The sequence below is a fragment of the Bombina bombina genome, chromosome 11 (genome assembly GCF_027579735.1).
Source record: "Bombina bombina isolate aBomBom1 chromosome 11, aBomBom1.pri, whole genome shotgun sequence".
Taxonomy (NCBI): domain Eukaryota; kingdom Metazoa; phylum Chordata; class Amphibia; order Anura; family Bombinatoridae; genus Bombina; species Bombina bombina.
In genome coordinates, this window is record NC_069509.1 from 83,166,418 (window position 1) to 83,238,506 (window position 72,089).

A 72,089-nucleotide genomic window follows, 5' to 3' on the forward strand; every position below is an offset into this window, starting at 1 on the left:
TTAAGTAAATGTTACAAGTTATAGAAATATTGTTTGCTTCACATGAGACATGACTTTATTTGTATAACCCCTTCAATATCTTTTACCTTTAACCTTTAAACATATGAAATAGATACTGGAGTGTTACTCCACTCTAAGATTTCACAAGGATAAATTATAGTTAAACACAGAATTGGTTAGCAGAGTCACATTATACAATGTAGCCAGTTATTCCCAAACTTCTCGTTAACAATAATAACAATAATTATGTCTCAGCTTTTCACTTTAGTTAATACACTTTCACTTTCTTGCCCTCTCGCAACAAGAATCTTAAAGGGCACAAAAGGTTACACTATACAATGTAGCCAGTTATTCCTAAACTTCTCGTTGACAATGATAACAGTAATTATATCTCTAAAACAACAAAAACACAAGCGCATCCGAGATTCACTGTATCTTTCTTTATTATTTTTAAAATAAAGCCATAAAAATATACACTTACAAGATAAGTGCAAGTTATATGCACATAAAGTTTAAAGTTGCTCAGCGGTCCCAACTCAAGCCTCGGTATCCGGTCTTTGTGATGGGAGCTGTATGTCCGCTCTCCTGTTTTTATTCCTCCAGCTTAATGATTCAGCAAATCCGGTATTGTTTCATCGGTGAGGCACGATTGTCCTGTCAATGAGCAAGGTTTGTTCAACTCTTTCTCCCGAACGCGTTTCATTCACTCTCGGGTGAACTTTCTCAACGGGCTTTGCATGTTGAACAGCTGTTGTTGTGAGCTTTAAATTTACCGGGTTTTGCTCTCATTGGTTGGTGTCATATTACTCACAGATACAATGTATCCGAATTAGCTGCGGTGGGTCTGACATTACATCAGTATAAGTGCTCTGCAGATGTAAAACAGTAACCTATCCTAAAACATATATATTACTAAGATGAATCATTTATAATTTATAAAAAACTGTTCGTAAGACTCGCTCTGTGTTATATAACATTAAATCAATTCCACATTAACACTCTTAATGCCTACAATCAACTTACTCCAAGAAATGCTTAAAATCACTTTACAGAATAATAGAATTATAAATCAATTCATAACTATCAAAAAATAAAAATTTAACATTTACAAAGATGCAATTTGATAAATATTAATTAAACTACATTATGATATTTTAAAAAAACTCTCTAAAAAACAAACCATTCTAAACATTAAAATACGATTAAATTAACTCATATAAAATATGATAAATTCATTCCTATTTCCTTTTATTTAAAATTTTTAAGAATATTAAAAGATATATTAAAGAACTAGTGATTGCTATAGATTAACACTATACTGCTCTTTACCTACTTTGTGGGACAGACATGTATTATACTATACCATAAAAGCTTGAAGATCAATTTCTATATTTAATCCTCTAGGGCTTAAACTTCCTAATTGGTGAATCCACTTGGTTTCAGCTTTTCTAAGTTTTAATAGGCGATTGCCCTGATACTCACTAGTAACATGTTCTAACACTTTGAATGTAATTCCTACACTACTACACTGATGTTTTAATTTACAATGATGGGAAACACTATGGCCTTCCAAACCATTTTTTATATTGTTCAAATGTTCATAGACTCTCCTTTTTATTTTACGTTTAGTACGCCCTATATAAATTAATCCACAAATGCATGTAATTTGGTATACTACATATGTTGAATGACATGTAGTTCTATCTTTGATTTTAAATTCATTAGTTCTATCCCAATTCCAAGTACTCTCTGATGTTTCATCTATAATAGGGCATAAACAACAGTCTATTTTCCTACACTTATATGTTCCTGGTTTAAGTGCTAACCAATTAGACAAGGTTCCCTCATTTTTAGGTCTGGTAGCTTTCAGTTTGGATGGAGCAATTAGACTCTTAATGTCCCTATTCTTCCTGTACACTACATCGGGTCTCTCTTCTAATTCTCCTGCTAATATTGGATCCGCTAATTAAAATTTTCCAATGTTTATTTAAAATAGATCTAACACCCTGTACTCCTTCACTATATGTTGTTATAAAAGTAGTATTGTTTTTCCTCTTTCTTACACTTGATACTTTATTTCCTTTGTCTTCTAGCAGTTTACTTCTATCATATTCTAACCCTCTTTGTTTAGCTTCCTCTATTCTTGATTTTTCATAACCTTTTTGTAGAAATGTATTGCTCATTATCTCAGCCTCCTGCATATAATTATTGATGTCTGTACAGTTCCTCCGTATGCGCCTAAATTGCCCACTTGGGATATTTTCCTTCCAGCGGGGTAAATGACCACTAGTAGCATGTAGGAAACCATTTTTATCGGTGGCTTTCCTAAAATTCCTCACTGATATTTTGTTAGAACCATCAATATACAAAACCAGATCTAAAAATTCTATTTCAATAGATGAAATTTTACTAGTAAACTCAAGATTATATTGGTTGTTGTTAATATATTTAATGAACTCTTCTGCTTCTTCCCTTGACCCCTTCCAGATCATAATAATATCATCTATAAATCTGTAGTATTTGTATATATTAGAATTGAACCTATGTTCCCCCCAAATCATAGAATTTTCAAAATGCCCCATGTATATATTAGCGTAAGATGGGGCCATATTGGTCCCCATCGCTGTCCCTTGGATTTGATTGTAATATTTTCCTTCGAATAAAAAGTAATTGTGGGTTAAAATATAAGAGATACTATCACCTATGAATTTCACATGTATATCAGGGATATTCCACGTTATACTAGTTTCTTTGAAAGCTTCTATGCCCAATTTGTGGGGGATTTTTGTGTATAACGAGGATACATCACACGATATCCACAAGAAGTCTTCTTGCCAACCTATACCTTCAAAAATATTTATAGTATGAGTTGTATCTTTAAGGTACGATCTCACCTTTTTGGCCATTGGTTGAAGATACCAATCTACATAAATGGATAAATTACTACTCAGTGAGTCAATACCCGACACAATAGGTCTTCCCGGGGGGTTGGTACTATTTTTGTGGACTTTTGGGATATGATAAAATGTAGGTATATTAGGACTTGCTTTATATATAAACTTGAATTCCTCATCATCAATGATATTATTATCCTTTGCTTTCGTCAATAACGAATATAATTCACTTTTATATTGCTCAGTGGGATTTCTATCTAAAATAGCATATACTTGTCTATCCCCTAATAGTACTTGTGCTTCTTTCAGGTAGTCACTTTTATTTTGTATGACAGTTCCTCCTCCTTTATCTGATTGGCGAATTACTATTGTACTGTCATTTGTTAAGTTCTTAAGTGCTTGTCTTTCACTCATATTGAGATTGTCATTATACTTATTGACAAATTTCCCTTTGTTTTTCTCAAAATATAGTTTTAAATCTTCAGTAACTAGTTTGTTATAGGTATATATATATTCTCCCTGTGTTTGATGTGGGTAAAAGGTAGAACGAGATTTCAAACCACTATGTCTCACGTCTTGCTTTTCTTCATATACACTACAATTAAGTATTTCATCTAGATTTATATCTACATGACTGCTTAATGAATCCAAGGATGCTTGTCCACAACTATCCTGTTCTAAATTTTTAAGGCAATTTATAGTTTTTATATCCTCTAAGTTGAAATTAGTTACACTACTTTGCTGTACAGTATTATTATATTCTTTAATGTAATATCTTTTAAGGGTTAGTTTTCTAATGAATTTTTGCAGGTCAATATATGTGTCAAATTTATTAGGGGCTTTCTTGGGGGCAAATTTTAAGCCCTTACTCAATAGACTAATTTCTTCATCTTTCAGGACTCTATCTGAGAGGTTAAAAATCTCTTTCTTTGCATTCTCTAATTCCATCTTCTTTGTTTGTTTCTGCTGAAATCTGACACCTCCTCTACGTCCCCTCTTTGTTCCCACCCTCTTTTGGCTACTCTCTGATTCTGATTTTGTTGCCCCCATTGTCTCTGTTCCAGTGGTCTCCAGTATGTGTTCTGTTGATATGGTGGTGGCCTCTGTTGATTGTTTCTTTCGTATAAAAAATGATTCTCATTATGTTGTGTATTATACGAAATTCTAGGATTCCCATTATATTGAGGGTTATGCATTGGTCTAAAATTCTCACTAGGTCGGTGATTTGTACTCTCTTTTGGTTTAGCACCCTCCCTATTCCATGTTGGCGTTATTGGTTTGCTATGATCTATACTCTCACTAAGAGGAGCAAATCTATTACTTACGAGTAATGGTATATTTTGCTTTATAGGTTTAAAAGCCACATTTCCCTCACTTGTAGATTGCTGCGAATCTCTGGTGGTAGATACATGGATTTTAGTATAATTACCATTCTGATAAGCATTTTGGTTTAGATGGGTCTTCCTATTCTTTTTATTGTAAGTGTGTACTTTATCTGTTGCATAATCCTCTTTATCTCTTTTTAATTTTTCAGCTTTATGTTCCATTAATTCTTTCTCTAATTCTATATTTCTTTTTACTATATTATTGAATTGTCTGTCCCACTTTTCCTCATTTCTAAACACTTGTATTTTTTGTAATGTATTTGAAATATCAGTTTTGGACTTTTCTAATTTATATTCTCTATATTTTATCAAAATTTTAATAAGTGTGACTGAGCATGTATGCAGAGCACTCTCCCACTCGGTAGAGAATTCCACATCTTCTAATTCAAAGGCCGGATATTTATGCATCCGTAATCCTCTAGGGTTAATATCATGTTTGATATAATTATCCAGTAGGATTAAATCTTGCCAATCTTTTGTATCGGCTGTTATTAATTTCTCAAACATTTTCAATAGATGTGAAGGATCTTCATTAGTTATATTATTTACTTCTAACAAGTTTATATCTCTATTACGGTTAATATTATATTCTTTGATTTCATTATCCACATTTATACTGGTTTGGGCGGTGACCTCTATATCTGCCATAAGTGCTGCTACTACAAACAACCTATATAGTACGACCTCTACCTAATTACCAAAAAATGTTGCAGCGCAAAAATTAAACTGATATAGGGTACACTCTACCTATTAGATAACACAATTTAAATTTCTAGAATCTTACAATCCCCCGAATACTAACAAATCTTTTATACACAATTCTAAACTTACAAATGGTAAAGTGCTAGTGCTATTACTATTCTTCCTTAAATAATTTAACTAAAAATGTATTTCCTTATCTACCTGTGTGATATAATAAACTCAAAAATTAGTTATGCATGTAAAAACTCTATAACACATATAAAAATCAATTACATATAAAACACTGTCTCATATAGTATAAATACCGCAGTTCAAACTCTTGAATTGAAACAAGTCCCGAAAAAAGGGTTAAAAATAAAAATGGAATGAATATGGCTTGAATGTAATTATATCTCAACTTTTGACTTTAGTTAATACACTTTTACCTTTCTTGCCCTCTCGCAACAAGAATCTTAAAGGGCACAAAAGGTTATCTACATATAAATGCAGATCAAGGTTAGCTTTTCACTTTTCTTTCCCCTTTTTCTTTCCTCCTTCCTCTTTTTAGTGAAAATCGAGAACACTCAAAGTCCCAAAACTTCTTTCTCTTTTTCCTTTTTCCCAGCAGCTTGAGAGCCCCCTTAGTGAGTTATTGGTCTTTAAGGCAAAAATCGGCTTTAATGTTAATATGGCAAGAAAGGAGAAAAGATTTTTGTTTCTTCCCCTTCCCGAAAGTACCTTAGTAAGATAACTCCGGGTTCCCAGGTCAGCAATTCTTCAGGGCAGAAGAGGAAGGGCCCTCACACGACTTCGCCCGGATAGGTAAAAGAAAAACAAAACCCCTCTGGGACTCCCTCGGACCTCCCCTCGCAGCACCGGTGGGGGGAGGAACCGAGACGCCGCCTGTTACTTTCCCGGCGTTGTTATGCCTGTTCTAGGGTACTGTGGGGCCTCTCCGTAGCCGTGCAGCTCAGCCGCTCAGTCTTACTCCGCTCTCAGCGTCGGCGCAGCTGACCCACGTCACTCTAGTGGCAAACAGAACTCGAGGAGCCGCACAACAGCCACTGCAAAAATACAGCGTTAAGAGCCGAAACAGCCCGGTGGGCTCCCTCCTCAAGCCAGCCGTGGGGATCAGCAGTCAGAATGCCCGGCAGGAACTCACTTATACAGTAAGGTAAGCTTACGCTTCTGTAGAACCGCCTGTTATTAAAAGAGTCCGATGAGCGGGTCTCTGCCCCTCAAGCAGCTCTTCCTTCTTCCTTCCTTGAGCTCTGCAACGGGAGTTGGGAGCCTTCAGATGTCAGCCACCTCCTACAGGCTACTCATGTCTCACGGCAGACACCCCCTTCTCACACAGCACCGGTGGGAGAAGGGGGGGGAATCAGAGAGAGGAGGGAGTCTTTATAGTTACACCGTCCAGGGAGATGACACTCTTAGTTTAGGTTTATCAGGGTGATCCTTTGGTGCGTTGTTAGGGCACCAGCACGGTTCCAGTGACACTTTAATGGTCTAGCATTAGCCACCCCAGGTCTCAGGGTTTCAGAACGGCTATTCCCGTCAGCAGCAGTAGTAGGAGCTTAGAGCTAGAGCACGACCTGCAGACCTGTGCTCAGACTCCTCCTCCGGAACCAGACACCAGAGCATGACATTTTAAGCAACTTTCTAATTTACTCCTATGATCAATTTTTTTCGTTCTCTTGCAATCTTTATTTGGAAAAGAAGGCATCTAAGCTTTTTTTGGGTTCAGAACTCTGGACAGCACTTTTTTATTGGTGGATGAATTTATCCACCAATCAGCAAGAACAACCCAGGTTGTTCACCAAAAATGGGCCCGCATCGACATTCTTGCATTTCAAATAAAGATACCAAGAGAATGAAGAAAATCTGATAATAGGAGTAAATTAGAAAGTTGCTTAAAATGTCATGCTCTATCTGAATCACAAAAGAAAAAATTTGGGTTCAGTGTCCCTTTAACCAGAGCTCTGAGAACGCAGTAATCATTCTAGTTTCAATCGCGATTGTGCTCAAACAATCACATTTACTTTCAACTTGTAATACAAGCGAAAAACCAGACGAGCGCAAATACCCACAATAAACCCATTATTGCTCGAGCATAACTGTTAGCGCTCCACTCGTAATCTGGCTCTAAATGTTTTGAAAGCATCTTTAGAAATCCCTGTGTATCATTTTACTATATGTAAAGGCTCATAGAAGTTACATACAACGGTATGAGGAAATGTACCCCAGCACATCTAGGTTACCCCCATACATTTCTGGGGTAGATTACAGGAAAATCAAGTAGTATAATTAATGAATGTGCATGTCCGATGACACAGTGGACGCAAAGTGAAATGGTTCACAAAAAGTTATATGATCACGTGCCAAATTTTTCTGAAAAACAAGGAAAACATTGTGACACACAAAAATGAAAACAAAAATAACAGTATGACAGTACAGTTTGAGGTTAACCCCTTAAATGCTGAGACATTTCCACCCCTCTGCTGAGCTGTTTTGGAGTTTTTATATGTTGGTCACATATAATTTATACTGTAGGCCATTTGTAAGTGAGAAACCCACAAATATTATATATTGTTTTGTTTCAGCAGACCCAACAGATTAAAACTATAATGTCTATTATGTTGTTTTATAAATATATCATGACATGTGAGAACTGTGCAACAAAATGTGTGAACAAAATTAATATTTCTATTAAAATTTTAATAAATTAGGTTTCAAACAATAGTGTGGGATATCTAGGACTTAAGGGAGCTGAGATCGAGGGGTTTAAACACTAATACCTATCCAGTTCCTTTAAGTACTTTGCAGCTACTGTGTACTTCCTGTTTTCTTGAGCTTGGTAATGTCACCACGCCCATAAGTGGTATGTGCCGGACTCCCTCTGTGATGCTGAGCCACTTGGCCACCTCGTAGACAAAGTAGCTTACCATATAAAGCCAGATTAACTGTCTGTGTCACTCTCTGTAACAATCCTCCATTGTTGCCAATTAGGGGCAGTGGGAGGAAAGGAGGGATGCATGATGGCAGCCCAGTGGAGAAGAGAGGGAGGGAGGAGCAGGGTTCCCTACACTATGGAAAAAAAAGATTATGAATGGAGAGGGAAGGATAGGGCCCTACACTATGGAACAAAATCAGCTGGAGGGGGAACCTACACTACAGAAAAAGGTGATCTGGGAGGGTGAGTCACTATACAATAACTCACACTATACACTATAGAACAATAATTAAAATCAATATTAATATTTTTAAAAAAATCATAATTTGTTACTGGCAGACTGGCTGCCAGAAATAAATATGGCAGGGAGCTTTGGAAGGGGGGGAGGGTTGTTTTATTTTCTACTAGTTCATTCATTTATTTATTTATTTATTTATTTATTCATTTAAGATGATTGCTGTCTCTGACTTTTAAAAGTAACTGACAGGACTGTGGACCAACCTGCCTCATCTCATGTCACAGTGTCTATTACTGTGCCCAGTATCAAATCAAGGAGGCTGCCTCCGGCATGTAAACTCCTTGTGAGCAATGTAATGAATATATCATAATGGTTTGTTCCAGTTGTTGCAGTTCATATATTCTAACACTAGGGACAAGCATGAGGTATAACAGTGAAATAGATGTGTTATCTTCAGTTTATAAAAAGTTCTTGAAGTTGAACAATGGTGCCTTCATGAGTTCTGTGCATTCTATAACAGGAGATCTTTACATGGTGTCAGGAGTAAACAGATTTCAGTTTGATTGTCATGGCTGCAAGCAGACAGCAAGTGCCTCCTATGGACTTTGATAAAGGCAATGTATGTGAGCACTGGACAAGGTGGAGAGAGCTCATGGAATTATTATTTGCTGGCCCTGATGCTGACAAGTGGACACAGGAGCAGATGTTTGCACAGTTTCTCATTTGCATTGGAGAGAAAGGCAGAGATAATTGCAGATCATGGAGGGCAAGTGAAGCTATATCTGCTGAAGGTAAAAAGGATCCCAATGTGTTATGTGAGAAATTTGAGGCATACTGTAATCCTAAGAAAAACATAACTGTACAGAGAAAAGTGTTTTATGAAAGACATCAGGGTAAAACAGAATCTATAGATGAGTGGGTCACACAGCTACATCTCATAGCTAAAGACTGTGCCTTTCAGGACTGTGATGATAAAAGATAGAATTGTGATGGGATCAAATTCTAGAGAAGTACAGGAAAAATTACTGCTAGAAGAGGATCTAACCATAAACTCTGCAGTAAAAATAGCTAGAGCATATGAAACATCTAGAACTTACATGCAGTTAATTCATAGTGACACAGAAGTCTTACACATGGTTCAAAGGAAAAGTGAAAGTAATCTGTTTCATAGCAGAAAAGCAAATAACCTGTGTGCAGAGCAAACTCTTTACAGAAGATGTACTTAATGTGGTACAAAACACACTAAGAATACACAGTGTCCGGCACAGGGAAAAATAAGCTACAAATGTCAGAAAAACAACCATTTTGCCAGGGTGTGCAGAAACAACACTATAAAGTATAGGAAGTCAGTGAATCAAGGGGTCGATCTGATAAAAATCGTCGCCCACAAAAGCCGGCGACGCCAATATTTGCGCTGGTTTGGTATCCTATATACGGCGTAACCTAGAAGTTACGCCCGTATATTTCTGCCGTCGCCCGTAGTTTTTTGGGCTATAGGCAGGTATACCAAACCAGCGCAGTTTGGTATCCAATATGCAGCGTAAGGACTTACGTGGCGAAAATGGAGAAATCTTACTCCATTTTCACCTTGCCACAAAAAGCAGCCGTAAGAAGCCTTACGCTGACTATTGGAGCCCCGTGACTCCCTAAACTAACTAGAAAATAAACCTAACACCTAACGCATGCGCAATGTCTATCTACCTGTCACCCGCAATCTGCTAAATAAAACCTAACACCTAACGCATGCGCAATGTCTATCTACCTGTCAACCGCGATCCCCCCCCGAAATCCCTAATAAAGTTATTAACCCCTAAACCGCCGCTCCCGGACCCCCCCGCCATCTACATAAACTAACCCCCTACTGTGAGCCCCTAAAACCGCCGCCATCTACCTTATCTATCGCCTAATGTGAACCCCTTACACTGCTGTCATCTACCTTATCTATCCCCTAATGTGAACCCCTTACACCGCTGTCATCTACCTTATCTATCCCCTAATCTGACCCCTTACACCGCCGCCACCTATATAAAAAATATTAACCCCTAATCTAATCCCCCTATACCGCCGCCAGCTATATTAATATTATTAACCCCTAATGTAAGCCCCTTAGACTGCCGCCATCTCTATTAAAATGATTAACCCCTAATTTAATCTACCTACCCCGCCGCCAGCTATGTTATCTATATTAACCCTAAGTATATTATAGCTAATATAGGTATTACATTATATATATTAACTATATTAACCCTAATTATATTAGGGTTAATATAGTTAATATAGTTACTATAGTATTTATATTAACTATATTAACTCTATCTAACCCTAACACCCCTAACTAAATTTATATTAAATTAATCTAATTCATTTATAAACTAAAATATTCCTATTTAAATCTAAATACTTACCTATAAAATAAACCCTAAGATAGCTACAATATAATTAATAATTACATTGTAGCTATGTTAGGGTTAATATTTATTTAAAATAAAGGGGAGAGAAAGGTGCGCTAGGCCAAATCGATAACCAAACACCCCCTTACAAAGACAAATATCCCTACAGTTGTCTAAAATAAGAGAGAAAATATACAGGTAATAAGGGAGGCGCTAAGAAAAGCCAAAGGTATCAAGCACTTAAAATTTAATAAAAACACATAAGCATACAATAACATATGTATAGGGGACGTCTCCCCAAAAACGAAATACTAATAAATAATTAAAAACTAAAATACTAAAAGATGCAATTGATAAAACTTCCACAGATTTAAAACCATACAATTTGTATAGGGCAGTCCCAATCAGTTCGTTTTAGTAGGGTCAGATAGAAATGTCTTTACTCCATATAAAATGTAACTGAGTCTGTGGTCAGCGTCTCACTAGTCAAATACCACCCAGCTGCCAAATTGATAGAGCAATAGCTGCCGAACAGTGTAAGTGGATAATAATATACATGCAATTCCAAAGTTCTCTTACTGTGTAAGATATCACTTTAGCAGAACATTCAGCCGTGTACTTTACCAGATCCTTATCCGTGAAGTAGATGTCTTTTCCCCTCGCCCGGTATTCACCTCGAGCGGGGCCGACTGAAACTTTCCGGCGTCTGACGTCACTGAAAGATGTTCCGGTTAGGAGAAGAAGCCGATTCCTGCGCTTACTTCTATGACCTGTAGTCACGGTTCTCTCAGATGAGCCCTGCACTTAGTGCTTATAGCACGCAAGGGATTGGATACTGGGCAAAGTGAAGGATATCCCAGAAATGCTGCCAAACACAAGTCCTACAGATGATTTACTCCTATTTAGGAGAAGATAGTTCCAAAATGTATAACCCGGGTTATTAAGTAGGAATCAAAAGATATGTAGATTGTTGTCACAGAAATAAAAACAACAACACTGCCAACACATACGACGCGTTTCGCCCTCCTATGGGCTTTATCAAGATAGTGGTGGCAAGTGTGAATGACCTTATTTATAGGGGTATCATTCAGTCTGATTGGTGGTGGTTTCAATTAGCAGATTTGCTTTAAGGTGGTATTTGACTTTCAGTAGCAACTTCTTTTTAAGGTGGTATTTTTCTCTTCTGACCTTTTAAATGAAATCACACAATCTTGCTACTAAAGGGACCTCGCAGTTGTACCAGAAAAAGGACCGCAATAGAATAATAAATAGAATATTCATAAATATTTAACGGAGAATCTAATTGAGATATATAACAAATTTTTATTACATATATCACTACAAATTGGCTCAAAGGCTTCCTAATAAAAAACTGTGTAAATATATCAAATGTAAATACATGAGTATACCATAAAATGTGCTAACTGAATAAAATTACATAATTCTCATAATAAAGTGCAAAGTTAATATATAATCTTACAAGTGAAGAAAATAATCTAACAACTATACATGTGTAATAAAATTTAAAATAATTAATCATTCAAATAAAAAGGGAGAGAGATCTAATTCAGAATTTAATCCCTTAGGATATAGGGTGTCATACTTATAGCAGAATATATCTATAAGTATGACACCCTATATCCTAAGGGATTAAATTCTGAATTAGATCTCTCTCCCTTTTTATTTGAATGATTAATTATTTTATTACACATGTATAGTTGTTAGATTATTTTCTTCACTTGTAAGATTATATATTAACTTTGCACTTTATTATGAGAATTATGTAATTTTATTCAGTTAGCACATTTTATGGTATACTCATGTATTTACATTTGATATATTTACACAGTTTTTTATTAGGAAGCCTTTGAGCCAATTTGTAGTGATATATGTAATAAAAATTTGTTATATATCTCAATTAGATTCTCCGTTAAAGTGCAGGGCTCATCTGAGAGGACCGTGACTACAGGTCATAGAAGTAAGCGCAGGAATCGGCTTCTTCTCCTAACCGGAACATCTTTCAGTGACGTCAGACGCCGGAAAGTTCAAAGCTCTTTACCTTACCAGCCCTTAAAATGGCCTTTTGTGGGGCATGCCCCAAAGAATTCAGCTCTTTTGCATTTAAAAACATATACAATACCCCCCCATTACAACCCACCACCCACATTCCCCTATTCTAAACCCACCCAAACCCCCCTTAAAAAAGCCTAACACTACCCCCCTGAAGATCTCCCTACCTTGTCTTCACCACACCGGGCCGAACTCCTCATCCGATCCGGGCGATGTCTTGCTCCAAGCGGCAAAGAAGAATTCTTCCTCCGGCGATGTCTTGCTCTAAGCGGCAAAGAAGAATTCTTCCTCCGGCGACGTCTTCCTCCAAGCGGCAGCAAAGTCTTCTTCCTTCCGGCAGCATCTTCCATGAAGCGGCATCTTCAATCTTCTTTCTTCGCTCCGCCACCGCGGAGCATCCATTCCGGCCGACGACTGAACGACGAATGAGGTACCTTTAAATGACGTCATCCAAGATGGCGTCCGCCGAATTCCGATTGGCTGATAGGATTCTATCAGCCAATCGGAATTAAGTTAGAAAAATCTGATTGGCTGATTGAATCAGCCAATCAGATTCAAGTTCAATCCGATTGGCTGATTGGTTCAGCCAATCGGATTGAACTTGAATCTGATTGGCTGATTCAATCAGCCAATCAGATTTTTCTACCTTAATTCCGATTGGCTGATAGAATCCTATCAGCCAATCGGAATTCGGCGGACGCCATCTTGGATGACGTCATTTAAAGGAACCTTATTCGTCGGGAAGTCGTCGTGCCGGAAGGATGCTCCGCGGCGGAGGAGCGAAGTAAGAAGATTGAAGATGCCGATTTGCTTGAAGACATCGCAAATGGAAGAAGACTCTCTGCCGCTTGCTTCAAGACATCGCCCGGATGGAGGAAGACTTCACTGCCGCTTGCTGGAACACATCGCCTGGATCGGTTCGGCCCGGCTGGGTGAATACAAGGTAGGGTGATCTTCAGGGGGGTAGTGTTAGGTTTATTTAAGGGGGGTTTGGGTTACATTAGGGGTATGTGGGTGGTGGGTTGTAATGTTGGGGGGTGGTATTGTGTTTTTTTTTGCAGGCAAAAGAGCAGTTTTCTTTGGGGCATGCCCCCACAAAAGGCCCTTTTAAGGGCTGGTAAGGTAAAAGAGCTTTGAACTATTTTTAATTTAGAATAGGGTAGGGAATTTTTTTATTTTGGGGGGCTTTATTATTTTATTAGGGGGCTTAGAATAGGTGTAATTAGCTTAAAAATCTTGTAATCTTTTTTTTATTTTTTGTAATTTAGTGGTTTTTTTTTGTAATTTAGTTTAGTTTATTTAATTGTATTTTTAGATAGATATTTGTAGTTTATTTAATTTATTGATAGTGTAGGTGTATTTGTAACTTAGGTTAGGATTTATTTTACAGGTAATTGGGTAATTATTTTAACTAGGTAGCTATTAAATAGGTAATAACTATTTAATAGCTATTATACCTAGTTAAAATAATTAACAATTTACCTGTAAAATAAATATAAACCCTAACCTAGCTATAATATAATTATTAATTATATTGTAGCTATCTTAGGGTTTATTTTATAGGTAAGTATTTAGATTTAAATAGGAATATTTTAATTAATAATATTAATATTAGATTTATTTTAATAAGAGTTTAGTTAGGATGTTAGAGTTAGATAGAGTTATTATACTTAATATATATATAATATAGTAACTATATTAACTATATGAACCCTAATATAATTAGGGTTAATATAGTTAATATAGCTGGCGGCGGTGTAGGGGGATTAGATTAGGGGTTAATACATTTATTATAGGTGGCCGCGGTGTAGGGGGATGTAGATTGTAGGCAAAAGAGCAGTTTACTTTGTGACAAAGCCCCGCCAAAAGCCCTTTTAACCCCTTAATGACCGGACCATTTTTCAATTTTCTTACCCTTAATGACAATGGCTATTTTTACATTTCTGCAGTGTTTGTGTTTAGCTGTAATTTCCCTCTTACTCATTTACTGTACCCACACATATTATATACCGTTTTTCTCGCCATTAAATGGACTTTCTAAGGATACCATTATTTTCATCATATCTTATAATTTCCTATAAAAAAAATATAAAATATGAGGAAAAAATTGAAAAAAACACACTTTTTCTAACTTTGACCCCCAAAATCTGTTACATATCTACAATCACCAAAAAACACCTATGCTAAATAGTTTCTAAATTTTGTCCTGAGTTTAGAAATACCCAATGTTTACATGTTCTTTACTTTTTTTGCAAGTTATAGGGCCATAAATACAAGTAGCACTTTGCTATTTCCAAACAACTTTTTTTCAAAATTAGCGCTAGTTACATTGGAACCCTGATATCTGTCAGGAATACCTGAATATCCCTTGACATGTATATATTTTTTTTTAGAAGACAACCCAAAGTATTGATCTAGGCCCATTTTGGTATATTTCATGCCACCATTTCACCGCCAAATGTCATCAAATAAAAAAAAAAGTTCACTTTTTCACAAATTTTGTCACAAACTTTAGGTTTCCCACTGAAATTATTTACAAACAGCTTCTGCAATTAAGGCACAAATGGTTGTAAATGCTTCTTTGGGATCCCCTTTGTTCAGAAATAGCAGACTTATATGGCTTTGGGGTTGCTTTTTGGTAAGTAGAAGGCCGCTAAATGCTGCTGCGCACCACACGTAAATTATGCCCAGCAGTTAAGGGGTTAATTAGGTAGGTTGTAGGGAGCTTGCATGGTTAATTTTAGCTTTAGGGTAGTGTAGTAGACAACCCCAAGTATTGATCTAGGCCCATTTTGATATATTTTATGCCACTATTTCACCGCCAAATGCGAGCAAACAATTAAAAAAAAATTCATTTTTCACAATTTTAGGTTTCTCACTGAAAGTATTTACAAACAGCTTGTGCTATTATGGCACAAATTGTTGTAAAAGCTTCTTTGGGATCCCCTTTGTTCAGAAATAGCAGACATATATGGCTTTGGCATTGCTTTTTGGTAATTAGAAGGCCACTAAATGCTGCTGCGCACCACACGTAAATTATGCCCAGCAGTGAAGGGGTTAATTAGGTAGGTTGTAGGGAGCTTGCAGGGTTAATTTTAGCTTTAGGGTAGAGATCAGCCTCCCACCTGACACATACCACCCCCTGATCCCTCCCAAACAGTTCTCTTCCCTCCCCCACCCCACAATTGTCCCCGCCATCTTAAGTACTGGCAGAAAGTCTGCCAGTACTAAATAAAAGGAGTTTTTCTTTTTTTTAATAAAAAAAAATAAAATGTTTTAGCTGTGATGGACCCCTGCCTTAGCCCCAACCTCCATGATCCCCCCCCCCCCCCAGCTCTCTAACCCTCTCCCCTACCTAATTGCCGCCATCTTGGGTACTGGCAGCTGTCTGCCAGTACCCAATTTGCCCCAAAAACAAGTGTTTTTTTTATCTTTTTTGCCATTTTTAAATGTTTTCTGTAGTGTAGCAGCCCCCCACAATACCCCAACCCCCTCCCCCTCCCAGATCCTTATATATTTATTTATTTTATTCTTTTTTCCCCCCTCTTCCCTCCTCATTGGTGTCAGTGGGTAGCTAATCGCGCGCGCGCACGCGCCCCCGCGCGCGCATGCGCGCCCCAGCGCGCTCCCGGCACCCGGCGTGCACATTGCACTTACAGGAGCCGGATGCCGGGTAGCGATGGGCCGCCCACCCGCCTCCCTGTTATGCTCCCACCCACCAACGAACCGGCACCATCGCTACCGGTGCAGAGAGGGCCACAGAGTGGCTCTCTCTGCATCGGAGTCTTCTGAAAGGGTATTGCAGGATGCTTCCATATGGAGGCATCACTGCAATACCCTGAGAGCTGCTGGAAGCGATTGCGATCGCTTCCAGCACTCTCTTAGACAACTGACGTACCAGGTACGTCTATTGTCATTAACTGTAAGTTAATGCATGACGTACCTGGTACGTCAGTTGTCATTAAGGGGTTAAGGGCTGGCAAAAGAGCTGTTACTTTGGGGCATGCCCCGCAAAAAGCCCTTTTAAGGGCTGGCAAAAGAGCTGTTACTTTGGGGCAATGCCACGCAAAAAGCCCTTTTCAGGGCTATTTGTAGGGTTAGACTTAGGTTTAGTGGTAGGGATAGTTTAGTATTTTAGGGGTTGAATAATTTAATATAGATGGCGGCGGGGTAGGGGGATTAGATTAGGGGTTAATAATTTTAAAATAGATAGCGGCGGGGTAGGGGCTCACTTTAGGGGGTAGGTAAGGTAGATGGCGGCGGTGTTAGGGGCTCACTTTAGGGGGTTATATATTTAATATAGCTGGCGCCGGTTTAGGGGTTAATAACTTTATTAGGTAGCGGCGGTTTAGGGGTTAATACATATTTTATTGTTAGGCTAGTGAGGGGGGATAGCGGATAGAGGGTTAGACGTGTCGGGCTATGTTAGGGAGGCGTGTTAGACAGTGCGGGCTATGTTAGGGAGGCGTGTTAGACAGTACGGGTGATTTAGACTTTAGTCAGGTTTTGTAGGCGCCGGCAGTTTCTAACGTGCCGCAAGTCACTGGCGACGCCAGAAATTTGTACTTGCGCAGATTTCTGGACATCGCTGGTTTGTCAGACTTACGGCATGTTAGCATCTGACGGCGCCATATATGGGATAGCTCGAGTTGCGAGCTGAAACTGCGGGCGACGCCGGTTCCCTCGCTTGCGCCGCAAACTACGATCTATATTGGATCGCGCCCCAAGTGGAGCAAGATGAAAATGAAACTGATAGTGACATTGATCAAAGTACAATATTTCTAGCTATGGTGGATAAAACAAATGTAGAACAAGATTAAGTATGTGTGGAGATTTTTGTGAGCACACAAAACATACCAATTAAATTCAAGATTGATACAGGTGCACAAGTAAATTGCATTCCTGCTAGCACATATTATGACAAACTGGTAAACATATGTGAGCTTGAAAAGTCTGGTCTGTCAAAACTTGTTGGTTATGGAGGACACCGGCTACATGTACTGGGAAAGTGCTCATATCAATGCATGTTAAAAAACAAAAAACTTATTTGCAATTTTATGTTATAGACACCCCAGCAAAGCCTGTTTTAGGGTTAAGTGCCTGCAAATAGCTAAATCTTATAAAAATAGTCATGACTGTTAATCAGTATAACAAAGGTTTATCTAAGCAACAAGTTTAGGAACTATTTTCAGATGTGTTTCAAGGGCTAGGTTGTTTGCCTGGTGAATGCAGCATTAAACTAAAACCAGATGCACATCCAGTAATTCAGTCACCAAGAAGGATTCCAATTGCCATAAAAGACAAACTCAAAGAGGAACTGGATTGCATGGTAAATTTAGGAGTGCTGGAAAAAGTAGATGAGCCCACTGAGTGGGTGAGTTCAATGGTTGCAGTAGAAAAGAAAAACTCAGGTGCTTTAAGAATATGCATTGATCCAAGAGATTTAAACAAAGAAATCATGCGAGAACACTACAGTTTACCAACTCTAGATGACATCACACACAAGTTAGCACATGCAAGATTCTTCAGCGTATTAGATGCTCAGTCAGGATATTGGCAGCTCAAATTAGATGAACAGAGTAGCAGGCCCACCACTTTTAATTCACCATTTGGAAGATGGCGCTTTACTAGAGTTCCCTTTGGTATTGCCTCAGCACAAGAAATATTTCAGAAAAAAGCACATGAAGGCCTTCATGGTGTAGATGTAATCATAGATGATCTTCTGGTATATGGCTCTACATGGAAAGAACATGATCAGAATCTGTGTGCACTATTGGAACGGTGTCGAGAGAGAAACATGAAGTTAAACCCAGGTAAAATGCAAATCAGTGTTACCCAAGTTAAATATTTTGGTCATATTCTGACACAAGATGGGCTAAAAGCAGACCCAGAGAAAATAGCAGCAATACAACATCTGGATCCTCCTACCTCTAAGAAGGAATTAGAAACCATTCTGCGTATGTTTAATTATCTGTCAAGGTTTGTTCCTGGACTACAGCTCCACTAAGAGAACTACTCCAAAAGCATGCACTATGGAGCTGGAATGACTCAATAAATAATGTTTTTGAAGATGTCAAAGGTCTTATTGTGCGTTCATCAGAAACTGGATTACAATATTTTGACCCCAAGAAGGAGGTAACAATACAGGTTGATGCCTCTCAGTTCGGTTTAGGAGCAGTCCTAATGCAGGAAGGCAGGCATATGCTTCCAGGTCAATGACTCCTACGCAATGCAACTATACCCAAATAGAAAAAGAAATGTTGGCCATTGTAATTGGTTGTGAAAAGTTTCATCAATACATCTATGGGCAGAAAGTCACAATTGAGACTGATCATAAACCACTTATGAGCATCATGGAAAAACCACTTGTGTCCGCTCCACCAAGGCTGCAAAGAATGATCCTAAGAATACAAAAATATGATATGCATGTAGTATATGTACCTGGCAATAGAATTCCAGTAGCTGATATGCTTTCAAGGACATTTAAGCCTGGACAAGACGAAAGAGAGGAAAGGGACTTGGAAGAGCATGTGCACTCTGTACTTTCACAATTACCTGCTACTGATGAGAAACTTAAAGAACTACAGCTAGCAACAGAAAGGGATGCAACTATGGCCAATTTGATTACAATAATAAGGCAAGTGTCAGCCGTATTTAGTCAGTTCAGGATTTAACCCAACTGCTAGCGTGAATATTAAAACACACGCTGGCACACTGAGAAATATCCAGGACGTGACCCACTCAGGAAACAAAATAAGCAGGATATAAGACCTTCCCAAAAGAATTAGTAATTCAGTATATCTTCTTGAGGACAGAATTGATTTACAGGAGATAGCGTTCCTTTCTCAGGGAAATAGAAACAAACAAAGATTATGTCCCTTTAAGCAGGTTATCAGCAAACAAATGATAATGTTTCTTTCTTGCAGGTTTGCAACAAACAAAGAATGTCCCATTAAGCAGGTTGTTAGCAAACAAATGAAAATGTCCTTTTAGCAGGATTAAAGCAATCAAAGATAAAGTCCCTTTAAGCAGGTGTCCGCAAACAAATGTTAATGTCCTTTTAAGCAGGATTGTCAGCAAACAAATGATAATGTCCTTATTAGCAGGATTAAAGCAAAACAAAGATAATGTCCCTTTAAGCAGGTGTCCGCAAACAAATGTTAATGTCCTTTTAAGCAGGATTGTCAGCAAACAAATGATAATGTCTTTTTAGGCAGGTTTGACAGCAAACAAATAATAATGTCCTTTTAAGCAGGTTTGACAGCAAACAAATAATAATGTCCTTTTAAGCAGGTTTGACAGCAAACAAATAATAATGTCCTTTTAAGCAGGTTTGACAGCAAACAAATAATAATGTCCTTTTAAGCAGGTTTGTCAGCAAAAGACTTGTAGGCAAGAGGTACAGGCAAAACTAAGTCAGGAAGGATAGGGTCAGGATCCAAAAGATTAGTACTCACATAGACAAGGTCCGGCAAAAGAGAACAAACGGGCCCCGAGTAAATCTCCCGCCGAGATTTAAAGGCTGAGAGAGGGCCGTTACGTCAGAGGGGGTGTCTTGAGAATGCGTCACGTTGCCTAGCAACGTGACGTAAGAACCAGAAGAGATCCGGGAGCCGCGGCGAGACGGCGATGAACGGAGGAATCATGACAGCAAGGATGGCCAAACTCAAAAGCCAAAGTGAATGTTGACTTAAAACCTTACTGGAATGTAAGAAAAGAACTGTCAATAATTGATGGGATTATTTTTAAAGGGGAGAGAATTGTGGTTCCCCCGGAGCTTAGGAAAGAAATAATAAGAAAACTGCATATAGGGCATTTTGGAATAGCCTTGTGTAAAAGACGTGCTAGGGATCTCTTATATTGGCCTGGAATGAATTCACAGATTGAAGACATGGTCAATAATTGTGCAACATGTCAAGAAAATCAAAGAGCAAACCAAAAGGAGCCAATGGTAACAAGAGTACAGCCAGAGAGAGCTTGGCAAAGAATTGCATCAGACCTATTTACATGGAACCATAACAACTATCTTATAATGGTAGACTACTACAGTCATTACTTTGAACTAGTTCAACTAAGAGACACTAAGTCTAGTGCAGTGATAAATGTCATTAAATCTGTCTTGGCAAGACATGGCATATGTGATGAGTTAATATCAGATAATGGTCCTCAGTACTCCTCAATGGAATTTGCAAACTTTGCAAAAGAATGGGGTTTCAAACACACATTGTCCAGCCCACATTAACCACAGTCAAATGGCTTAGCTGAAAAATATGTACAAATTGTAAAGAAGATTTTGGAAAAAGCAGCCCAAACTAATCAAGATCCATACCTGTGTATTCTAAACTACCGTAACACCCCAATAGATGGAATTGCATCACCTTCACAATTACTAATGAGTAAACATTTGAAATCAGTTTTGCCTTCAACACCTACACAACTTGCCTCCAAAGTACAGAATCCTGCAATGGTTAAACAATGAGGGGAATCATTAAAAAACAGGCAGAAACAGTACTATGATCGTGGGTCTAAATTTCTAAAACCTTGTGAGCTTGGTGATAGGGTAAGGATGCAAAATTTAGAAGGAAGGTGGAAACCTGCAGTGGTAACCAAAGTAACAAGTGAACCACGCTCATACATTGTCCGCACCGAGAATGGCAAAGATTACCGGTGCAACAGAGTACAACTGCGTCATAACAGAGGTACAAATACAGGAGTTACAAATATTCCAGATGCAGTGCTTCATGTACCACCAAGGATGTCACATAATGATATAAATGAGACTCTAAGGTCAACTGATGCTTCACATGTGGACATACAGGAGGGACAATTACTGAGTACAACACCAACTGCACAACTCTTTGATCACAGCTCCAATGTGCTTCTTCCTAGCACAACAGAAACAGCACAAGTTGAGCCACCCAGTAGATTCTCAAGATATGGACGGAGAATCAAGCCAAAGTATTGGGAAGATTATGACACTACATAACTGTGTGTTTTGTTTGTTTGTTTGTTTGTTTTTTGTGCTTGTGTTTTTTTGTTTTTTTTTTAAATGTATATTCCTTTATATCTAATATATATTGTTTTATTTTTTATTTATTTTATCTATCATAATGGTTTGTTCCAGTTGTTGCAGTTCATATATTCTAACACTAGGGACAAGCATGAGGTATAACAGTGAAATAGATGTGTTATCTTCAGTTAATAAAAAGTTCTTGAAGTTGAACAATGGTGCCTTCATGAGTTCTGTGCATTCTATAACAGGAGATCTTTACAAGCAATATCTAATCAATGTTTGTTGCAGTAGCTTTCAGGATCACTGGGGGTAAGTACAAGCTTTTTTTCCCATTTGCTTTAGGAACACATAATAAAATGACAACAGATTCTGCCATGGGTCATTAAAGGGTTGTTACCCATATGCTAAATCATCTGAAAGTGAACTGTGTAAAACTGACTAGAAAATATCACATGAACATCTTTATGGCATAAAATAAGATATTTTACCTACAATTTCTTCATCTCACCAGATTTTGTGCTGTCCTTCAGCTACTCTTTTTTTTTTAAACAAACTTTATTGACTTCTTCAATTGACATTACATAAACTTGTTTGAATCAATACAATAACATAATTATGGTTACATGAATGTTAATGCTAATAAAGAAAAAACTAAATAAAAATAAATGACGTAATTTTTATCATTACTATGTGAGAAGCAATCAAGAACTCCCAAATGAGGTATGTGAGTCTGTGACCTAAAAGGTGTCAGATATATAATCCCTTAATGCTCCCTTAGTCAAGTTTCTACGTGTTATATTCTTCCCATAGAAAGCAAGATAATGATGTATCTTTTTGTTTTGGACATAGTAATACTTTTTTAATTGGAGAGCTGTTGACACTCTGGCCTCTAGTTAACAATGTCTGTGCGGATCAGGTCCGACAGACATCGCTGAATACGGCGAGCAATACGCTCGCCGTATTCAGCATTGCACCAGCAGCTCACAAGAGCTGCTGGTGCAACGCCGCCCCCTGCAGACTCGCGGCCAATGGGCCGCCAGCAGGGGGTGTCAATCAACCCAATCGTACTCGATCGGGTTGATTTCCGGCGATGTCTGTCCGCCTGCTCAGAGCAGGAGGACAGGTTATGGAGCAGCGGTCTTTGTGACCGCTGCTTCATAACTGCTGTTTCTGGCGAGTCTGATGACTCGCCAGAAACACGGGGCATCACGCTCCATACGGAGCTTGATACATATGCCCCTCGTCTTTCCAGTAGCGTATATGAGGTAAATAGCTTTTCTTCCAATGGGCTGGGATAATGCATTTATCTGTATTTACCAATATAGATAGTAGGGCTTGGCGTAGTTGGCATTTGATTGGGGGAATTTATTAAAAAAGAAAAGTCCAGGGATTCATGGGTAATGTGATGGTTAGGGCTTTTTCGATCTCTTGTTTTATAGCAAACCAGAACTGGTGTGCTATTGGACATAACCACCATAGGTGTAGGAAGGTGCCTCTATCTCCACATCCTCTCCGTCAGTTAGTTGAATAGCCTGGGATCATGGTGCCTAGTGTGGCTGGTATTGTTCATTTCACCTTCCCATTAGGACACATATATTGGAAGACTATCTAAATGGTGTTATTAATATTTTATATGTGAGTGACAGTATCCCTTTACGCAGGTGTGGTAGCCAGCATAATCTTTCAAAGGGAGTAAGTGGACGGAAAATGTTAGTTTTGTTAGGATGAATATATATAATGGGTTACTTGGAGATATCTGAACCAGTTATTGAACTGAAGGTCTAGTGTCTCTGCAATATCTGATTTTGATTTCAGTTTGCTATTATATTATAGAAAATAGTGGGAATGTGTGGTTGTCTAGGAGAGTTGTTAATTGAGAGAAGGGAGTTGATAGTGTTCTGAATGTTTTTAGTGTCTTGTCCCAGGTTTTGAGGGTTTCCAATGGGAGGAGGGGTAGGATTGGATACAATTTATATCTAGTTGTCATGCCAGCATAATCCTCCTAATTGTTTACATTGAATTATTTCATGTTAAATTGATACCCATTTCTTGTGAGGAGCTTGTTTGCACCAGTCTGTTACTCTCATTAAGATTGTGGCTGTTCTGTAAATTGACAGGTTCAGTACTTCTTTTTTTTTTTTTTTTTTTAAACATATTTTTTCCTTTATTGAGGGATTCAAAATCATATACAGCTTCAGCATTAAGCATTCCAAAGACAATGCAAATAACAGTATTGCATGGGTCATCACTTTAACAATCTTACTTCTCAAAAACATATTAAACCTGACAACAATATATATAACATCACCTTGGAATCTCAAACAGAGTCTGCTCCTCTATTTTCTCTCATTATTAGAATTTCATACATACATAAAAGAAAAAAGAAAGCAAAGAAAAAAAAAAAAAAAAAAAAAAAAAAAAAGGAGGGCCTTTCCTAACTCTCTTCCCTCCACCCGGGGCCCCCACCCCTACGCCTCATAGAAACCATTGTCTCCAAAGGTCAGGGTAACTCTCTGATAGAATTAATTGTAGAAAAGCCGGTGAGTTACGAAAGAATTTTAATATCTGTAACTGGACCTCACTAGGTCTGCTCAGAATTACCTTATCCCATTTAGCAAAGAATTTTCTTAATTTATTTTCCTCAAATATTAGCGGATCATATAGTTCTAGTAACATTTGATAATGAACATTGTTAATAACTGAAGCTATACTAGGAGCATTTTTCTCCTTCCATGCTTTGAGTATCATCTGTCTGACTAGGAGAATTAGAGTATTTATCAGAGGCTTATTATATGTTTTATTCGAGACCAAGAAAAAGATTGACAGGGGCTTCAATACCATTCTATCTGGCAGAAATCTATTCAACCAATATTCCACTTGTTTCCAAAGTTTGATCATTTTTGGGCTAGAATAGAATAGATGGAAAATGTCTGCCGACGGAAAATTGCATCTATAACAAGACATATCCCCCTTCCATTTAGCCATCTTACTAGGCGTTAAATAGGCCCTATTAAGAAGTTTGCAATGAGATTCTCTAATTGCCATACTGCTTGAAAATTTCCTTGCCCTGTCAAAACTCTCCTGGAAATAACCCCTGTCCAATTCAGGAAAGTCAAATTTCCAGATGGAAAAAAGGTTATCCACCTTCCTCTCTGCCTCCTTCAATAACAGCAATCTATAAATATATGATATAGAATGGTTTCCCTGTGAAAATCTGTTAATAACAGGATCTAATGGACCCAGGGTCCATGGATCCTCGACCATAGATTTCTTACTGTAATAGAAATGTCTTAATTGTAAATAAGCAAAGAAGGATCTTTTATCCAACTGAAATTCTCTGGTTAGTAATTCAAATGTTTTTATATGATTTGTAACTGACTCTACTACCTGATTCATAAACCTCAACTCATTGGCAGCCCATTTCCTAAAGGCTGAGGATTCGCAACCACCCTTGAAATCAGGATTACCCCTGATCGGTAAATAGCGAGAAAGTGTGTTTTCTACTTTTAATAATTTGCAAATTTTATGCCACGCTAGAACAACGTTATAGAATGTATGTTTTAATGAGAGATCCCGAACCTTTGCTGGGTGGGCAGTATGTAACAATGCCTTAAGGGCATATGGCGCTATGATACCCCCTTCCACATCAGAGCAAGCAATAAAATTTGCTCCTGTGAGCCAGTCCAGAGCAATTCGGGCAAGGCATGCCAGATTGTAGTTTGCTAAATTTGGCAGAGCTAATCCGCCCAAATCTTTGGGATGCATTAACCTCGATAGTGAGATACGGGGTTTCTTTGGGGCCCAGAGAAAGGTAGAACATTATTTCTGAACTATTCAGAAATGAAGGAATATTCTGAATAAAAAATAGTAATTTTGGAAGCGTTCGCATTTTGATCAATGCTATTTTTGCAGAAAGTGACAGGGGGAGTTTGCTCCATTTCTGGAATTCGGCTAGACAACTTCTCCAAATAGGAGCGAAATTCATATGGTACCATTGCTCTGGGTTTCCTGAAAGATTTATTCCCAGATATTTAATAGATTTATCAGTTAATTTGAAGGGGTTTTGTATATGACTGTTTCTATTCTTTATAATCCAGAGAATCTCAGACTTGGAAAGATTTATTCTGTACCCGGCGAATTTACTGAATTCTGATAGAATATTAATTAAGATTGGGATATTTTTAGCAGAGTTTCTTATATAGAAGAGGATATCATCTGCGTAAAGTGAGAGGGTAACTTTATGCTGTTTTATTCTTATACCTTCCAAAATCTCTCGGCTCTTCACCGCCAAAGGTTCGATGGCAATATCAAATAATAATGGGGAAAGAGGGCACCCCTGTCTTGTTCCCTTATGCAGTATAATTGGGTCTGATAACATATTATTAATATTAAGGAAAGAGATTGGGTTCTGGTAAAGAAGTGAGATATATTCATAGAAGTGACCTGAAAAACCAAAATTGTTTAGAGCTGTTAACAAATGATCCCATAGGACAGAGTCAAAGGCTTTTTCTGCATCCACCGTTAACAACGCAAAATCTTGCTTCAGCCCTGACCCCATCCTATGGGATGCTAAAATATATTCGATTATAGTCATAGCCCTTCTTATGTTTTTCTGTGCTGACCTACCGGGAATGAATCCGGTTTGATCCGGATGAATAACTTCTCCTATAACCTTTTTGAGACGATTAGCTAGTATATTTGCTAATAGCTTGTAGTCGCTATTAAGAAGCGAGATTGGTCTATATGAGTCCATTAAATTAGGATCTTTTTCCTTCTTTAATATAAGGGTAATATTTGAGGCGGTGAAGAACCGAGAGGGTCTAGAATGCAGCAGAAAATATTTATTAAACAGATCTGTAAGAGTCAGAACAATCTCCTCCGATAATATTTTATAAAATTCAATCGGTAATTGGTCGGGCCCAGGTGCTTTCCCCAAAACTGCCTCTTTAATTGCAGTGAGTGTTTCCTCTGTGGTAATCTCTTTATTCAAGATATTTAAATGATCTGAGGTGATTTTTGGCAATTTAATGCTTTCCCAAAAAGACTTTTTCGCCTCTTGGTCAACTTCTGCAGGGGAGTATATTTTCTGATAGAATAATTGAAATTGCTCAACGATCTCCTTCGGAGTATTATACTTTTTACCCTCTGATATGATTGTTCCTATGTAATTGTTTTTCCTCTTACTTTTGGAAATATTTGAGAGCATTTTAGCCGTCTTCGGGGAGAAAGTACCAAATGTGGCTTTGTTTTTCATATCTTCCTGTATCTGATTTTTGGATAGAAAAGTCTCTCTCTCACTCTTAGCCCTTTGATAACAGTCCCAATTGTCCTTATTAGGATTATCAGTGTATTTAATAAATTTATTTCTAAGATGATTGTTCAATTGACTTTCTCTCGCTCTAATCTTCCTTTTCCTTTTAACCATATATGCCTTAATTTCCCCCCTTAGACAGGCCTTTGCGGCCTCCCAAAATATTTCTGTTCTAGGAATGTATTCCTTGTTCTGATGTGCATAATCCTTCCATTTCTGAGTCAGCCAATTTCTGAAGGGAATATTAGAATATAAGAAGCTAGGAAAGAAAAATTTGGCCCCGAGACCGGCTCCCCTGTTCCTCAACTGGATAGACAGCGATATAATAGCATGGTCAGATAGAATTATGTTCCTAATATCTGTTTTTATCTCTAGTTGCAGTAATCTTTCAGATACCAGAAACATGTCTATTCTTGAGAAGGTACGATGTACTTTCGATTCACATGTAAATAATTTCTCGTCCGGGTGTTGGATTCTCCAAATATCCTTTAATTTAAGGCCTTTTGAAAAGGAGGTCAATATTTTGGCCTCTTTTCTTGATCTATGGGAGCCCCCAGTTCTCAGTCTATCCAGCTGAGGGACAAAAACACTATTAAAATCGCCCCCTATAATCAATTGAGAATCTATGGAATTAACTAATTTTGCGTATAATCCATCCCAGAAATGTGGCTGACATTCATTCGGGGCGTAGAGATTACACAGCGTATACTGACACTCGTTAATCTCTACTTTCAGAATAAGATATCTTCCCTCCACATCTTTCTCTTGCGAGATTAACTTAAAATCAAGGTTTTTATTGAAAATGCATGCAACTCCTCTCTTTTTTCTAACTGCTGACGTCGCAACCACCTCCCCAATCCAACTGATTTTTAACTTTTCTGCCTCCTGCAGGCTCAGATGAGTTTCCTGCAGGAAGACAATATCTGGTTTATAACTTTTTAAATGATGTATGATCTTTTTCCTCTTAGCAGGGGAGGAGAACCCACCCACATTCCAGGATAATAAACTGATTTCTTTTTTTATCTATAAAAATGTATCACTTAAATCTCTTAATAGGTGCAACATCTTGACCAGGACATAGCAATAGCCCCAGGAGGAGGAGAGAGCATCCATAGCAAAAGAAGAGGAAAGAGAGAAAAGAGAAAAAAGAACAAAAAAAGAAAAAAAAATAAATAAAGAAAAAAAAAAAAAAAAAAAAAAAAAGAAAGAGAAAAAAAAAAAAAACACGAAAACATCAACATCCTAACAGGTCGGTACAATAAAGTCACATAAAATAAATTACACCCAGTAGCTGGCAGACTTGTATATATATGCCTATACATTATTCAACTGTGTTTTTATTATTCTCCAAGAATTGTCTGACCTCCTCTACTGAATTCAGAAAAATCACCTTATCCTCTGAAAAGATTTTAATTTTAGCAGGGTAGATCATGGTCGCCTGGTGACCTGCATTTATTAACTTTGAACACCATGGGGCCATATTTCTCCTCCTATTCGCTGTTTCAGCAGAGAAATCCGAGAATAATAAAATACGTTCTTTATTTATCTCTACGATGGCTTTCTTTCTATAATATGCTAAGATTCTCTGCTTGTCCTGAAAATTCAATAATTTTACCAGAACTGGTCTTTTAGCTTTCATGGGATTCTCTTTGTTTTGATATGTACCCAGTCTGTGGACCCTTTCCACCATAATCTCTGTACTGGAGGGGGGCATATTGAGCAACTCTGGTAACATGCTCTGTACAAATTTCATAAGATCTAGAAACTCAGGGCTCTCAGGGAGACCTACAATCTTTAAATTGTTCCTCCGTGACCTGTCTTCTAAGTCCTCTAAACGAGATTGCATAGTTTCTATACTTTTGGCTTGAGAATTTAATCGGGATTGTTGTACCTGTTGCAAATCGTCTAGATCAGAGATCCTATTTTCAATCTCTGCAAGTCTGCTAGATACTAGTTTAAGCTCATTTGTTAAGGTAGTTAGTTCTACTTTAACTCCTTCAAACTGCGGCATAAATAAGTCCGAAATTTGTTTGACTAAGTTATTAGTGTCAATTAGGGTGTTACCGCCAGGTGAAAAGTCGGTTGCGACAGTCTCTATGCTGCCAATACTTGACCTGGGCTTTCTATCCTTACTTTTAGGTGGCATTGTACCAGAGTCGCTCCTGCTGATCCCTAAAAATGTATCCATAAAAATGGAGTGGCAAAAAAAAAAATCAGAAGTGAGTTATACGACCAAATAGTAGTGTAGGGTGAGTAATGATTTGTGCTGAAAATAAAAAAGAGAAAAAAGAGTGTTAGGCTGCCAAGTAAGGCAGGGGAAATAGGAGGGGAAAATGAAAAGAGAAGAAAAAAATTGTGTGTGATCTAAATGGACTGTGCACTTGGTGAGTGTTAAAGAAAAAAAAAAGGAGATAGGTGCCAAAAAGGCAAGAAAGATATGATGTTAGTGCCTATATATGTGAAGAAAAAAGAAAAAAAAAAGACTAAAAATATAATTCAAGGTGACTAAAAGGGATCAATGTTTACTGCTGTCACTCTAAATCAGATAAGTTTGGCAGACTTTAGCCTAGTATTCGCTGTGTCAGAATGGTCACCAACTATATATCTAACTAATGCAAAAGAAAGCTGGATAATCAATTTCCACAGTGATATTAGACATTTTTGACCATCTATTACTGGAAAAAAACAAAAAACTGAAACCAGCTGAAAAAAAAAAGTGCCCCTCATACAGAAAAAAAGGGTTAGTTAGATTATCCTATCCAACAGTTTAGACCTGGGATCTTTATATACACCAGATAGACTTATCTATGTTATTGCTTTAAATAGAAAAATATATATGCTCCTATTACTAAGGAAAAGTTGAAACAGGCAGTTTTTCCACATATAGTATAAATGAAATAAAGTTTGTTCTATAGCACAACCCATCTGGATCATATATTATACAGACAGATCATATCATAGCACAACATATTGCTATATATAAATCTAATAACTTGCTAGTGTGGGGAATCGTATCATAGCGAGAGATTCTACACAAACACTATATAGCTCTAGCCGCTGCTGAGATTTCAATACTTTTAGGAGTCATTGCCTAGACATAGATAGTAACTTAATCTGTATTTGATTTCTAAGTATACAACTGCCTTACATTAGCCTTCACAAAACATTAGTCACACATAATGTCAGCAGCAGAGATATGAAATCAGACATTTAAGCTGTAAAGGAGAAGGGGAACCAGGGCTCATATAACCGTTAAACACAAGACCCAGCAGATGTAAATTGCAGCTAAAGTCCTGCAGGTATCCCCTGCTCCCGGCAGAAGAAAAATTCCCTTTAATACTTTTAGCTAAGTCCTGAGCCGGCAACTTATGATATCTCCAGAGTATTTAACAGATAGATATGAGACTTGACAAAAGGAGTCCACGGTCCTACCAGACAGGGGAGCACATAACAGTTCCCTTACTTTCGATTTGCAAAGGTAACAGTTCACAACAGGAGACCCCCCTGTCCTGCCAGACAGGAGCTGACAGCACAGTTTCCTTATTTTCAAATTGTAAAGATAAAAGTTCCACTGTATAGATGCGTAATAGGTTAATGTGAGAAAGTTGAGGAATGTTATCACCCACTAATATATGTGGGGACCCTCTCTCTTGACTCCTTCTTTCCCTTGGAGACAGCTTCCTTCACAGCTTTCTAATAGCTAATTCCTCGAGTATCATCACACGTCCCCCTGGGACTCAGGCAGTAAGTTAACCTTGATCTTGTCCCCCCTCCTATCCCATGACAGGCCGACACATAAGTAACAAAGAGAGGATATAAAAGTATACTTAACAGCCTTGTTCCTGGGGTTCTGGGAGGGGGACCGATGTCCTTTTCAAAACATGGAACTCAGCGTTAGGAGATGTCCTCACTGCAGCATTGCCAACACAGCGCTCCTATCCTGGGACTCGAGTCTGTTGTAGACAGGGTCAGCTGCCTCGCCTTCCTCCAGTCACCGGGGTTCTGGGAGCACTGCCGCAGTAGATACGATTGTTTCTGTGCTGGTTGCACTGACCGTGACTCTAGCCACTGAGTCTTGATGGCTGGCGGACTTCCTTATCCTGAGCTTGCACCTCAGAAGGGAAAAAGCACCCCTCCGAGCCGAACAGGCTCCCTGGCCAGGGTAAGTAATGCCTCAACGGCCTGGGATAAGCTGGCGGTGGCCTGAGTGTAGCTGGTTCACAGAGCGCGCCAAACACAGACGCCTCGTCAAGCCCCTCCTGCTAACGGAAGTCCCGACAGGTTCAGTACTTCTAATACTCCTCTATTTTTAGGGCAGTATAATGCGTGTGGCAACACAGGGTCTTTTATTTTGCCAAAAAAAGGAGTTGATAAGTTTTTGGAGTTGGTGTTATTGGGAAGGGGCATTGGTAGAGTTTGTAAAAGGTATAGAATTTTGGGTAAGATCATCATTTTGAAAGCATTTATTCTACCGATCCATGAGATAGGTTTATGGCTCCAGGTTTGTAAGGTGGATATAATTTAGGATTTGAGAGGATCATAATTTAGTGGAGCTAGTTTATCCAGATGTGGTGATAATTATATACCTAGGTATTTTATGGCTATTGGCTGATGTTGGAATTGGGATGATGTGAGTATATTAATGACTGATGTTGTTAATGCAATACCTATATATTCGGATTTAGTTACATTTATTTTGAAATTGGATAATTCTCCATTGTGTTGGAGGAGATGCATTAGGGCTGGTATAGCGTCACGTATGTTTGTAAGAGTAAGGAATACGTCAACTGCATATAGTGAAGTTTAACATTCTAAGGAGCCAATTTGAACACCCCTGATTTTGGGGTCATTCCGAATACGATTTGCCAGAATCTCGATTGCTAATACAATAAATATAGGGGATAGGGGGACATCCCTGTCCCTTTCCATTATAAATATAAAAAGGAGATGAGAGCGTATTGTTTAGTTTAATTTTAGCAGAGGGTTTGCTGTAGAGGGCATATATCTTATAAATAAAGTGTGTATCTAATCCGAATTTTGAGGAAGGACCAATTTAACCGATCAAAAGCTTTCTCTGCATCCATTGAAAGGAATACAGAGGGTATTGGTGTTTTGTGACAGAGTCTGCAATATTTAATATTTTAATAGTGTTATCCCTTGCTTCTCTGAATGGAGTAAATCCTGCTTGGTTAACATGTATTAAAGAGGGGAGTGTTCTGTTTACTCTAGAGGCAAGTATATTCGCATACATTTTTATGTCTACGTTCAGAAGGGATATGAGTCTAAATGCGGATAGGGTGTTAGCTGCATTTCCAGGTTTGGGTGAGACCACGACATGCACTTCCAACATGTGAGGGGGGGATGTGCCACCTTGAAATACATCATTAAAGACTCTGCTTAGATTAGGGGTGAGGGTGTCTGAGAAGATATGATAATATTTGACTGTAAAGCCATCTGGGCCTGGGCTTTTGCCTTGATTAAGTGATTTGATTGTGTTGGTTATTTCCTGGGGGGTAATTGGATCATTGAGATAGGAAAGTTGTTATCTGTTGAGTGTCGGGAGAGAGCAGTCTCTGAGGTAAATGTCTATATTCTGGAGTTCATGGTGTGAGGGTATGGTGGGGTGCAGATTATATAATTTAGTGTAATAACTATTAAATGCATGGAGAATATATTGAATAGTTTTTAATGTAGATTGTCCAGGTGGATGTTATTCGTATATATGAGATTTGAGTGTTTTCTTCTTAAGGGCTCTAGCCAGGAGTTTCCCAGCTCTGTTGCTTCCAAAGTGAAACATGCTATTTGTTTTACATTTAAGAGCTTGGTATTCTATATGCAGGTAGTCATCTAGTGTCTTTCTTGCTTGTGTAAGTTGTTCTAGTAAATTATGGTCTGAAGGGGATTTTTTATGTAAGTAGTCTAATTTTGAGAATTCGGAAGATAAGTCATGATATGTTGCCCTTTGAGATCTTCCTAATTGAGCTTGTAATTTAATAAATTTGCCTTGTAATAGACATTTGTGTGCCTCCCAAAGAGCGAAGTTGTTGTCGGTAGAGGGGTTATTAATTTAAAAATATTCAGTGATCATGTCTTTAAGCTTTTGTACGGTGTGTGTGTTAGTTAAGAGGGTGTAGTCTAGTTTCCATAGGCAATTTCACTCCACTGTGGTCTGAGTAGGCAGAGAGGGGGAGATTTCACAGCTTGTTATGTTGGTTAGGCCTGTCTGGTCGGTAAATATGTAATCAATCCTGCTGTATGTCTTATTGGGGTGTGAGAAAAAGGAATAGTCCTTCTTGTCCTGATGAATAAACCGCCAGGTATCGTATAGTATATAGGACTTCAAGTTTCTCCATAGTAATTTTGCAATTTTGGTATTATGTCTGATGTATTTGCATGTTAAATTTAAGGAGTTCTGTTACGTCACTAAAAGGCATCAATCTAGTGTACACTATTGCATCCACAAACATATACAAATACAAACATAATAATAAAAAACATTTGTAAATTATTAATAACAAAAACATTTCTCTCGGCCTAGAATAAGGCATAAAGAGAGACAAACAAATGGGGTCTGCAAAATGCTAGGGTCATGTTGAATACAGATAACTTAGCAATGTTAGGTCAGTAATCTGACCTAGTAGTACTCTTCCCTTCACTTAATTGAAGGGTATGGGTTATGTTATGAGGCCATATCATATATAGGGTTGGATAATCAAAAAACAGAAACTGGGGTGATAAAAAAAACATAAACCCGGAGAGGGGGCCACTTTCATAAGTTAGTACCTGGTTGCTCCTAAGGAGCTCTTATCATTTACATACTTCTTATCATAATAAAGGTGATCAACGTCCTGGAGGTTGTTTCTTTCATCCTGAGTCAGATCCTGACGTGGGTGGTGAATGTTGAGGGCCTGGGAGAGTGGGTTTTGTGCTAGTTCTTGTTGAGGCTCTCCGTTTCTTGGGTGTGTTGATGTGCCATTTTTCTTGATAGCTGTATGGCCTCTTTGAGTTACCCGGTGCTTGAGTTGTGGAATTTTCAGTATCGCAAGGTGGATCTATTCCTATTTCTTCACAGAATGATGTTTAATCCTCTGGTGTTCTGCATATTAATCTTTTATTGTCTATAATGACCATTAGTTGCATAGGAAATCCCAACAATAGGGGATCCTTTTGGATCTCAGCAAGGTGGTTAGAGGGGCAAAGTATTTTCTGCGCTTATGGGTTCTGGAAGAGAGGTCTTGGTAAAATTGTAGGACATTGCCCCTAAAATTTATAGGTTGGATTTTCCTTGATTGGGTAAGGATGGTTTCTTTTCTTGAAATACTTTAAATCTTATAATTATGTCTCTAGGGGGTGCAGTGTCAGGTGGCTTTGTTCACAAAGCTCTGGGCGCCCTTACCCAGAGGATACTGTCTGTGTATGATGATTCTTTCATATTTGTGAATAAAGCTTGTAAATATTCTGGGAGATCTCGGGGTAAAACAGACTCAGGAATCCATCTAAATTCTTCCTCCTACTTCTATTCTCGAGGTCGTCTATTTTTTCCATAAGTGTATCAATAATTTCCTGTTGTTTTGACAGTTTTTCATCAATATTCTGTATGTCTTCACAGACCTCTTCATTATTTTCCTCCAGCATCTCTACTCTAGATCCAAGGGTAGAAAGCTCTTGTTTTGTATCAGTCAGTTCCTCTCTGAGTCAGGTTCTAAAGATGTCAGTAATGTCTTGTTTGGAGGCAAGGCTCATTAGTAAGGAGGTTGCGATCTATGCATCACTTTTATTAGGATGTGTATCTTGGGGGTCTGGTGAGGGAGGTAATTGTCCAGTTTTTCCCTTTGTGGTGATGTGGCTTGCTCCACATTGGTGAAGTAAGAGGGCATAGTATTTGTTTTCCCAGTAGAGGTTTTGACAATTTTATCCTGTCTGGGTGGTCTCCTGGTTGTCAAGTCGTCAAGTTATATTTCAGTGAATTTTCCTTATTTATCTCCCATTCGGAGAGCTGTGAAGTTGGTTCTAGGGTGTTAATGGAGAGACCAGTACAACGTATATTGTTTAAGGAGAGAGTCTTTATTGTGGTATTTGAGCAAATGGCTCCTAAGGGCTTGTATTGGGGTCTGTATGTGTCCCAGTCGCTTATATCAGAATGATACCCTGTTTTTATTTATGATCAGTACATAAAATTCTAGTCACCAGCACTTGTGTAATATATTAATCTTTAATAGGAATTCCTATTAAAGATTAATATATTACACAAATGCTGGTGACTAGAATTTTATGTACTGTTACTTTGGAGTATTGCAGTTATACTCTGTCACACGTGCATTATCCAGTAACAGCTGTGCTGATATCCCAACTTACATGATATTTATTTATGATCAGGTCATTCCCAACTGTAACCAGACAAATATGGTGTTGTGACTAGTGTAAGCTTTTTCTCTCAAGTTGCCTTGTTAGCTTTGTCTGGGAGCTGCTAATTGAGAAATAGCCCTGTAAACACTCCTTGCTCCCTCTCTCTGCAGATTAGGTATATTATAGGGGAAAGTGTCTGATTTATAGGTGGGTGGAAACACTACCCTTGGTTCCTATATGTAGCAGCTGCAGTGTAATTTGGGACTGTTAGGGCTCTCCCCTACCTCAATGTGTGGCTTAATCAGGGCGTTTATGTGCTGCAGTGTGCAGGGTCAGTAGGTTGCAGTTTTGATTGTTTGAAGGTGACGTGTTGTCCATTAGCAAGTTCATCACTTGTCTAGGTGTTCCGCTGTGAGAGTCCGTCTCACTCCATGTCTATAAAGTTCTGCATGGGCAAGATGGCGCCCATAGTCTGCTGGGGAACGTCTCAGAGTAAGCAGTCTGTGTTGTGTGGAATTGCGGCTCCCGGCGATCACTTGCAGGCATTCAGCAGTATGTGGGGCATCTTATTTTGTTGGCATCCTGTGTCTTTAGTGCTCTTACTCGTTGGGAAGATTTGTTTTTGCTGACCCTGTTAGTGGAGCTTGGGAGTTACACCACCATCTTGGTCGCTGCCGGCTCTGACCCCCTTCAGCTACTCTTTTTATTGTCATCTGCATGGTGAAACAAAGCAGTCAATCAGCATTATCAGTGCTGAGTTCACATTTTGCTTTACTGAAATCTTGTGGGATTTAACCTTAAAGGGACACTGTACCCAAAAAATTTCTTTCGTGATTCAGATTGAGCATGAAATTTTAAGCAACTTTCTAATTTACTCCTATTATCAAATTTTCTTCTTTCTCTTGGTATCTTTATTTGAAATGCAAGAATGTAAGTTTAGATGCCGGCCCATTTTTGGTGAACAACCTGGGTTGTCCTTGCTGATTGGTGGATAAATTCATCCACCAATAAAAAAGTGCTGTCCAGAGTACTGAAACAAAAAAAAAAGCTTAGATGCCTTCTTTTTCAAATAATGATAGCAAGAAAACGAAGAAAAATTGATAATAGGAGTAAATTAGAAAGTTGCTAAAAATTGCATGCTCTTTCTGAATTACAAAATATTTTTTTTGGGTACAGTGTCCCTTTAATATGTCTTCACAGACCTCTTCATTATTTTCCTCCAGCATCTCTACTCTAGATCCAAGGGTAGAAAGCTCTTGTTTTGTATCAGTCAGTTCCTCTCTGAGTCAGGTTCTAAAGATGTCAGTAATGTCTTGTTTGGAGGCAAGGCTCATTAGTAAGGAGGTTGCGATCTATGCATCACTTTTATTAGGATGTGTATCTTGGGGGTCTGGTGAGGGAGGTAATTGTCCAGTTTTTCCCTTTGTGGTGATGTGGCTTGCTCCACATTGGTGAAGTAAGAGGGCATAGTATTTGTTTTCCCAGTAGAGGTTTTGACAATTTTATCCTGTCTGGGTGGTCTCCTGGTTGTCAAGTCGTCAAGTTATATTTCAGTGAATTTTCCTTATTTATCTCCCACTCGGAGAGCTGGGAAGTTGGTTCTAGGGTGTTAATGGAGAGACCAGTACAACGTATATTGTTTAAGGAGAGAGTCTTTATTGTGGTATTTGAGCAAATGGCTCCTAAGGGCTTGTATTGGGGTCTGTATGTGTCCCAGTCGCTTATATCAGAATGATACCCTGTTTTTATTTATGATCAGTACATAAAATTCTAGTCACCAGCACTTGTGTAATATATTAATCTTTAATAGGAATTCCTATTAAAGATTAATATATTACACAAATGCTGGTGACTAGAATTTTATGTACTGTTACTTTGGAGTATTGCAGTTATACTCTGTCACACGTGCACTATCCAGTAACAGCTGTGCTGATATCCCAACTTACATGATATTTATTTATGATCAGGTCATTCCCAACTGTAACCAGACAAATATGGTGTTGTGACTAGTGTAAGCTTTTTCTCTCAAGTTGCCTTGTTAGCTTTGTCTGGGAGCTGCTAATTGAGAAATAGCCCTGTAAACACTCCTTGCTCCCTCTCTCTGCAGATTAGGTATATTATAGGGGAAAGTGTCTGATTTATAGGTGGGTGGAAACGCTACCCTTGGTTCCTATATGTAGCAGCTGCAGTGTAATTTGGGACTGTTAGGGCTCTCCCCTACCTCAATGTGTGGCTTAATCAGGGCGTTTATGTGCTGCAGTGTGCAGGGTCAGTAGGTTGCAGTTTTGATTGTTTGAAGGTGACGTGTTGTCCATTAGCAAGTTCATCACTTGTCTAGGTGTTCCGCTGTGAGAGTCCGTCTCACTCCATGTCTATAAAGTTCTGCATGGGCAAGATGGCGCCCATAGTCTGCTGGGGAACGTCTCAGAGTAAGCAGTCTGTGTTGTGTGGAATTGCGGCTCCCGGCGATCACTTGCAGGCATTCAGCAGTATGTGGGGCATCTTATTTTGTTGGCGTCCTGTGTCTTTAGTGCTCTTACTCGTTGGGAAGATTTGTTTTTGCTGACCCTGTTAGCGGAGCTTGGGAGTTACACCACCATCTTGGTCGCTGCTGGCTCTGACCCCCTTCAGCTACTCTTTTTATTGTCATCTGCATGGTGAAACAAAGCAGTCAATCAGCATTATCAGTGCTGAGTTCACATTTTGCTTTACTGAAATCTTGTGGGATTTAACCTTAAAGGGACACTGTACCCAAAAAATTTCTTTCGTGATTCAGATTGAGCATGAAATTTTAAGCAACTTTCTAATTTACTCCTATTATCAAATTTTCTTCTTTCTCTTGGTATCTTTATTTGAAATGCAAGAATGTAAGTTTAGATGCCGGCCCATTTTTGGTGAACAACCTGGGTTGTCCTTGCTGATTGGTGGATAAATTCATCCACCAATAAAAAAAGTGCTGTCCAGAGTACTGAAACCAAAAAAAAAGCTTAGATGCCTTCTTTTTCAATTAATGATAGCAAGAGAACGAAGAAAAATTGATAATAGGAGTAAATTAGAAAGTTGCTAAAAATTGCATGCTCTTTCTGAATTACAAAATATTTTTTTTGGGTACAGTGTCCCTTTAGTATGCCTTAAACCGAGGAAAGTAATAAAGTGACTGTGCTGCACATGCCAAATGCATGTTACCTTGCAAGTCCCTTCACAAGCATCTTGATCGGATGCTTAAAGTCCTTTTATAGTGGGATGTGACTGCTCGGGAAATTGTGAAGTAGAATATGTTCCTTTTTACATAGAGATGTTCATGTGATATTTCCTAGTAAGCTTTTTACAGATATGCTGCATCATTTTCAAGTGATTCAGCATTAGTGTAACATACATTTAAAGGATCATAAATGTGCTGTAATAAAATGTGTTGATGCATTAGATGAGCATTTTCTTATTGTACTTTTGATTGCATATAACTTTGTTTATAACTGGCATAGGGGTTTTGCCAGTTCTCTTCTTCCTCTTTGTTGAATACTGCTTGTGAGTAGCAACTATACACATGTGCTGCTTGCGACCAGCTGTGATTAGCCAAACCTCCCAACCTTTCCCAGAGGCTTTCCAGAATGAGGAGATTAGGTAACTTGTGGGTGGCACTGTAATGAGAGGGTCAGGGCCACATGTGGATAGTGAACAGATCAAGGAAGCATAGGGGACAGGCCATGGGATTTCTGGTCAGGGTATGTGCTGTGCAGAGGTTCAGCAGTCCCTTAAAACTTTGACAACGAGAAGCTGTGGATGGGAAGTGGGCTAGACCTCCCAGCCGATTACAATTACACAGGATTTGAGACGGTTTCTCCAAAAGAAAGACCAGAGGATTTTCCATCACTCCAGCAACAATTACCCGGACTAAAGTGTTAAGGACATTTTCATAGAAGAATCTTTTGTCCTATTTGATTGAATGGGAACATTTTAAAGGAGTGTATAAGTGTTATCTGAATAAATTCTGTCACACATTTGAATCATCTATTATATAAATATCTATTGAATAAAAATAAAAACAAAAAAGAGGAGAAAGTTCTCTGCTATATTCCAAGAGGTTTGATACAGCAGAAATATGAAGGAAGTCCCTACGGCTCCTCTCCTCTTTACCGCAGACAGGGAAATACTTACCCTCCATGCACATAACATTTTTATTAAAGGGACAGCCAACTCCAAATTTTTTATTGTTTAAAAATATAGATAATCCTTTTGTAGCCCTTTGTCATTTTGATGCAGGGATTAACTGCACTTTGCCCTTTGCTCAATCCTGCATCACATTGTAGTGAGAGCCAATCAGATGCTGACAGTTTCAGAGACTTCCTGTGAGGAGATTTTTAGTCAGAGCTGTTCAGGGCTGCTGAAAGATGTGTGTGTGTGATTCTGCCTGGGATGATAAAGGCTGCATCCAGGACCCTGCATGCTGTGAACACTCAGTCTTATGTCACAGTAAGAAGCAGCAGCATTGGGACTATAGTGAGCTGTCATTTCAGACTGTCAGCACTTAAGTGGAAATAAAGCATCCAGGACCCTGCATGCGGTGATCACTCAGCCTGATGTCACAGTAAGAAGCAGCTACATTGGGACTAGAGTGAGCGTCAGCACTTAAGGGGAAAAGCAAACAGCAGAGAAAGCAGCCAGAGGACCAGGCCTTTTCTAGAACATTCTACAGGAGGATTCAGGTAGTGGAACAGTTACAGTTATCCCTCACACTAAACATATATCTCAAACTTACTAAGGCCCCAACGTGCACCACCACAAGGGACTTTACTTAGCAGGGAAAAAGGGTACCCTGCAAAGTGTGGGACTGTTATGTTATTTATATGTTGTTCTATTTGCATTTAAATATATTCTGTGTTACTTTATTATCTGCTTGTTCTTTATTATTGCATGTTGTGAAGAACTCATTGTCTCAGTGTTGTGGGTTCCCTGAGAATTGTTATCACTGAGTGGAGGCACTCTACGTTACATTAATCAAGATGTCCCAGACACCCTACTCCAGTAGAGACTTAGGTCATTCCTGTGAAGCCACAGCGTCAAAGGTGACCGTCCAACCTGTATCATTCTCACCAAAGATGGATAAGGAAGGGGTTACAGATGGAGGCAATGCTGAGATGAACTGGGAAAGTAAGAAGTGTTTAAGCAAGACCCCTGTTCCATCACCCAGAGATGTTAGAGAGTGGGCTAGAATAATGAGGGTTCCTCCCCAGAAGGTTGTGGCTGTGCAAACTCCTATTGGACTCAGCCGGAGAAAGTTTATAGATTCCTAAACTTGATCCTTGGGTTGGAAAACCCTGCCATAGTGCAGGCTAAGAAAACAGAAACTCATGGTGTGACCCTTGTTCAGGGGGACCAGGATATAAATTCAGAAAAAGGAACAACTTGAATCCATATACCTGGAGCAGACCCTAAAGGGTGCCTGATAGTATACCCAGAAGGAGATTCTGACCACGAGGAGGGTGATGATTCTGACCTGATATTTCAAAATAGTGACAGTGAGTCTGAAGATGATTTAAATGTAAATGAGTCTGAAGGCAGTTCTATAGTAAGTGAAAGGAGACTAAAGAATGATTCTCCTAAGCAAGAGATTTCTTCTCCTATAACAAATGTACTTAAACAATTAGCGGTGGAACTGACCCAAGCTCAACACATTCACAATTACAAGAGATTGAAGATTTTCTCTGGGATTGACCCTACTCCCGTTTGAGAAGAGTGCTTCAAACCCTGAAGAGACACTACTTTGCAGCTTCTTAGAGAATGGGCTTGCTCTGAGGATGTGAAATAAGAAAGGCTCATAGAAGGTTTAAAAGGCCCAGCCTTAGACCTGTTAAGGCACCATCAAATTATCCATCCTCAAGCTTCTGCATCAGAGCTCCTTCAAATTATAATGACTGCATATGCAGAGGAAGAAGATAAGTTTAGGTTGAGAGAACGATATGCAAATACAATTCAAGTACAAGGTGAAAAACTGTCAGCCTATGTTGTGAGAGTAGAACTTGTAGTAGGAACATTAGTGAAGAAAGGGATCATTCCCGCATCTGAAATTGACAAATACCGGTGCAAACAGCACCTTAGAGGAACACTACCTGGAGACTCCTGTGCAGCCACCTTGGAGAATTTTTTATGTATTAAAAAGGTTCTATCTTTTGCTGAAGTAATGAAGGAAGTAAGGACTATAGAGAAGACTCATCTTACTCGTTCACAGATAAGAGCTCCTGAGAAATCCTCTGCTCAGGAAAGTTCCCAGAAAATCAAAGGTACAAAAGAGAAAAAAGAACTTCAACCCAGAAATTGTGAATCAATCAATTCAACTACCCAGGATAATAAACATGACAAACCTCTCAGATGTTTTAGATGTAATGGGCTTGGGCATATAGCATCCTTTTGTACACATAAAGAAGATGTTCTTCAGGTTGAAACCTTTGTCACAGATCCCTTACCCAAAAGAAATGTTTCTAGAAAAAATAAGTGGACTCATTGGAAGAAGTGTCACATTAAGTGCCTAGAAACAGCTGCAAGTATCAGAGTTGGACCCAAGCCACTGGTATCACTTATGGTTAAGGGCATCCCAGCTTCTGCATTGCTAGACACTGGATCCCAGGTGACCATTATCTTCAGATCATTTTATGATGCTCACCTACGTCACTTACCTATTGCCACATCTAAAGATGTCAGTTTATGGGGGCTAGGTTCACAAGCCTGTACAGTAGAAGGAGTAGTCAGAGTGCAGATTGTCATCCCACAACTGAACACTGGAAAGACTTTCTCCATGGATGTGGAGGCTATGTTGTGCCCTACCCCTAAACAATCAAGGTTTTCCATTTTCCTGGGAACCAACACTAGTATGGTTCGAAACTTGTTTAGGTCCTACTTGCAAGAGGTAGGAAATGTATCCATTAATCAGATGGTTGAATTGGAGCCTGTCCTAAGACACAAATGTCACAAATTAGCTCAAGAATCACTGACTGGGCAGTTCCATTACTGGGGCCCCCAGCCTTTGACTTCACGACCTGGAGAAATAAAATTTGTTAAAGCTGTAAAGCTATGATTAATTGTGGACAGATCTACTGTGTAGAATCCATTCCTGAAGAGGACATTCGAAAGGGCTGGATGCTTATGCCTAAAGTCAAGGATTGGCAGAAAGGCACAACAGGCATTTTTGCAGTATCTGTCTGTAATCTGTCCCCAAGAGATGTCCATATTGATAATGGTCAAGAATTGGGAATCATTCACCTCTTAGAAGAAATAACCCCTATTTTTGCCCTTCCTATAGAACCAGCAGTCAACTCCTCAGGAGAACTGGAGTTTGATTTTGAAGACTCAAGTTTACCATTTGAATGGAAAGAAAGATTGCTTAAAGCTCTAAAAACCAGAAGAGGAGTCTTCTCAACTAAAGACATGGATGTAGGGTGTTGCAAGAGTGCACAACACACCATAAGATTGACGGACTCTGTTCCATTTCGTGAGTGGTCTTGACGTATAGCACCACGAGATGTGGAGGATGTGAGGAACATCTTGCAAGAAATGGAAGACACTGACATTATCAAATAATCTAGAAGTCCCTATGCTTCTCCCATTGTAGTGGTGAGGAAAAAGAATGTCTCTGTGCAATTGTGTATAGACTATCGAACTTTAAATAAATGAACAATTCCTGACCAGTATACACTACCCCAAATTGAAGATCAACTGAATGCTCTATCTGGTAGCAAATGGTTTAGTGTATTGCATCTCCGATCTGGATATTATCAAGTTCCCATGAAAAAAGAAGACCAAGAGAAAACAGCATTCATCTGCCCTTTGGGCTTCTACCAATTTACCCATATGCCACATGGGATTACCGGGGCCCCAGCAACCTTCCAGAGATTAATGGAAAATACCCTTGGGGACCTTAGTCCAAGAGAGTACCTTGTTTAGCTGGATGATATAATAATTTTTGGAAGAAACCCTGAAGAACATGAAAATCGGTTGCTGAGGGTGTTAGATCGATTGCAAGCTGAAGGTCTGAAGTTATCCGTTGACAAATGCAAATTTGCAAGAAGCTCAGTGACTTATGTTGGACATATAGTTTCTGCAGAAGGCATGGCCACAGACCCAGCAAAAATAGAAGCAGTGGTAAATTGGCCAAGACCAAAGAATATTGAAGAGCTACATTCATTCTTGGGGTTCTGTGGTTACTACCGCCTATTTGTAGAAGGTTATTCCAAGATAGCCAGAAGTCTTCACAATCTTCTGAAATTGGAGCCTGGAGAGAATGCCAAGCAGAAGAGCCTGCATTCCAAGAAACCCATAGGAGATAAGTGGACTAATTCCTGTGAAGAGGCTTTTCAGCTACTTATCTTGAGAAACCATTTGTGCTTCATGTAGATGCCAGCATGGAAGGGCTTGGAGGCGTTCTCCACCAGGCACATCCTGAGGGGCTGAGGCCTGTTGCCTATATAAGTCGGAGCTTGTCTAAAGCTGAAAAGAATTACCCAGTGCATAAACTAGAATTTCTGGCATTGAAGTGGGCTACTGTAGATAAACTACATGATTACCTGTATGGTGCAGAATTTGAGGTGAGGACCGACAACAATCCCCTGACCTATATCTTGACCAGAGCTAAACTAGATGCCACTGGACATCGCTGGCTTGCAGCTTTGTCCAACTATAGCTTCTCATTGAAATACAAGCCTTGATCTACTAATGTGGGAGCTGATGCTTTATCTCGGAGACCTGGACTTCCTCCAGAGACAGATAAAGAAGATGGATAAGGAAGGGGTTACACTTTTATTACCCATTCCCCAGTTTTGCACAACAGCACAGTTTTATTAATACACTTTTTACCTCTGTGATTACCCGGTATCTAAGTCACTTCTGCCAGCCCCTGATCACATGACTTTTATTTATTATCTATTGACTTGCATTTTAGCCAGTTAGTGCTGTGTTATGCACAACTGGGAGAGAGCACAATTTTATCCATATGGCCCACATGAACTAGCAGTCTCTTGTTGTGAAAAGCTAATAAAAAGCATGTGATAAGAGGCTGTCTGTAGAGGCTTAGAAACAGGCAGAAATGTAGATGGCTAAAGGTTATGAAGTATATTAATATAACAATGTCAGCTGTGCAAAGCTTGGGAATGGGTAGTAAAGGCGTTATCTATCTTTTTAAACAATGACAATTTTGTTGTTGACTGTCCCTTTAAGCCGCAAATATTAATAAAATATTATACTATAAAATACTACACCTTCATTGTTTTATCTTCTCTCTTTCTGTATTTCATATATCTATATCTCCAGGCAATAGTGTAATAATTAAATGCTTTGACACATTTAATTTAGAAGGTCTACTTAGAAATATAAAGCCAAAATGACGATTTAAACTGTTAGATACTTTAAAAAAAAAAAATGAAGGATCCAATGATAAACATTTATTTTATCTATGTTTGTATATATGTAAAACAAATGCATGTTACTTATAAGTACATATCATGAAATCAGAGTAAAAGAATAAATAAAAAGCTAGACTTGTGCATAAACGAAAAATTTGTTTCGTTTCGGTTCAAATCGATTCGGATGTTTTCGAATTTTGGTTCGGATTGATTCGAATTTGGAAAAATTCTAATGAATTCATTTCGGATTCGTTTCGGATTCATTCGGATTCAAATAAATTTGGCTGGATTCGGTTTGGTTCGATTCGGAAATTCGGAATTTCGGTATGTGTTAGGTGGGATATGCTGTGTATTAGACTAGTATTATGTACTGTATATTAGGTGTAACCCATAGCAGAATGATAAACCTTATATACTGTAAAATACTAGTGTAATCCATGGCCATCCGAATGTAACAAATAAATCCGAACTAATTCGGATTTATTCGGTAGATTTGGTACTACCGTAATTCGGAAATTTGAATCGATCCGAATCGATTCGGAACAAATTGAAATGCACATGTCTAAAAAAAGCATAAAGCACCAAGAAAACCTACATTACTGCACATTTAAGTTATCTTAGCAGTGACATTAACTACATCAATAAATGTATATGTAAACGAACAGTGAAGTACAAACAAGCACTAAGTGAAAGAAACAAATGCAAACTAGTATACAACAGTCAATAACCTGTTTTAGAGCTGTAGCCGGCTTCAGAAGCGCCAGTACAGGAAAAATAAATAAATAAATAAAATGTATGTTGAAAGATCCAAAAGATCTTCAGTAGAAGTTGTCAGAATCTTGGCAAGAACCGATAAAGCAACGGTATCTGTGGGAGACATAAAATGAACATTCATACACAAGGATATTTTAGGATATTCTATACTTTAAAACATTTTCTTAAATGGAAATTCAAGGCTGATAAAGCAATACTGTTCATACTAACCCTTACAGACAATAAGGAGCATTTTAGTTACAGATAGTAGAATAAAGACACGTGATACATGGCTTAGACATAGAGGCCTACTTATCAAGCTGTCAACTGTGCTGTATTTGATGGCACCAATAGTCAAAAAGTCACGCACCAAGTACGGGGCGATGAGCAGCGGACTGTTGTTAACTAACAATCATCGATCTCGCTGCTATTCCGCTTTTTCCCAACTTTATTTATACACTGTCACTAAACACTGCCACTATCCTAAAATGTTTAACCCCTATCCCGCCACTCCCGGAGCCCACTGTAACTCTAATAAAGTTATTAAACCCCATCCTGCTGCTCCTGGAGCCCACCGCAACTCTAATAAAGTTATTAACCCACATCCCGCTGCTTCCGGAGCCCACCGCAACTCTAATAAAGTTATTAACCTCCATCCCGCTGCTCCCGGAGCCCACCGCAACTCTAATAAAGTTATTAACCCCCATCCCGCTGCTCCCGGAGCCCACCGCAACAAAATAAAGTTATTAACCCCTATCCCGCTGCTCCCCTAGCCCACCGCAACTAAATAAAGTTATTAACCCCTAAACTGCTGCTCCCGGAGCCCTCCGCAACTAAATAAATGTATTAACCCCTAAATCCCTGGCCTCCCACATCACTACCACTTAATAAACATATTAACCCCTAAACCGCCAGCTCCCCACATCACCATAAACTAAATAAAGCTATTAACCCCTAAACCTAACAAACCCGCTAACTTTATATTAAATATTAAGTCATCCCTATCTTATAATAAATTTAAACTTACCTTTAGAATTAAATTAAACTACATTAAACTATTAATTAACCTACCCTAACTATTATACTAAAATTACATTAAACTATATTAAATTATTCATTAACCTACCCTAACTATTATCCTACAATTACATTAAACTATATTAAACTAATAATTAATCTACCCTAACTATTATACTAAAATTACATTAAACTATATTACATATTTAAACACCTAACCCTACTCAAATTATTTAAATCTACAATAAAGAATTACTAAGTTACAAAAAACTAACAACTAAGTTACAAAAAATAAAAAACACTAAGTTACAAAAAATAAAAAATAAATATATCAAATATTTAAACTAATTGCACCTAATCTAAGAGCCCTATGAAAATAAAAAAGACCCCCCAAAATAAAAAAAAATCCCTAGCCTACAATAAACTACCAATAGCCCTTAAAAGGGCCTTTTGCAGGACATTGCCCCAAAGAAATCAGCTCTTTTACCTGTAAATAAAAATACAAACACCCCCACAACAGTAAAACCCACCACCCACACCCCCCAAATAAAAAACAATTTTAAAAACCTAAGCTCCCCATTGCCCTGAAAAGGGCATTTGGATGGGCATTGCCCTTAAAAGGGCATTTAGCTCTTTTTCCTTGCCCAAACCCCTAATCTAAATTTAAAACCCACCCAATAAACCCTTAAAAAAACCTAACACTAACCCCCGACATCCATCCTCAACAAAGCGGCAGAATTCCTCAGTGAAGCCGGCAGAAGTGTTCATCCAAGCGGGCCGAAGTCTTCATCCAACCAGGCAGAAGTCTTCATCCAGACGGCATCCTCTATCTTCATCCAGACGGCATCCTCTATCTTCATCCATCCGGCGCGGAGCGGCTCCATCTTCAAGACATCCGGCGCAGAGCATCCTCTTCTTCCGACGTCTTCTTTACAATGAGGTTTCCCTTTAAATGACGTTATCCAAGATGGCGTCCCTTACATTCCTATTGGCTGATAGAATTCTATCAGCCAATAGGAATTAAGGTTGAAAAAATCCTATTGGCTGTTGCAATCAGCCAAAAGGATTGAGCTTGCATTCTATTGGCTATTCCAATCAGGTGTTTAAATATGTAATATAGTTTAATGTAATTTTAGTATAATAGGGTAGATTAATTATTAGTTTAATATAGTTTAATGTAATTGTAGGATAATAGTTAGGGTAGGTTAATGAATAGTTTAATATAGTTTAATGTAATTTTAGTATAATAGGGTAGATTAATAGTTTAATATAGTTTTATTTAATTCTAAAGGTAAGTTTAAATTTATTATAAGATAGGGATGAGTTAATATTTAATATAAAGTTAGCGGGTTGTTAGGTTTAGGGGTTAATAAATTAATTTAGTTTATGGCGATGTGGGGGGCTGGCGGTTTAGGGGTTAATAGGTTTAGTTAATGGTAGTGATGTGGGAGGCCAGAGGTTTAAGGGTTAATACATTTATTTAGTTGCGGAGGGCTCTGGGAGCGGCGGTATAGGGGTTAATAACTTTATTTAGTTGCGGTGGGCTTCGGGAGCGGAGGGATAGGGGTTAATACATTTATTTAGTTGCGGTGGGCTCCGGGAGCGGCGGGATAGGGGTTAATACATTTATTTAGTTTCGGCGGTGTTGGGGGCGGCGAGATAGGGGTTAATAACATTATGTAGGTGGCGGTAGATTAGGGGTGTTTAGACTCAGGGCTTATGTTAGGGTGTTAGGTGTAACTTTTATTCTACCATAGAAATCAATGGGATATCTGGCAGCATTGAACATAAGCTTTCGCTGCTTTCAGACTCCCATTGATTCCTATGGCATCCGCGGCCTCCAGGGTGGCGGATTGAAAGCCAGGTACGCTGGGCTGGAATAGTGGCGAGCGTACCTGTTAGAGGTTTGATAACTTGCAAAAGTAGTCAGATCTGTAATGATGTAAGCATCGATCTGTGTCGGACTGAGACCGGCAGGTCGTATGTTACGTCACAAATTTTAACTTTTGCCGGTCTGTAGGCTTTGATAAATGAGGTGAAACAGGTTCACCACAATTACGCTGCGGAATTCCAGCGTATTTGCGGTTGATGGCTTGATAAATAGGCCTCATAATGTGCACCATCTATTTTGGCTAAGGAACCACCTGCTCACCCTAGCATTCTTATCTTTATTTTGACTCATCCACGTTAAGGGAGCATGACCAGTGGCCAACTTGAAATTATGGCCCAAGAGATTATACCTTTGAGATCCCAATACCCACTTGATAGTAAACACTCTCAACTATAGCGTAATTTTTCTCTTGGAGAGATATTTTCCTACTTATAACACAGGATGTTCTTCACCATTTTCTGAGATAATACTTCTCTCAAACCAATTTTAGAAGTATCTGTCTGTACAACAAATTCTTTCGAAAACTAAGGGGTTACTAGGACAGGTTGTGTACACAAAGCCTTCTTCAATTTTACAAAGGCCCTTTTATGGGCTATTTGTAATTTAGTTTTAGAATAGATTGTTTCTTTTTTTAGTTGTTTTTTTTGGGGGGGGTTACAATAGACATCATACTTTTTTAAGGGAATGTGAGGAGGTAACAAGAGAGGAGGAGGGAAGGAGGTCATGAGCAGAAAAAAGAGAAGTATCTGGAGTTGAGGTCAGAGATATCAAAGGGAACAATGTTATTGAGAGCTTTGAATGTCAGAGTCAGGATTTTTTGTTTTATTCTGGAGGTTAGAGAAAGCCAGTGAAGGGATTGGCAGAGAGGTGCAGCAGATGAGAAGCAATGTGTAAGGAAGATCAGCCTGGCAGAAGCATTTATTATGGATTGTAAGGGAGATAGACAGCAGCTAGGAATTTTGGAGAGGATGGAGTTGCAATAGTCTAGGCTGGAAATGATGAGAAAGTGGATAAATTCTTAGTTGTGTCTTGTGTGAGGAAGTGGGGACTATTGGAGATGTTTTTAAGGTGGAGTCAGCGGGAATTGGCCAACAACTGGATGTGAAAAGTTAAAGAGGGATCTGAGTAAAGAGTGACCCCAAGACATCAATGTGGGGTTGGGGTAATTATGTTATTATCAACAATTATAGAAAGATGGGGGTAGAGCTTTTGAAAGTGAGGAATAATAAGGAGCTCAGATTTAGGTTAAAGGGACAGTCAACTCCAAAATGTTTATTGTATCAAAAGATAGATATTCCCTTTATTACCCATTTCCCAGTTTTGCACAGCCAACATGGTTATATTAATATACTTTTAACCTCTGTGATTACCTTGTATCTAAGCCTCTTTCCACAGCCCCCTGATCAGATGGCTATTTATTTATTATCTACTGATTTGCATTTTAGCCAATTAGTGCAGTGTCAGCCACAACTCCATGGGAGAGTGCACAATGTTATCTATATGGCCCACATTGATTAGCAGTCTCTTGTTGTGAAAAGCTAATAAAAAAGCATGTGATAAGAGACTGTCTATAGTGGCTTAAAAACAGGCACAAATTTAGAGGTTTAAATGTTATAAAGTATACTAATATAACAATGTTGGTTGTGCAAAGCTGGGGAATGGGTAGTAAAGGCATTATCTATATTTTTAAACAATAACAATTTTGGGGTTGACTGTCCCTTTAAGGTAGTCAGAGGACATGAAATATTAGAAATTAGTTAGTAAGGAAGGGGATAGGTCTGGTGAAGAGTGGTAGATTTAGGAATCATCATTGTGAGTGGGAGAGTCGTACCATTGTGAAAGACTGTAAGAGGAAGTGTGCTGGAGGTTGAAATCACCAAGAATGAGGGCTGGGATGTCCGAGAAGAGGAAATAGCCAGGCCGCAAAATGATCAAGGCATTGAGTTGAGGACAATATATACACGCAACACGTAGAGAAAGAGAGGAGAGACTAAGCGAATCATGTGGGTTTCGAAGGTGCGAAATATGAGGGAAGAGATGGGTTGTTTTTGTTTAAAAGTGCAACAAGAAAAAAGTTTCCAGGTCGGGTGTGGCTGAAGTGGAGACCAAAATCATTTTTATTCCACTTTTGTATGTTTACAGATAGTATTTATATCTATTATATTTAGTATACCTATATGGTTAAATGATAGATATGGTGAATAAAATAATGATTCACAGATAGTAGGTAAATATTCCACTCTTTATGGAGTTTATTAACACCATTATATTTATTATAGATAGTATGTGACTACCTCAGCAGCACCATCATAATTGTTTATAATGTGTGATGAACATATTACATCGTAAGCAATAGTCTCTTTGGGCATGCCGATCCTGATGCTGAGTGATTGACAGTTGATATTCTATGTCTTTTGTCTCAACTTTAATGCCATCATCAAGTAGCGTCAGATGCCGGTCCACATGTATTGTACATTGCATGGCGGCAGCAATGTTTCATATAGGTACAGTATCTAGTTGGGTAAGTGAAAAGTGAGAGAAGTATTATCTCTGAAAACCTCAATGTTGATCAATAACCACGTAAAATTCTCATAGATGAAAATTTGATGAGTGTATTTATACCCTATACTCGAGATTAATGTTGGAGTGCATAACATAACGTGTACTACTGTTATAGCAAGTTTCCTGTTTGGTACTTTTTGTGGATAATAATGGTGATGATTTAGAACTTTTTACATTATATGTATTTTTCATTGTGCACAATGTTTTAGATATATGGATAATATATTGTCACAGAATACATTTTAGTAACATATTTTACAATATACCTATTTTTTTTATATATGTTTCTTGTCATAACAACCATTTTGGTGCTTTTTCTGTGTAAGGGGGGTGGGACTTAAGTCTATATAATGTTTGCAGATTCACTTGTTTGTGTTGGTCTGAGGAAGGGGCTATTGTGCTCCGTAACGTCACATTAAATAAACAACTTTTATTATGATAATTCTAGAGAGTGCAGATTCTACTACATTTTGATTATATATATATATATATATATATATATATACACAGTATATATATATATATATATATATATATATATAGAGAGAGAGAGAGAGAGAGAGAGAGAGAGAGAGAGAGAGAGATAGATAGATAGATAGATAGATATAGATAGATAGATAGATATTTATATACAACAAGAGGCGGGAAGGCGCAATACAAAAATACTATCTATAAAAATAGTATAAAAAATAAATAATAAATAATCATATAACGAGTGTAAAAAAGCACACTTAAGAGTCCAAAATCACAGAAACATAGAAGTGCTAGGAAAAAGCATCCACTTCCAGAAGAATGTCAGTTCTGATGCAAGCCTCACTCAGATGTACACTTACTTCAAGAACCCTCAATCAATATGAGGTAAGGTAGGTTGTATCTGTAAACTTGGCACCTCCCAGAGTATGGAACAGGATGTCTGTATCGTTATGGCTCTTCCGGTTTTTCAATTTATTACAAATGAGAAACTTTCAGCAACCATTAGTTCAATATTGATTCCTGCATGAAAAACTTCCTGTTTACCACACATGTGTAGCAGGGAGCCTGGTTTTAGACTTCAGTAGTTCCTTATCAGTGTACAGAATTATAGGATCACAATAAAGCGAGTCTTTGCTGAGAGATTTGTCTAAACTACAGACTAATTGGGCAGAGTCACTACTGGTTGCTGAATGTTTCTCATATTGAATAAATTGGAAAACCGGAAGAGTCATAACGATATAGACATCCTGTTCCATACTCTGGGAGGTGCCAAGTTCATCCAACATCCTGTTCCATACTCTGGGAAGTTCCAAGTTTATAGATACAACCTACCTTACCTCAAATTGATTGAGGGTTCTTGAAGTAAGTGTACATCTGAGTGGGGCTTGCATCAGAACTGACATTCTTCTGGGATTGGATGCTTTTTCCTAGCACTTCTATGTTTCTGTGATTTTAGACTCTTATGTGTGCTTTTTTACACTCGTTATATAATTATTAATTATTTATTTGTTATACTATTTATATAGAAAGTATTTTGTATAGCGTCATCCCGCCTCTTGTTGTGTATATGATTTCTTATAGAGGGGTTTGAGGGGTCTCTCTTTTTATAGGGGCAGGCAGCTATCTCTAGTTCTTAGTCTTATAAGTGTTTGCCAATTCCACTACCTTAATTAGATGTGAATTCCACACTTCTCTAGGTACTCTCTTATGAAGCGCTAGTGGGGTTTGTCAGCGGACTTGTTCCCTGTCAATCTGCATATAAATATATATATATATATATATATATATACTGTATATATATATATATATATATATATATATATATATAATTTTGTGTTTTTTAATTGATTCTGAATTGTAGCTTCTTTATTAAAAAATATCTTCTATTAATCTTCTATCTGCAGATATATTCTAGGTAAAACTGCATATTTTGATTTATTAGTCCAATTGTTTTCTCAGTTCACTTTTTATCTTAAAACACAGAATAATATTGTCGGCTATATGAATTAAGATAAAGGTTTCATTCCATTGAGAAAAAAAATCTCCTCAAATCTTTTTTTATTTATTTTGTAGAATACGCTTTTGAAGTTGAGTACTTGCTGATAGGCTCCACAGAATAACAACAACTTTGATGTATAACCCAGTGTGTTTTTATCAGGAGTACATCACAGAGAGAACAGAAAGTCTAAGATCTAACTTGACGCCCTATTTCAATAATGATGCAACTTGGTTATTACGGCATGACATTACTACTTTTTTTTAGTCCGCTGTTTTTACAAATGATTCCGACATATAAACTGCTCGAATGTTATGCTATGTATGCGTATTTCAAAAGACAAAAAAAGGACATAAAACCCTTTTTATCTATATTAATTTATAAAAAGTCCTTTGATTAACTGTTTCTACAGTAAATATAGTGTGACGCCTGAGGGATTGTTGCCATAGTTACCACTGGATTCTAAGGACCATCATCTGGTCCTCTCCTCAGCCAATTGAGTTGGAGATTCAACGCTGTAATAGAAAGATTCACCTCTTCAGTCACATTGCACCTAGAAAAAGAAATAGGCTAAGAGTCCTGAAAACTACTCTTTACAGCTGACAATGACTGCGCCCAAACATGGCGGACTGCGAAAAATTGAACTGGAGACAAATGCAGCACGAAGAGCAGGTGAGGCTGCTAAAGATCATTGTGTATCGCTAATTATTGTCTTTAATAAATGTTTGTTCCATCTGCGGTTGCTTTTTTCTCAACAACCATTGCTGTCAAAATAAAGCATCATAAGTGACAGCATTGGAGTCACTGAAAGCGGTCTCTTTGGATGAGAAAAAATGTCTTTGTAGGCCTTTCAGATCGAATTTTGCAAAAAAAGCATTAGCGAAGCTTTCCAGCTGGGCTCTTATATAGTTTGATATTTTCTTCTTTTCTCTGTTTCCTTACAAGTCACCCCCCTTCTTTTTTTTCCCTGGGTCCTTGGATGCTGTGACAATGAAACAGAAACTCGGTGTGTTTATAAAAGGAAAGGGGGGGGGCTCTTAAACTCATCATAGTATTTCAAATCTTATTATTTGGAACATCTAAGAAGAGATATTTTCAAAAGACCCATATGACATTTAAATGTATACCAGTTTCAGATCAAAGAATATAGGGAAAATTTGCTTGCGTTGATATTTTATTCTGCGTTTTAGCTCTTTATGGGAGGTGCTAGTTGTAGAAATACTAAGACTACAGCGCTGCAGGATATTGTAACAACTCTCTGTTGTGTTCCATATTATCGATATTACCCGCTGTGCGACCTAGTTCACTTAAGGTACAGAAAATCTTTTGAAAGGAGAAAACGCATTCTATGTTTGACCAAAAAAAAAAGTAAAAAAAATAAATAATTTTTCATATACTGTAATTTAAAGTTAAGTAAATGAAGATATAACAATTAATAATATCATCAAAATTATATCTCTGGCAAAGGCAAGTGATCTATCTATTTTCTTTGCAATGGGATGAAAATAAGAAAACTATCTCATAGAACCTGCTTTTCCAGTTTCATTTTATCATTTGAGACATGGCGAACATCTAAAATTCTACGGCATATTTTTTTTTCACGTATAAGATTTAAATCAATTGAATATTTGTCTGCTTTAGTGTTCATAGTTGAAATGCCTTTTTTTTTTCTAGATGCAATTAGTTTTGGTTCCTTGATGTTTTTTTTCTTTTTCAAATAAAAAGACCATTTGAAAAATCATAGCCGTAACAGTAATAACTGCTCTTGAAGATACAAAATAGGTCTGTTGGAGAATTTCAATAGGCTCATCTGTGTCCATTGTTACATTATTAGGTAACCCCAAAGACATAAATCTTTTAATCTACTGTGGCTAATCCAGTCTACTTTTGTTTGTCCTAGTATATTCAATATCAACAAAGGCGTTTCAGCGGGACATCAGCATATGTAATGTATTTATAACTTTAGGTCTTTAAAGATTACACTAACAAAAAATACATTTCTTGTTGGTACATTGTATGGTGGAGTTACTTTTACATTGCTGGCGTTTGTTTTTATATCTTGGGCTTCAAAATGTATACAAAAAACACTTGGCCATTTAGAATATTGAAAATCTATGTATTTTATGTAGAAGTGGAGATATAAGAAATTAGTAAATAGGCATGGTAATTTTTCTTGAATTTGAACAAAATGATTAAAGGGTTTATATATGTTGTATAGTTGTAACTCAATGCAACTTTTGATTAAAATCTACAATTAGATCAAATAGATGACATGACAAAAGATAAAAATATATATTATTTCCCTGCATCATTTGGTTCAAATAGTTAAAAAGTTTGATCCATAAATAAAATAGAAAATGATAACACATCCTATGGTATTTGTTCAAAATAGTTTACATAAGTATATTTAAAAAATACTTCTTAGTTACAATTATATTTTTAAGATTAATTTCTATTTAATTTTGAAGAACTGGGGTCTAGAATTAAATCAATTCAAGATAATAAATATAAGATTTTATCGCTTGTGATAATAAACAAAATACCATAGACTTTAACAACGTATTAATCCAATAAATGCTGTTTTATTTTTATTAGTTAGCTTTCCATTTTTGTTTTATGTTCTAGCTTTCTTTAAACTACTGTTTTGGCATTTTAGTTGCAAATTTACACATTAAAGTGAAGGTTAAGTTACCTGTATGTCTAACTTTTATTCAATTCTTTCTCCCAAAATAACATAAGTTTCATTCATCATCTTCTCTGAATGCAGCTTGAAATAAACTATATAAGTAATAATAATTGTATATAAGTTGACATAATATACAAATGTAGGCTTGAAGAGGCAAGTGCCCAAAAAAAGCTAATGCTAAAGTATAAATATAATTTATTAATTATATTCTATCTGTTGGCTACATTACTTTAGTTTAAAGGGACATTAAACACTTTGAGATAGTAATATAAAATGATAAATTGTATATATAAAAAATACTCTGCAATACACTTTCATTGTTTATTTTGGCCCTTTTTCTGTAATTCCATTCTGAAATTGTGAACTTTTCAGTTCCTGTTAGAAATGGAAGTGCAGAACATTGTTATATTCCACACAGCCATTGGTTGCTCACTCTAGTGACCTATTTATAACTATCTCTAATTGGCCACAGCAGAGAAGGTAACATACAGTATGTTACAACATGGCAGGGCCAATGTTTGGCCAATATTTAAACAACTAATGAAACTTTGCTGAATACATCTACATGTTATTCTCAGACTTATCTTTTCTCTGAATGCATAATTCTATCTAGCATTTATTTAGGGCTAAATTACGAGTGTAGCGCAAATTAACGCTCCCGCTTGAGCGTTAATTGTGCTAGAAGCAAGATTTTTGCGCTTGTCGGGTTATTCTCGTATCATGAGTTGAAAGTAAACTGTTTTCGCTCTCGCAGTAATCCAACTAATGCAAAAATCTGGTTAGAATATCACATGCACCTTATCACGTATTCCCCCATAGAACACACTACTGTCACACAAACACAATTGCATGTTCTCATTTGTGCTAACCCGACATGAAAATAACAGAATATGTTCTATTTATTCATAAATACATATTTCTACATATATATGATGTTTTTTGGGTACAATATATATCTATCAATACATGATTATATATAGGTATAGATATATAGATACAGTATATATAGGAATATCTATTTATTAATACATAAAACATATTCCGCTTTGGCTGCCTTTGTTTTCTAACACCTGAGACCTCCTATCTGTCTTTGAGCCTTTATAATGTTTGTGTGCAATATTATTTTTGAATATTTTTTATTAGATGGTGTTATTATGAGTGTAACTGTACTTTGTATTGTTGATGTGTTTTGTGCAACTTTTTAGTTTTGCAAAACAGTAAACCAGAGCTCTGAAGTCTCTGTAATCATTTTAGCATAAAGCCCTTAGTGTTTAATGTCCCTTTAAGTTTAACAAATAGTTTTTAAAATTGCCAAATACTTTGATTTTTGGTAGTTAAAAATAAGTTAGTACTGATACTGAGTAATGATTCCAAACCATGGGCTCGTTTCAATTAAGTCGTTAAAAATGGACCTTTAAGCTACAAAAGTTTACAGCTCTATTTTAGTACAAAGTTTCCAATGAAGTTAACATTGTGTAAATGTGTCTATCCAACATAGGTTTTCTCGCAAATCATGCCATAACAAGTTCTTTGCTATGGTAACCTGACAACACTATAAATGTTACGGTTAACATTTGCCCTCTTTACCGGTGATTGTCTCTAAAGAGAAAGACACCGAAGTTATGTAGGTCACAATAAAAGATATGAATAATATTTTATTCAAGTAAAAATATTTTTTTTGTTTTATAAAATTTTTTAATTTATTGTTATATGTATTATTTATTGCTGGCCTAGTTTGAATTAAGAAGATATGTGCTTGAGTATATTTTTATAACTAAATACATATTGATATTTAAATAGAAATATGACTCCATCTAGTCCTATACCTATATATATATATGTGTGTGTGTCTGTATATGTGTATACATGTGCTTTTGAGAGTTTTCCTCTCTTCCTCAGGTCCAAAGCAAAGATGAGGAAGAGAGGAAAACTCTCGAAAGCTTGTCTTTTAAATATTATGTTAGTCCAATAAAAAAGGTATCACTGCATACTGCAATACTTTGTTTTTTGAGCATCCATCTACTGGACTAACACGGCTACTCCAATCTTCACTTGTATACATGTGTATATATGTTTTTATGTGTAAATTTGTATATATATATACATATATAAATACATAAATACATATGTATATACAAATTTATAGACATATACATACACCTATACACATATTTAGACATTTAGACAATATAGCCCTTTCCATTCAAACACCTTGTCATATACCATATACCTTTTTAACCCTTATATAATATTTAAATTTATATTTATATGAATATTTTTTATCAGCTAAGGCTACATTACGAGTGGCGCACTAACTGTTCCGCACAAGCGAAAAGGGATTTATCTTGGCTCTTTGCACGTGTCGGATATAGTGTGGTATTATGAGTTGAAAGTAAACGTGTTCACTTGAGCGCAATTGAATTTAACCTGCATTGGGATACAGCAACTTCAGAGCTCTGGTTAACTGTTACGAGAGACAAAAAAGTTGCATCAAAAATACATTTTAAAGTACAGTTACAATCATAATAACACCATCTTTAATATTTTTTTTTTAAATTGCATAAAAAAGATAAGAGGTCTAAAGGTGTTAGAAAAAAAGGCAGGCGAAGGGCTTTAACACAAAAAATATATGTAAAAGCAAATTTATGCAATATTCATATTTAATAAATTGTTTATGTGTTTACTGTAAATATTTCACATTCCAATGTTCTTTACATAGGGGAAAATGTGAATAAATCTATACCTTTTTCTATATACAGTATGCATATATATATATATATATACATTTTACCAAAAAACATGATATATATATATATATATATATATATATATATATACAGTATATAAAGAAACACAAAACAGCACTAATTTCAATGAGTCAACTGTGTGTTTACTCTCGCTAATATTGTATATGAAAAACTGTTAATAAAAATTATTTACACACAAAAAAAACAGCGCTAATTTCAGTAAAAGAATTCCAATATGCAAAAAAGATATAATTCTGCAAAAGCTGTTTATTATCATAAATTCTCGTTAAAAATCAGTACACATCAAATGTTCTTGTAAAGCTTAAAATCTAACAATGGGTGTTAATGATATAATATAAAATAAATATAGCAGAGTCCAAAGAATTCTATGTTAATGGACAATGTAGCAGTGTATTATCTTCACTTTAATAGTCGTTCACACATCCGTAAACTTTAAATCACAATATATTTAAAATAAATAAAAGAACCGTTGGTACAAATCAGCTGCGGCATACGGCATTTATCCGCCTAGGTCACGCCTGAGGAAGGGACGTGACCAAGAAACGCGTAGTGAAAATAAACACAAGTCTGGCTAGTCTTTACCTTTTTTTATTGTTAAGCATTTGTTTTAATGATTGTTACAAATATTCTGTTAACCTGTTTAGCTTAGCTTGATTACCAAGAATAGTGAGAAATTAACGGCAATATCGGATAAATGCCGTACGCCGCAGCTGATTTGTACAGCGGTTCTTTTATATGTTTGAAATATATTTTGATTTAAAGTTTACGTATGTGTGAACGACTATTAAAGTGAAGATAATACACTGTTACATAGGCCATCAACAAAAAATTATTTGGACTCTGCTATATTTATTTTATATTATATCACTAACAGACATTGTTAGATTTTAAGCTTTACAAGAACATTTGATTTGTACTGATTTTTAACGAGAATTTATAATAATTAATTTGCATATTGGAATTATTTTACTGAAATTAGCGCTCATTTGTATTTTTTTTAACCCCTTAATGACCACAGCACTTTTCCATTTTCTGTCCGTTTGGGACCAAGGCTATTTTTACATTTCTGCGGTGTTTGTGTTTAGCTGTAATTTTCCCCTTACTCATTTAATGTACCCACACATATTATATACCGTTTTTCTCGCCATTAAATGGACTTTCAAAATATACAATTATTTTCCTCATATCTTATAATTTACTATAAAATTTTTTTATAAAATATGAGGAAAAAATGGAAAAAAACACACTTTTTCTAACTTTCACCCCCATAATCTGTTACACATCTACAACCACCAAACAAAAACCATGCTAAATAGTTTCTAAATTTTGTCCTGAGTTTAGAAATACCCAATGTTTACATGTTCTTTGCTGTTTTTGCAAGTTATAGGGCCATAAATACAAGTAGCACTTTGCTATTTCCAAACCACTTTTTTTAAAAATTAGCGCTAGTTACATTAGAACACTGATATCTTTCAGGAATCCCTGAATATCCATTGACATGTATATATATTTTTTTAGAAGACATCCCAAAGTATTGATCTAGGCCCATTTTGGTATATTTCATGCCACCATTTCACCGCCAAATGCGATCAAATAAAAAAAATTGTTCACTTTTTCACAATTTTTTTCACAAACTTTAGGTTTCTCACTGAAATTATTTACAAAAAACTTATGCAATTATAGCATACATGGTTGTAAATGCTTCTCTGGGATCCCCTTTGTTCATAAATAGCAGACATATATGGCTTTGGTTTTGCTTTTTACTAATTAGAAGGCTGCTAAATGCGACTGCGCACCACACGTGTATTATGCCCAGCAGTGAAGGGGTTTATTAGGGAGCATGTAGGGAGCTTCTAGGGTTAATTTTAGCTTCAGTGTAGTGTAGTAGACAACCCCAAGTATTGATCTAGGCCCATTTTGGTATATTTCATGCCACCATTTCACTGCCAAATGCAATCAAATTAAAAACACAATCACAATTTTAGGTTTCTCACTGAAATTATTTACAAACAGCTTGTGCAATTATGGCACAAATAGTTGTAAATGCTTCTCTGGGATCCCCTTTGTTCAGAAATAGCAGACATATATGACTTTGGCGTTGCTTTTTGGTAATTAGAAGGCCGCTAAGTGCTGCTGCGCATCACACATGTATTATGGCTAGCAGTCAAGGGGTTAATTAGGTAGTTTGTAGGGAGCTTGCAGGGTTAATTTTAGCTTTAGTGTAGAGATCAGCCTCCCACCTGACACATCAGACCCCCTGATATCTCCCAAACAGCTCCCTTCCCTCCCCCACCCCACAATTGTCCCCGCCATCTTAAGTACTGGCAGAAAGTCTGCCAGTACTAAAATAAAAGTTTTTTTTTTTTTTTTAAAAATATATACATCTTTAGCATATTTACATATGCTACTTTGTAGGATCCCCCCTTAGCCCCCAACCTCCCTGATCCCCCCCCCCAAAACAGCTCTCTAACCCCCCCCCCTGCCTTATTGGGGGCTATCTTGGGTACTGGCAGCTGTCTGCCAGTACCCAGTTAACAATATTTTTTTCTCTTTTTTATTTTATTTTTTTACATTTTTCTGTAGTGTAGCTTCCCCAACACCGCAGAAATGTAAAAATAGCCTTGGTCCCTCATATCTTATAATTTACTATAAAAAATTTTATAAAATATGAGGAAAAAATGGAAAAAAACACACTTTTTCTAACTTTGACCCCCAAAATCTGTTATACATCTACAACCACCAAACAAAAACCATGCCAAATAGTTTCTAAATTTTGTCCTGAGTTTAGAAATACCCAATGTTTACATGTTCTTTGCTTTTTTTGCAAGTTATAGGGCCATAAATACAAGTAGCACTTTGCTATTTCCAAACCACTTTTTTTCAAAATTAGCGCTAGTTACATTAGAACACTGATATCTTTCAGGAATCCCTGAATATCCATTGACATGTATATATTTTTTTTTAGAAGACATCCCAAAGTATTGATCTAGGCCCATTTTGGTATATTTCATGCCACCATTTCACCGCCAAATGCGATCAAATAAAAAAAATTGTTCACTTTTTCACAATTTTTTTCACAAACTTTAGGTTTCTCACTGAAATTATTTACAAAAAACTTATGCAATTATAGCATACATGGTTGTAAATGCTTCTCTGGGATCCCCTTTGTTCAGAAATATTAGACATATATGGCTTTGGTTTTGCTTTTTACTAATTAGAAGGCTGCTAAATGCGACTGCGCACCACACGTGTATTATGCCCAGCAGTGAAGGGGTTAATTAGGGAGCATGTAGGGAGCTTCTAGGGTTAATTTTAGCTTCAGTGTAGTGTAGTAGACAACCCCAAGTATTGATCTAGGCCCATTTTGGTATATTTCATGCCACCATTTCACTGCCAAATGCAATCAAATTAAAAAAAAACGCTAAATTTTTCACAATTTTAGGCTTCTCACTGAAATTATTTACAAACAGCTTGTGCAATTATGGCACAAATAGTTGTTGTAAATGCTTCTCTGGGATCCCCTTTGTTCAGAAATAGCAGACATATATGACTTTGGCGTTGCTTTTTGGTAATTAGAAGGCCGATAAGTGCTGCTGCGCATCACACATGTATTATGGCAAGCAGTCAAGGGGTTAATTAGGTAGTTTGTAGGGAGCTTGCAGGGTTAATTTTAGCTTTAGTGTAGAGATCAGCCTCCCACCTGACACATCAGACCCCCTGATATCTCCCAAACAGCTCCCTTCCCTCCCCCACCCCACAATTGTCCCCGCCATCTTAAGTACTGGCAGAAAGTCTGCCAGTACTAAAATAAAAGTTTAAAAAAAAAAAAAAAATACATCTTTAGCATATTTACATATGCTACTTTGTAGGATCCCCCCTTAGCCCCCAACCTCCCTGATCCCCCCCCAAAACAGCTCTCTAACCCCCCCCCCTGCCTTATTGGGGGCCATCTTGGGTACTGGCAGCTGTCTGCCAGTACCCAGTTAACAATATTTTTTTCTCTTTTTTATTTTATTTTTTTACATTTTTCTGTAGTGTAGCTTCCCCATGACCAACCCCTACCCCCACCCCCTCCCAGATCCTTTAGATTACTTTTTGGGGGCATTTATTCCCCCTCTTCCTCCCACTTATAGAGGATTATTTCTGTAGTGTAAGCGGTTCCCACCAGTTCCCTCCCGTACACGCGGGAGGATCGCTTCCAGCTGCTTTCCAAACCGAGGACGTACGCCATACGTCCTCAGGCGTTAACTGCATTTTTTCTGAGGACGTATGGCGTACGTCCTCGGTCATTAAGGGGTTAATAACATTTTGTCCCTTAAAAAAAGCTGCTGTTCAGTATAAACTTTTTTTGACACATTACATATAGATATTTTCAATATTGATTTGCACTAGGTGGCGCTCTCCTAATAACTATTAATATATATAGAAATCGGGTTTGCGCATGAGTAAGGGTGTTATTTTCTTTCCACTTTTCAGCTCCATTGAAATCTATAGGGGAATACGTTAACACAATGGCGATATTCGAAGTCTGGCTTTTTGCACACGCTGGGTTAGCATGCAAGTGAAAACTTTTTACTTTCAACTTATATATATGAGTGTAACAGTTTATTTTTATGTATCTATGTTGTTTTTGGTCTCTTACGCTTTACACTAGATCTCCACTTGCTCAAACCTGATGCACGCTAAGTTTGTTTGTGCTCGAACAAGTGCGGTTACGTTCAGCGTATTTTTAAATAGCAGTGTTTTAAAGAATAGCCAATGAGAAGTCAGCAGGGAGCATTTCAAGTTCTGAGAATTAGAAAATTGCTATGTCTACTGTCTGCAAAAACTGTTTAAAAGCCTTTCCCTATAAGGGCTCAATGATCCAAAGTTTTCCACGCTGGCAAGATTATCTTAGAGGCCCTGTCAGTACTGCAAGTTTCATCAAAGAATTTTAGAAAGGCAAATTTTAAATTGATATATTTTTATCTCAATGTGCTGGGTTATTGACGTGAAGGAGATGCTAAAAAAATACAAAGATTTTGTGTGCTTTCTCTCCATGCCAGTAAGTTTTTGATTATCAGTAGGGATGGGCGAATGTTTCACAACATTCAGAGAATTAAATGAATTTTAACACATTCGTTTGTCCAACATTCTAACATTCGTTTAGTGTAATTGTATTTCTAATGATTTCTTTAAATGTACTGTTTGATTCAAATTTTTAGATTTGAATTATGCAATATTCGAATTCGAAAAATTAGAATTGATATATTTGTAAAAGTATTTCTAATGCTTTCTTTATACGTAATATTCGAATTATGCAATATTCGTAATAGAAACATTCAAATTGATATATTTGTATCTATTATGTATCAATTTACTAAATTCTCTACCATATGAACTATTGAACTTCTGAATAGCATTTGTTAAATCGAATGTTACATTTAAAATTTCGAATGTGGACATTCAATCTAATTATGAACATTCAAAATTGAAAGTGACATTCGAAAACTGTAAATAGCATTCGATTATAGAATTTTTAAGAATATTCGTTCTTATCAACATTTGATTATGTAAATCGAATTTCTACAATACCATTCGTTCTAAAATTCGAATTTGAATATAAAAACATTTGCCCATCCCTAATCATTAGGCTCTATGGGTGAGAATTTGCAGCTGCAAGACATCTGAGGCTTTACTGACTTTTGGCAACGAAATTTATTTTACTATGTTTGTATTTTTTTCCTTTAAGTACTTGACTATGTGGTTGAAGAAGAGCTTCTGTGTTTCTCGTTCTGCAGAAATTGTTCTCTCTGATATGGAGGTCCTTACGTCAGTAATTCAAGATGTCATCTGTACTTGGAGGAGGAAAGTGCAAAAGTCATTGGAACTGAACCTTAGTCCTGTCCTACACTTTCTTGCAGGCTGCCGGGAGTTGGATTTTTTTGGTTTCGTGGTTACACTTCCCTTATTTTACAGAACAATAACCTTCTACCCATATTTGGTATCAAGACCTTTGGCTACCTAATCATTCTGGCCAGATCAGAAGTGTTAAGCCTAGGCTTTATCATCTGCAGTTAAATTCCCTATCTGCAAAATAAAGTGCTGACAAGATGTTGGAGCTGGGAACGCCATACAAGAGGAGAATGTCTGTTGTGCACATCTTTAACACACGCTTATCCAAATTCATTGTCTGGGTCTGGAACAGCAAATTTATGGAAATACAATTTGGACAAAAACAGCCATGGAACTTATGGAGTAAAATCTTTAAATTGCCCTTTCAAGATTATGAAGCCTGTTATTTGTTACAAGGTAAGTGCATTCATTTTTGACTGTGCACTGGTTAAATATGTGTAGATGGCTCTTAAAGGGACGTAGTACTAAAAAACCCGAAAAATACTAAGTGGATGCCCACACCCATAGCTGTATTAGTGGGGAGGGACCCATTTATTCACGCTAGACAAGAAGATTTTGGTTTATTTAGTATATGAATATAAATTTAAAAATAGGCAGAATACAATTTTAAATTCCTTATATTAGATTATATAAAGTAAAAAATGGCTACAATGTCCCTTTAATAGAAATGGTCACTGGCACGTTGTAATATGTATTGCTATACTTTATTATATGGCATATGATTTGCTTTGCACTGTTACTGACTGGTGGACAAATATATCAAGTTAATATGATGTTAGTGAGTTAGTGTCATTGCTATATATATATATTTATATTTAATTATAAATTTGGTATGTTAGCCTATCCATTTTGCTTTTCAGTGCGTAAATGTTCTAAACAGAGTAACACCTTGATTGCTACAGCTGTTTCTAAATAGCCAAACTCCATCCATTATTTGCTTTCCTTGAAAAAACAAGACTAGCAATGGTCATTTTCTTGCAAGAACATTGTAGTTATTTGCTGAAGCCAATTAGGGGCAGATATGTGGCAGAGTTAGGCTTGTGAATGAATTATTGAAGTCCAAGAACTGGAAAATCTACAATTTTCAGGTTTAAATTACAGGAAACAATAACCAATGAAAATGAACTGCAAAGTTGTTTTATGATGCATTAATAAAAATGTTATACTCCTATCTTAAAGTGACATGAAACCCAAATTTTTGTCTTTCATGATTCAGATAGAGAGGCCTATTTATCAAATGTCTGTCGGACCTGATCCGAGAGTGTGGATCAGGTCCGACAGACATTGCTGAATGCAGAGAGCAATGCACTCTCCGTATTCAGCATTGCACCAGCAGCTCTTGTGAGCTGCTGGTGCAACGCCGCCCCCTGCAGACTCGCGGCCAATCGGCCTCCATCAGGGAGGTGTCAATCAACCCGATCGTACTCGATCGGGTTGAATTGTGGTGACCTCTGTCCGCCTGCTCAGAGCAGACGGACAGGGTTATGGAGCACCAGTCTTTAGACCGCTGCTTCATAACTGCTGTTTCTGAGGAGTCTGAAGACTCGCCAGAAACAGGGCCCTCAAGCTCTGTTCGGAGCTTGATAAATGGGCCTCAGAGAATACAATTTCAAACAACATTCCAATTTACTTCTAATATCTAATTTGCTTCATTTTTTAGATATCCTTTGTTGAAGAGGCATCCATGTGCATCCACCAATCAGCAGCTATTGAGCCTATTTAGATAAGCTTTTCAACAAAGGATACCAAGAGAATGAAGCAAATGAGATAAAAGAAGTCAATTGGAAAGTTGTTTAAAAATTGCATGCTCTTTCTAAATTATGAAATAAAACTTTGGGTTTCATGTCCTTTTAAAATATTTGCTGTCCTTTTCAATATTGTAACAATCTGTTTGTGTGTGCGGTTTTCTTTGTTTTTGTTATTTATAATCATCTGCTGATTTTGATTATACTTTGAGAACCTGCAAAGATGTTTTCTGGTTTAGAAATAACTGTTTTGTTATACTCTTGTTTCTTGATATCAGTAAGAACTATACTGTTTGTATATGGCTATATCATTCTAGATACTACTTTGCTAGTAATGCCATTTTTTAAAGTTTCTATTTGCATCCTTGAAATTTCAAGTTTATATTTTATCTGTTATTATTCTTAAAATGTGTTAAAATGTAAAAAAATATATATTTTGCACAAAAATCATTCAGTGGGTCTCAAACTCGTGACTTACCTAACATCATTAACAGAAAGTATCCAGTGATCTATTTCAGCTGTCCAGGTTCCATACTTTTTACCTAATGATGAAATGTATTATCTAACAAGCAAATAAAAAGAATACCTCTGCTTACAATATAAAAATTATATATTCAAAATTACTCACCACCTATTTCGTAATGATATTCAACTACCCTCTGTGCAAAATGAAGAAGCTTTTTGATACAATATTTTGTAAACCTTGCATATTTACCTCTAATACATATTGTCTTATATATATATACAGGTGAAAAAAAATCGAATATCGTGCAAAAGTTCATTTATTTCACTAATGCAACTTAAAAGGTGAAACAAATATATGAGATAGACTCATTACATGCAAAGCAAGATAGTTCAAGCTGTGATTTGTCATAATTGTGATGATTATGGCTTACAGCTCATGAAAACCCCAAATCCACAATCTCAGAAAATTAGAATATTGTGAAAAGGTGCAATATTCTAGGCTCAAAGTGTCCCACTCTAATCAGCTAATTAAGCCATAACACCTGCAAAGGGTTCCTGAGCCTTTAAATGGTCTCTCAGTCTGGTTCAGTAGGAATCACAATCATGGGAAAGACTGCTGACCTGACAGTTGTGCAGAAAACCATCATTGACACCCTCCATAAGGAGGGAAAGCCTCAAAAGGTAATTGCAAAAGAAGTTGGATGTTTCCAAAGTGCTGTATCAAACCACATTAATAGAAAGTTATGTGGAAGGCAAAAGTGTGGAAGAAAAAGGTGCACAAGCAGCAGGGATGACCGCAGCCTGGAGAGGATTGTCAGGAAAAGGCCATTAAAAAGTGTTGGGGACTTTTACAAGGAGTGGATTGAGCCTGGAGTCAGACAGACGGATCCTGGACATGGGCTTCAAATGTCGTATTCCTCTTGTCAAGCCACTCCTGAACCACAGACAACGTCAGAAGCGTCTTACCTGGGCTAAAGAAAAACAGTATTTCAAGATGTTGTGTTCGACTAATACAGTGCGATAATAGTGTCCATATGACTCTTGTGAACAACCCCTCATTAGAGGCCCCAACAAGTGCGGAAATCACAGAGTTTACAGGTAAAAAAGAACCGTTCCTATAATATACACTTCAGACTTATAATATGCATAAACAGCGTGCTTACCACTCCGGTGTCAATCGATAGCTGTATATTTCAGACAGTTCAGCTTGGTAGCAGATACAAATGACTCAGATGTACTTTTTAGTAAACCGTCTGCCCTCCGGCATGAACGCTGTGTATACTTCACTGTTAATTTCAACAGGTGAGTACCTGTGACGTATGCTGTCCTATGTTAGAACTGTTAGAGCTCTCCTGAACTCGTATTAAATATCAACAAATATGCAACAAAGTTTCACAGTTCAATCAATAGGATTTCAGAGAGAGAGAGAGATGATATGTAAAATTTAAAATATCATTTTATTGAATTCGTTAAAACAGACCTGGCACAGCACATAGAAATCCCCACTGCTGACGCGTTTCCTGCCTCACGGGCAGTTCATCAGAGCATACAGAGATCACCTGAAGCTGCTATTTTACACACACAGGTACACCAAGAGAGACCAATCACATAGAAGCAAGGTGAGTGCAGAAGACACCCACCCTTTAACTCCTTCCATTCCATTAACATATTGTACATTATTTGAATGTGACCGAACCAATTGGGTTCCTAAGAAATGACAGCACAAAAAATACAAAATAAAGAACAAAGTTGATTCAAAATAAAAAAATCGAATGTTTAGAATAAGCTCTGATTTGGGAACATTTTAAATCGTAACAATTTATCTATAGTTGTTACGCCTATAATCTGATGTTTCAAAATTGCTAAAGTTAAATAATAATGATAAAAATAAAAATAAAAGTGAGTTAACCCATTACTGTTAAAGTATATAAGATAAATGCAAAATGTTAACTAAGGGTCATCACCAGGACTGTATCAGTCAAAAAATGAACAAAGAAAAAATTAAATAAATAACTTTAAGCAAATGATTAAGCCAACTATTCAATGTTTGATTACATATTCCTGAAAAGGCACATACCAAGGTAGCATTACTTTTGAATTAGAAAGACACTAAATTCTGAAATTGCATAAATTGTAGAAAGTATGTAAAAGATATCTTTACAAGTGGTCAGACTGGACAAAATAACACCTTATCTTTCTACAATCTATAATCTATAAATGTAAATCAGCTCCTATCTATGAAAAGTTTGACATCGCTAATTTTATTTATTCCCAATGGATGACCTGTTTTTAAGGTGTGAATCCAAAAGATTTCTCTTTTTGATAAGGCCTGATATCTATCTCCTCCTCTAGCTCCCAGTGTGACTTGCTCAATCCCCTGAAAAAGAAAGTGAGCAAGTCCATTGGTATGTGTGAAAAAATGTTTTGCAACTGGAGTCTTTGGAACCTCTGCTTCCAATGACAGAAGATGCTCTCTTATACGATCTTTGAGATTCCTTGAAGTAAGGCCAACGTATTGAAAATTTCAAAATGAGCAAGTTATGAGATAAATTACATACACAGTATTACAATTGATCGATTCTCTTATTTTATAGGAAATCCCAGTCTGCATAGATATGAAACTATTACCTAAAAGTGCATAGTCACAGCACTTGCATGGTTTAGTACCGCATTTGTGAAAGCCGATATTAGTTGGTAACCAATTATTTTTTGTATTCTCCCTGGTTTTGATTTTGGAAGAGAAATTCTTTCTTATTTTGTCACCTATAGTATCAGATCTGCTAGCAACAAATTTACAATTACCAGATATCAACCTGAGATCAGCATCTCTCTCCAGCAATGGTAATCTTGTTTTGATTATATTGCAGATATCTCCAAACTGTCTACTATATTTGGTGACAAAATTAATACCTTTTTTTTGTTTCAATCCCTGATCAGAATTAGGAGTAATACGATCTTGTAGTAATTTATTTCTATCAAAGCTTGACACCAAATTAGACTGTTTTTTTAGGGACTCTAAATCATAACCTCTGGCTACCAAGCGCTCTGTTAAGTCATTGGCATGTTTCCAATAATCACTTAGATTAGTACAGTTGCGTCTAAGTCTAATATATTGGCCCTTTGGTATCCCCTTTTTTAAATGTTTGGGATGGGAAGAGTCTGCCCTAAGAATAGTGTTGCCACTTATTTCTTTCCTATATGATTCTGTAAATATTGTTTGACCATCATTCCTAAGGTATATATCAAGATAAGGAATGCTACTGTGGGATGCACTGAACGTGAACCTGAGATTGCCATCATTAGAATTAAGATAGTCTATAAAATGATTTAGTTCTCCCTCAGTGCCATCCCACACCAGCAAAATATCGTCTATATACCTGGTATACATCTTAATATTGTTATTAAAGATGTTACTTTCACTGAAAATCTTTAGAATTTCAAAATTTGCCAAATAGAGATTTGCATACGAGGGGGCAAATTTTGCCCCCATCGCAGTACCCCTAAGTTGAATGAAAAATTCTCCATTGAAAATGAAAAAGTTTCTGTTCAATAGAAAAAAATGTAGCCATTAGAATAAATTCTATCAAATCAGCATCATACCCAGAATATCTCTCCAGCATTTTTTTCATGGCATTTAGCCCCAGATTGTGCGGAATACATGAGTATAAAGAGATTACATCTATGGTAACAAAAAGAAAACTCTTTTTCCACTCAAAATTTTGAATCAGCCTGATCAGATGTTTTGTATCTCTTAGAAACCCAGGTAGCTATTGCACAATTGGTTGTAAATTGGGCATCAACCCATTGACCTAATTTCTCCCCCAGGGAGCCAATCGCAGAAATGATTGGTCTCCCTGGGGGATTCACCAAAGATTTATGTATCTTAGGTAGAAATTTGAAAACCGGTACTCTTGGGTTCTCAACAAAGACAAAATCACATGTTTTGGTAGTGAGTATGGAGTTCTCCAGCCCCAGATCCAAAAGATGTCTCAATTCTTTCTGGAATTTGTTTGTAGGATTAAATGTCATTTTTTTATAAGTATTGATGTCATCCAATTGCCTATAGGCTTCTTTTAAATAATCAGTTTTATCTAAGACCACAATGGATCCCCCTTTATCTGAGTCAACAATCACTATATCTTGATTATTTTTTAAATTCATTAATGCCTGTGTCTCTTTATTACTTATGTTTTTATAAGTGTGTTTGCCTGTCTTTTCATTATCAATTACTTTCTCTGATAGAGAGATAAGGTCTTGCTCCAAAATAGAGTGGAAAAGCTCAATGACATCATTTCTAGCATTCACTGGATAAAAAACACTAGGTTTCGACTCTTTAATCAAGCATTGTTTTGTATAGCTACCAGTATCTAGATCAACATCTTGTAGCTCACACAAAGACACTATGTCACAAAGATCTTTAAAATTACATGTGTCATTGACTGTAATAGCGTCTTTCCGTGTGCCACTAGGCTGATCATCAGTGCCTAGGTTTCTAAAATGTTTAGTTAGAGTAATTTTGCGGACAAATTTATTAATGTCCAACATTGTTTATGCAATTTCAGAATTTAGTGTCTTTCTAATTCAAAAGTAATGCTACCTTGGTATGTGCCTTTTCAGGAATATGTAATCAAACATTGAATAGTTGGCTTAATCATTTGCTTAAAGTTATTTATTTAATTTTATTTAATTTTTTCTTTGTTCATTTTTTGACTGATACAGTCCTGGTGATGACCCTTAGTTAACATTTTGCATTTATCTTATATACTTTAACAGTAATGGGTTAACTCACTTTTATTTTTATTTTTATCATTATTATTTAACTTTAGCAATTTTGAAACATCAGATTATAGGCGTAACAACTATAGATACATTGTTACGATTTAAAATGTTCCCAAATCAGAGCTTATTCTAAACATTCGATTTTTTTATTTTGAATCAACTTTGTTCTTTATTTTGTATTTTTTGTGCTGTCATTTCTTAGGAACCCAATTGGTTCGGTCACATTCAAATAATGTACAATATGTTAATGGAATGGAAGGAGTTAAAGGTTGGGTGTCTTCTGCACTCACCTTGCTTCTATGTGATTGGTCTCTCTTGGTGTACCTGTGTGTGTAAAATAGCAGCTTCAGGTGATCTCTGTATGCTCTGATGAACTGCCCGTGAGGCAGGAAACGCGTCAGCAGTGGGGATTTCTATGTGCTGTGCCAGGTCTGTTTTAACGAATTCAATAAAATGATATTTTAAATTTTACATATCATCTCTCTCTCTCTCTGAAATCCTATTGATTGAACTGTGAAACTTTGTTGCATATCTAAAGAAAAACAGACCTGGTCTGTTGCTTAGTGGTCCAAAGTCCTCTTTTCTGATGAGAGGAAATTTTGCATCTCATTTGGAAAGCAAGGATCCAGAGTATGGAGGAAGAATGGAGAGACACACATTGCAAGATCCTTGGGCCCATATTTATCAAGCTCCGTACGGAGCTTGAAGGGTCTTGTTTCTGGCGAGTCTTCAGACTCGCCAGAAACACAAGTTATGAAGCAGCGGTCTAAAGACCGCTGCTCCATAACCCTGTCCGTCTGCTCTGAGCAGGCGGACAGGAATCGCCGGAAATCAACCCGATCGAGTTGATTGAAACCCCCCTGCTGGTGGCCGATTGGCCGCGAGTCAG